General features: G+C 50.0%; 3 protein-coding genes across 5 annotated transcripts in view; all 3 read right to left on the reverse strand.

Annotated features, from left to right (window-relative positions):
* The window catches only part of TFF2 (trefoil factor 2), an 8,131-nt gene extending 7,746 nt beyond the window's left edge, over nt 1-385 (reverse strand). Inside the window, exon 1 of the mRNA XM_008535296.2 lies at nt 163-385. The gene's annotated coding sequence lies outside the window, so the exon portion shown is untranslated. The remainder of the gene's footprint in view (nt 1-162) is intronic.
* Nucleotides 386-9,251: 8,866 nt separating this feature from the next.
* Nucleotides 9,252-13,796, reverse strand: TFF1 (trefoil factor 1). Its single transcript, XM_008535295.2, has 3 exons — nt 13,124-13,796; nt 9,898-10,050; nt 9,252-9,454 (listed from the first exon to the last, which is right to left on the reverse strand). The coding sequence occupies exons 1-3, from the start codon at nt 13,197-13,199 to the stop codon at nt 9,438-9,440; spliced, it is 246 nt and encodes an 81-aa protein (XP_008533517.1). The 5' UTR covers nt 13,200-13,796; the 3' UTR covers nt 9,252-9,437.
* A 21,831-nt stretch (nt 13,797-35,627) lies between these two features.
* On the reverse strand, nt 35,628-58,695 carry TMPRSS3 (transmembrane serine protease 3). Of its 3 annotated transcripts, none has more exons than XM_070597294.1 (13): nt 58,478-58,695; nt 56,971-57,115; nt 52,314-52,424; nt 51,332-51,448; nt 50,804-50,927; nt 47,735-47,860; nt 46,142-46,185; nt 45,214-45,379; nt 44,243-44,412; nt 42,443-42,538; nt 39,947-40,089; nt 39,114-39,266; nt 35,628-36,303 (listed from the first exon to the last, which is right to left on the reverse strand). In XM_070597294.1, the coding sequence occupies exons 1-13, from the start codon at nt 58,493-58,495 to the stop codon at nt 36,286-36,288; spliced, it is 1,431 nt and encodes a 476-aa protein (XP_070453395.1). In that variant the 5' UTR covers nt 58,496-58,695; the 3' UTR covers nt 35,628-36,285. The 3 variants fall into 3 exon arrangements, with proteins under 3 accessions (XP_070453395.1, XP_070453396.1, XP_008533516.1); XM_070597295.1 differs by having other exon boundaries at nt 56,971-57,282; nt 58,478-58,652; XM_008535294.2 differs by lacking the exon at nt 58,478-58,695 and adding an exon at nt 57,578-57,606.
* Nucleotides 58,696-58,991: the final 296 nt, after the last annotated feature.

Genomic DNA, 58,991 nt, shown 5'->3' on the forward strand with positions numbered 1-58,991 from the left:
GAAAATATCCTGCAAAAATAAAAGCAAAATACCCTTTAAAAATAGATTTAATTTTTTTATCGCAGTTCTAGGTTCACATCAATATTGAGCAGAAAGTACAAAGATTTCAAAATACCCTTTTTTTTTTTAGACAAAAAGGGAGAGAATGTGCCACTTACAAACCTGTTCTCCCTAGAATTTTAGAGGAAGCTCTTCAGGCTGACGTTGCAGCAGTCCTGGACAACAGGGCGTGCGCTCTCCAGGTTCTGCGGCCAGTTCCCACCTGGCGGGATTTATTCACTTATGGCCCCTGCTTGGCCTCTGTGAGCATTTAGGTTGAGAACCCAGTCTGGTCCTTGTGCTTTCTCATTTGGTTTGCTACAACTGTCTCCTATCTGGTCTCCCCACTCAGACAAAAGTCTGGTGCCTTAATTATCTTTCTACAATGAAACTCTACATAGGTCACTCCCCTGACACTCCCTCGCTCCTCTCAGCCAGTGGGATAAAGACCAGACTCCTGGGGATGGAAAGGAAGACTCTTTATGAGCTGGACCCCACACACCCCTCCTTCTTCTCTGGCTCGGTCTCCCTCCTAATGTAAGCATCTTGCCCTTCTCTAAACACACTCTGATCTTTGTCTGTGTGTCCCCTCTCTCTGTAGTGCTCCTCCCCCACTCTTTGCCTTACTGACTCCTGTCCATCCATCACTTCTTAACCCAAGAGTCACTTCTTCCAGGAAGCCTTCCTTTATTGCCCCCAGAGCGAAGATGGGTGCCCTTCACCCCTCCCCCTTGCACCCTTTATTCGCCTGATTCACAATACTTATAGCCACATCTGCATTTTAAGTGAATTTTTACTTTTCTGGTTCCTTTATTAACTGTACCAAAGATAACAGCTCACAGTTACCGCACACTAGCCTTGCACCAGCTGATAGTCTGAGGATTTTACAGGCTGTATCTCATCGAATCCTTACAAAAATCCAAAGGAAGGGCTCAAATTATCACCACCACTTTGCCCTTTGTATGGGTAAAATGGTTTGCCCAAATAACACAGCAAGGAAGCACAGGGTGAGATGCAGGGCTGAACTTAGGCCTCATTCGTCTTGTATCCCCAGAACCTAACACAGTGTCCACACAGCGTGAACTCACTTAACAAGGGCAGTGGGGTGGGGAAGTGGATTACTTACACTCCAGGAGGTGGGGAATAGGAATCTGCAACTGAGTCTTGCCCATTACCCCGATTACCTTTTGGAATCCATTAAGTGATATCTAGACTTGGATGCATGCAAATAAAAAAGGTGGGCCTCTTCGTGCCTCCTGTTGATGGTTTCCTCATCTGTACACGGAGGGCTGGAATGAGGGCTTTTAAATGCTCTCTGAGATCTCACACGCCTCCTGAAAGCTGAGTAGGGTGCTCTCTCATTTTTATGGTGTCGTCAGGGGAAAAAGTATTTTTTTTTAATAAAGATTGGCACCTGAGCTAACATCTGTTACCAATCTTTCTTTTTTTGTTTTTTGCTTCTTATCCTCCCCAAAGCCACCAGAGATAGTTGTACATTCTAGTTGTAGGTCTTTCTAGTTGTGGCATGTGGGATGCTGCTTCAGCATGGCCTGATGAACCGTGCCATGTCCGTGCCCAGGATCCAAACCGGCAAAACCCTGGGCCACCAAAGCGGAGCACATGAATCTAACCACTCAGCCACAGAGCCGGCCCCAAAAAAGCACTCCTATTTCCGACATTTATATGCCTGGTGTCCCTAAACGTAGAAGGAAGGCTGAACCATGTACAAATTCAGTTTCCAGCCCAGCTTTCCAGGTTCCTGGAGTTTGGCTGTGCTGATCAATAGAGTGGGTAAGTGATAGAACCTTTTCTAACGCCCCGGACTAAATTTACCTACAGAGTAAAGAACGTGGCCAAAGCTAGGAAAAGAAATAAACAAATGAACCGACATTGATGAGAATCTTGATACAGAGTCTGGGAGAGGACGGAATTAGAGATGTCTTATGAGTTATATTTGGGGATATAATTGGACGGACATAGATTTTTAGCATTTTTTCAACGTGTTGTGCAATGTAATTCCTCCTCGGGCTTCTTTGAAAGAATTTAGTCAAGATTTACGTTACTGTAAGATGTCTCTTTTGTATCTCTTTTGTGTCTGAGTGGGGGCTGGCCAATCTTAAAACTTCAAACTATTTAAGCCGTTTAGGTTACCACTTGTCAAGGGAAAATGATATGTCATAGTAGGAGTTGGCAAACTCCGGCCCGTGGGCTCATTGCCTGTTTTTTTGTTTTTTTTTTTAGTTTTTTTTAAAGATTTTATTTTTTTCCTTTTTCTCCCCAAAGCCCCCCAGTACATAGTTGTATATTTCTCGTTGTGGGTTCTTCTAGTTGTGGTATGTGGGACGCTGCCTCAGCGTGGTCTGATGAGCAGTGCCATGTCCGCGCCCAGGATTCGAACCAACGAAACACTGGGCCGCCTGCAGCGGAGCGCGCGAACTTAACCACTCAGCCACGGGGCCAGCCCCTCATTGCCTGTTTTTTAAATAAAACTTTCTTAAAACACAGCCATGCCCATTCATTTCCATATTGTCTAGGGTTACCGTCAAACTACAATGGCAGAGTTGATTAGTTATCACAGAGACTATATGGCCCATAAAATCTAAAATATTTACTATCTGGCCCTTTAGGAAAAAAATCTTCCTATGCCTGTAGTGTAGTCTTAAAACTCTCTAAAAATAAAGGTAGAGTGTATGGTAGTTTACGTTATTTATAAATGAAATGCTATAGAAGTAGGCCTCAATGCTTTTTGTCCCCATTCTGTAATCTGGTCATGAAAATGATGTATTTAGTATACCGATTGTCAGGAGACAATTCTGCAGGAGTCTTTCACATTTCTGCATGTCCTGTAACTGCCCTGATGGTATGGGACCCAAAGTTAAGGTTCAGTGTTACATGCTGCCTTGACATCTGGTGCAACTGAGAGGACCTCGAAGGGCCCAGCCACAAGTTCCCCTCCCCACTCTGCTCCCACAGATAAAGCCCCCACTGAACAACCCTCCTTATCGAGGGGCCAGGCACAGGTCCGCTTATCTCTGAGTAGCTAATTTTGGTTCCCTGCCCACCCACAGAATTAGTCAAACAAGCCAATCACGTCCTCCTGCAGGAACCAGGGGCACCCTACCCTCTTGATACTACAAAGCCTCCCCCCACAGCCCCTTGCTGGCTCACTGTGTCCCCGAGCTCAGCCCCCAGGTGACCCTGCAGGGCCTATGGTGTCTCCTCTCTCAGGCTTTGATGACTGTTGATCCCAGCTGTCCAGTGTTGGGTGGGTGGCACGTGTTTGGCCATCCTCACAACCCTGGGTGGAAATCCCTCCCTCACCAATGAGATGACCAGGAGGCCATCAAAACAGTCCTTTCTTCCCAACTAGCTGGTCAGAGATGTTTGTGCAGCAAACAACCTTGGAAGGTAGATATGGTGTCTCCCTCTGGAGCAGAGGGCAGGCAAGCTTACTGCCTCTTAAAACATTGCAGTCTCCTAAGAGCTCAGGGTTCCTCTCCTGTAACGCAACCCACTGTGTGTGCTAGCATCCGTCTGAGCCCCTCTGTGTCATGCCAGGAGGACTTAGGGGCAAAGGGAACTGACACAAATGTGCTAATGCTCAAGCTGCTTCTGTACTATGAGCAATAAGGTCCTTTATCTCTGATCCAGGAGTCTCCTGTCTCCTGCCAGCATCCATGAAACTATGAGCTTGCAAGTAGGGTCAACTCTCAGCCTTTCTGAATTCTCAACACTGATGAACTGGATCAGATTATATATAGAAATGTCCCTTCAGTGTTTGCCTTTAGAACAGAAGATCTCTACTTACTAGGTTCACTCATCGTCATTATCCCACCTATGTACGTAGGTATATGTGATTTTTGCCTAATTTAATCAGTTTGCTAGTCCCAAAATTTACAGCTCAGGGCAATATTAAGATTGAAAGGAACAATTAAGAAATAGCTTTAAAATAATACTGTTTATCTTTCTGTTAATGGCTATAATCTTCCGTCTGCTTGGACCTTTAAATGGGTGACTGTTTCCTAATAGCCATTGACATTTGAATCAAAGACCCCACTGTTTCCTAATAGCCATTGATGTTCCCTATCAGCCTCACAAGCATCGAATATTTCCACGAACCGCCCCTCGCCACACTTCTGTAGAAAGGCGAGGGAGTTTTCTTAGGCTAACAACGTCCCTCCCAGTGACCCTACAAATATGATCTTAAGCCGCAACTTGGCTTTAAGAATTGGTTCCTGGTCTGGTCCTTAGATCAACATGCAGTGAACAGAACCCTGTTGTTTGGTGGGAAATCGTCTTGAAGCAATGGTAACCCCCAAGTACACTACCAGCCACGGAGCAGGAAGGGCTCGCTGATCAAATTAAGGTGCTCGAGCCACAGAGTTTATGAAGTCCATCTACAACACGAGGTGAAGATGGAGGGGCAGGAGAAGCAGTAGCTTAACACTTCGCATGGGGTGCACGTGGGTGGAAGGACCACACGCCTGGATCCTGGGTCATGAGGTGTTCACATGTCCTGTCCTGCTCTGGGCCCTTTCACCAATGCGTGGTAATGAGGACTGGAACTGGCGTGTCAGCAAGTGGCCAGGACATGGATGGTGCCTGGGGCCGCCACACCCTCAGGCTTCACTGGGGAGACTCAGGGCACACACTGCCCACCCAGCTGAGGCCCACGGTGACCCACAGAGCAGCCGTGCTTTTAGTCCATGTTTCCAGGCTGACACATGGGGCTCGATTTAGGCCACAACAAGGGTCACCAATGGGTGCCTGATTTAGAGAAGACAGAGCTGTCAGCTTGGACATGCTCTCTATGATAACATTTCTCTCTTCCACCTTCTTTATCAAATCACACATCCTACAGGTTCCCAACTCACTGTCTACTTTTAACACATTTTATGAATGTCACGCAAATCTCACAAGCTACAAGTTTGTTGCCGCTATCTGTAATCGACACGTTTTCAGTTTCACGGTGTCCCGTTTGTTTTCTTACTAATTATAGCAGAATTGACTGGTCTCCCATAACAGCAAATAATCCTGACAGCCGACCTTTGATAATTTGTTTCTATTAGGGCTCCTTGGCTGAAAGTAACAGACGCCGGCTCTTTCGGGCTGCACTGTGTCTCCTTCAAATTCGTACGTTGACGTCCTAAGCCCCAATACCTCAGAAGGTGACCTTGTTTGGAGATAAGTTCTTTAGAAAGGTAATTAAATTAAAATGAAGTCAAAAGAGTGGGCCTTAATCCAGTCTGTCTGGGGTCGTTATGAGAAGAGGAGACGAGGTCACAGACACACACAGAGGGATGACCATGCGAGGACACAGGGAGAAGACTCCGTCTACAGGGAGAGAGGCCTCAGGAGGAACAAGCCCCGAGACACCTTAATCTCGGCCTTCCAGCCTCCAGAACTTGAGAGAACGAATGTCTGTTGGTTGAATCACTCTCAGTCTGCAGGGTTTTGCTCTAGTAGCCCGAGCTGACTAAGACACCAACTCCAGCTGGAGGAGAAAGCCAGGAGGAGTTATTCTATAACCTTAGGTCCCCAGAACCCCAGGGCAGCAGCACAGCCAGCCTCAGGGGGTCAGGACTTGCTCCCACCTTCCCTGGCCCCCTTTCTGCACATCTGCCCATTTGCTTGCCTGCTCGTCATGCCATGTAGACAGCTGTGCTCACTCATGGCCCCTCCATTACACACATTCCAAGTCCATACCAGGGTGAACGCAGACGCAGCACTCTCCCACACCAGTTGTCTACCTAGAAAACCCCCGACTTCCCCCCTCAAGCGTGTATCTCTCCCCATGAGAGACTTCCCGCACTTTCGTCTGAAGCTCTTCAAAGACAAGGAAAGTTCTAGAAAGTTCCCTGAGTTGGCAGTTTCCGGGCAGGTGGGAGAAGGGTAGCGTGTAGGCTGTCACAGACAGCTTTGCCAGTGTCTGGTACTGAACAGGCCAGATTAGCATTTTAGTTTCACGTCTGGTAAAACCGAGAAAACTTTAAACTGCCACATCACTCCGATGCGTCGTTCTGAGGTAGAACGCCTGTTTCTAAAAACAAAAATAGAAAACATAAAAATTTCCACTACCAAACAATAGATACTAAAGGTATAAATGTGGCTTTCCTGCCCTGGCAGAAATCCAGCGGTTTTGGGGTGCAGGAGGGTGCTTGCCCCCAAATGACCTCTCGCACAGGTCCCCCAAGGTTAGGGGGAGGCGAGGGGCTCAGACCCTTTAAGCGCTGTGTGCGTGGGTGTATTGTGTGTGCTCTTGTGTGGGGCACACTCCCCAAACTGTCAAATGCTCCTGCGCCTTATCAAGAGAGCTATTCTCATTAAGTCAACTTATCATCTCAGCTGGCCTTTTTCCCACCACCCTCCTGGACACTTCAAGGACTCTGCCGTGGCCCCGCAGCCTGGTTCCCCCAAGGTTGGGGGGAGGGGAGGCGCTCAGACCCTTTAAGAGCTGTGTGCATGTGTTCTCATTCAGGCACTTTATCATCTCAGCTGGCCTTTTTCCCACCACCCTCCTTGACGCTTCTAGGACTCTGCGGTGGCCCCGAGAACTGGTCCATTGCTCCCTTAAGAGCTGCCATCAGTTCTGCTCCCCCGTCCACCACTCAGCCCTCGCCAGTGGAGTCGTGGCTGAAGAGAGGCTCAGGGTGGGCACTCGGTGGGAGACAGGACGCCCGCCCAGCTTCCTGGGAAGCCCCACATCCCCTCTGCAGGGGCAGCTGCAATCACCCCCTGGGGTACGGGGGGCCGGTGCCCATGAGGAGGGGTGGGTTGCTGGACCTGGAGGTGTGCCCGGGCAGGTGGTGAGCATTTCGTCACATCCTGGCAGTGAGGAGGAAACATTTCTCTCTCCTGGGGCCTGCCTCTGCCCTGTCCCCACCCTCCTCCTCTCTCCTCTCACCCCCACCCTGGCTCTGAACAGGAGAAGGCGGTGGCACATCACCCAGTGCCATCTGTCCTCTCAGCCCCAGCTTGTGCATCCACATGTGCCTCAGCTCTCACCGCACACAGAACTCAGTGGCTCCCATCTACCCCGCAAGCTTTAGTGAGCCCTGTAGGCCCCCCGGAGGTGTTCTGGGCCAGCGCCAGGAGCGACAGCGCAGGGCATGCTCTTAACGTCCTTCTGAGACATTTTGGTTTTGCAGATCCCCCGGCTGTGTTTCCACCAGCATTTATTCTCTGTCAGGTTTCCCCCACATCACTCTCCACCTCAGGTGTTTCCCCTCCCATCTGTTGCATTCATTCCACTGTTAGAATTCCTTTTTTTTTTTTGGTGAGGAAGATTCGCCCTGAGCTAACTTGTGTGCGAGTCTTCCTCTATTTTGTATGCTGGTCGCAACCATAGCATGCCCACCAATGAGCCGTGTAGGTCTGCGCCCAGGAACTGAACCCGGGCTGCTGAAGCAGAGCATGCCGAACTTAACCACTAGGCCACAGAGCTGGCCCCCACTGTTGGAATTCTTATGGAGTTGTGTAATTTTCTGAAAAGACAGTGTGGCAGAGATCAAGCCAAACCTTCCTTCGCATCCTAAATCTTCTTTCGCACCCCACCTCTGGGTCCCGTGCAGGGGGCTGGGCCATGACGTGCAGGGGGCTGGGCCACGATGGGGCAGAAGGACGTGAGTCTCTTCCAGGCTGAGGCAGGAGCACTCCTGCATGAGTCCCCAGCCTCTCTTCCCCGTGCTGGTGAGCCCCAAAGGCCTGGCGTCCAGATGGTGGAGCCACAAGATCACACATGCACGCGCTCTGGAGGCGGACACCAGAGGAGGCGGGCGATCGATCGTGGGTCGTGGACCTTGGATTTCTTTCTGTGTAACGTGATGGGAGGGAGGAGCTAAAGCCGCTAGCCCCCAATCCATTCACTGTCTTCACTGGGCAGGAAGCCAGAGAAAGGAAAGGAAGGCAGGGGACCCAGCTAATCAGCCTCCTTGTCACCTGGCCTCGGGGCCCACAGCCTGATGCATTTGCCAGGAGCAAGTGCATTTGCCACTTCACTGCCAGAAGCCCCCTGGCCATAGGAGTACTTAGAGTCAAGGAGCCCCCAATCTATGCATCATGGCTCCCTGGAAAGTGTCACTTACCCCACACAGCTCCCTGGGTGAGAAAACAGAGATGTCTCACAGTTAAGCCCCATGCTGTGTGAGCCCCACTAGTGACCTCATCTATTTTTTAGAGCCATATGGCAGGTGTGACACAGGAAGGAATAATATGGGGAGCTGCCCTTGTGTCCCAGACCCCCCTCTCGGCTTTCTCTAGATTACATCCTTGAAGATGTTCGTAAACCTCGATTCCGGAGGACCTCTGACTCACGAGCCTGCTGTGCCGGCCCCATCTGCGTATCTGCTCTCTCGGGTGTGTGATTACGGTTGGCTCGCCTGTCTGCAGGTGTCGCATCCGTGGGTTCGACAAACCTGGGCACTGGGAGGAGGAGTCTGGGGAGGGACGGACCTGCCTGGCTGAGCTCCCTGGAGCAGGATGACTGCCCTGCCCGGGTGGCCCGGATGGGGGCACCCCTTCCTCACCCTCACCGCAGCCCTCTCGGGGACAGAGGGACCTGAGGCTGCTCAGTCCACCACCATCGGCCAGGGTGCGACTCTCTTCCATGCCGGGGTGTGGTTGGCGGGTGCAATCGGCTCCCTGTCCTTCTATCTTGCCTCAGTCAGTAATAACGTCACCCTGTGGCCTCCGTCTCCCTTCCCTTTTGTTCTATTTCCCAATTCAGGGCTCAGGTGGGGGCGGAGCGAGTTTCCTCAAGACGTGGTCTTGTGCCCTGCTCTGCAATGTTTTTCTTATGAACACCTTCAGACATTTGCCCGGGTTTATCTCCTAAGCCCGTTTCCGCTTGGGGGAAGTAAAGAAATTGAAAGGTGGTTTTTATTGCATGGCAGTTGGGGCATCCACAAGGATAGTTAAAGATCATTAGTAGAGTTTGGTGCCTATTTGCGGGGTTTGACCAGAGTGTGGCTTCCAGTTGCTTCTGGAAGACTTTGCAATCTAAAGGCCTCGTGCATCCACACGACTGCTAACACCCACCGAGTCAACTTAACACTGTCGCCCCTTCATTCTCCCCTCCACCCTCGTATCTCCCCTGAGATGGTGTGAGTTAATGTGTAATCCACGACAAGAAACCAGAGGTGAGAATATTGTATTTCTCTTTCCAAGAAAGGAAAATTGTTTATATTTTTAAAAAGAACAGAAAGCACAGAATAACATCCACCTCCTTTAATTCTTAGGCCAATTTAGAGTACAGGGGATCAGAGCAGGCCATCCACGCAGCAAGCCGAGGCACAGACATAGAAGTATCCAGAGCTGTTGGGCCAGTGACGCGGCTGAGCCCCTGGCCCCCGGGCAGAGGGCCAGTCCACCTCAAGATGCCATTCCCGCCGGAAGAGCGTCTAAAATGGGCACTCGTCTGCAAGGGTGAGGTGTGGGGAGAAGAGACGGGTTAATGAGAGTATTTTCTTTCACTTTTAAAGAATTACAGAGAATTTGACTCTAAAATATTAATGGGGAAATTCTTTAGAAAACATGGGCTGTCTTCATATTTTAATTGTCCTGCCTCCACTCCCACCCGAAGCTAGCCACCGAGCATTACCAAGGCTGACTCCTCAAAGACTTTGGTCACAGATGTGCAGAAAAGCCAGGAAAAAATAGATTTCCACGCCAAACGGTCTTTCAGCCCTGCCTTTCCATCCCCAGACCTGAATGCAGCCCGATAGTGGGCAATCTACTCTTCACAGTCAGCCTGTAGCCGTTATTCTGGGTACAAACACAGCTGCCGAAGCAGAGCAGGGTCCTGTGGTCACATGTGTTTTTTTCTCACTGATTCTATGTCTTCAGACCCCATGGCCGTACCTTCCGAAGAGTCATCCACGGCCACAGGATGGAAGCACCATGGGACTCCACGGACAGTGTCGTCAAAACAACAGCCTTTATCTTTACACTCTGAAGCCGTGACACCGGGAAAACCACAATTTGTTCTTGCTTGGGCGGCCACTGTACACGTCTCTGAAAGGGGATGGGGGCAAGAGGGGAAAGTGAGTCATGGTAACTCGCTGCTACCATCTACACTCCAGCCCAGCCTCCCGTCCAATTACGTCAGCAACCACCTGACACTGCGGATGTAGCTCATAGTACAAGAGGGAGACTCTGTCCTCATTTCCTGATGCGAAAACACTTAATCTCGGGAAAATGCAAGGTGCCTAGGATTTGTGAACTTGGCACTTACCTAGATTATTTATTCACTTAACAATTTCAACAATTATTAAACTTTATTCACTCAATTAATAAATATTGAGCACCTTTTGTGTGTGCTGGAAACGGGAGCCAGCACAGCAAAAATAGACGGCCAAGTTCCCTCAGGGGTCGAGCTCAAGCCAGGGCTTGTGCTGGCTGATGGGAACCCAGAAATGAAAACTAGAGAGGTTGTTGGTAAGAAGCCAACAGTCTACTGGAGGAGAAAACCAAATAAATGTACAAAACAGCACATTGCGACCATCTCAGTTTGCCGAGGCAAGCACAGGAGGGACAAGTGACAACAAGGCTGAACAAAGCAAGGAGGGCTTCCTGTAAGAGGGGGTTGACTGGGTGAGAATAGGGCCATGGGTCATCCAAGCAGAGGGAGCAGTGCATTCAAAGGCAATGAAGAGAGAGAGCAAGGTGTGTTCAAGGAGGTGTACGTCCATTTGCAGGTAAGATGGAGAGATTGATGTGGGGGTGGTATGGGAAGAGCCAGGCTGAGGGCTAGGGCGGACCATTTCAGTGTGAGAGCAAAGGAAGCCGCTCACCTTTAACCAGGGGAGTGATGAAATCAACCCAAAGTGGAGAACATGCTGGGGAGACAGGGCCAGCTAGCAGGCTCCCACACCATCTAGAAGTGAGAGCTGTAGAGGCCAAACTCGGACTCAGAGTCTAGGGCTCTGAGAAGGCAAACTGGTGGTGGATGGGTTGAGGCAGGTCATAGAAGAGTCTGGAACCCCTTCCTGTCTCTGTCTTGGGAGAGAGGGTATAGGAAGGTGAACATGGACTCAGAGGTGCTCGCGGACATATGCCGTCAGCCAGGCTCAGGAGAGACACCTGGGTGTGCAGGGGCTCCGTCCTCCTCTGAACCAGAGTCTGTCCCTGTGTGCAGAGCAAGGAGAGAAGACGGATGGGGGGCAAGGCCTTGGAGCATTGACAGTAAAGGGGCGGAGAGGGAAGGAGCCTGAACAGAAGAGCGAGCAGAGTCAGAGAGGCAGGAGGACCGAGACTCAGGGCGGAGGTGGTCATGGGCTGGCCTTGACCTGGGGCATCAGGCTCTCTGAAATGGAGAGTCTGTCCAAAGACGGACAGATGTGGGACCCTCTTTTCCTAGACCGAGAGCGCAGGATGCCCACATTTGTGAAACCCAGCAAGCATTCTAATGCTGAGCCCATTGCATGAGCTGCTCTCTGTGGGGATCTGTTTTCACATCTGCGATCGCCTCTAGCTTTCTTTGAAGAAAGGATTCCATGGCTTTGTGGGAAAGATCTGGATCCACTGGCTCAGTGGCCTCTGCCTACAGGGCCTGGCTGCCCATCACAGAGCAAAGATGACCATTGCCCGCCCTGCAGGGTGGGCGTGAAGGTCAAGAGTAGCTGTGTGTGTAGTGCTTGGACCGTGGTGCTCGTGTCCTTCTCTCCCTGCAGGAGGGAGATGCAGCAGCCATGGGGTGTAGGCGGAGGGGGCCGGGTAACCCCCCTGGTTACTTGCTGGGTAACCCAACACTCTCCCAACTGGTATTCCTAAACAGGAATTAAAGATTTCCAAGGATTCTGTCCAAGACAGGATTCCATCTTGCCCATCCATAATGGAACTAAATGGAAATGATTCCCATTTGGGGGCTATACTTGTAAAGAGAGTTTTCTAGATTTCTGTTGTCACAGGATCACTGATCCTGCGAGGCCCATAGCGAAGGGTCCAGCCTCAGGCCAGAGGGCAGGGGTCCATGGCTGGCCGCGTGAGTGGGCTGTCCTGAACTGCGGTGAGGGGGCCCAGTGCCGGGCTCCGAGGGGCCGGGTTGCACAGCCTCCTGGAGCCGGGCAGTGCAGCAGGCAGAGCTGAGGGCCGGAGCGAGGGTGGAAGAGAAGGTGCAGACAGGCCTGGGGGTGGCCATGCGCAGGCCGCACTCCCTCCATCCCCCACAGCAGAGCTGCGTCTCCTTCCAAGTTCCGAAGCCCACGCCCTCCTCCTTAGCTGTGGGGGCCTTCCTCCTCCCACCCCCTCCCTGTACACCCCATTTTGTGTTCATTCGTCATGAGGTCCTTGGAAGGTGCCCAAACATACATAGAAACCATCTTTTTATCTCCTTTCTCCTCAAACTTCTACAGAAACTCTTGTTTTGAAAACTTTGAAAAATCCTTTTGCCACCCCCCTCCCTTTAAAACTGTATCCAACAAAAATAAATAACATTCTGTAGCCCTTCTTTGCTTGCAAAGCAGTTTTCCCAAACATGGGCACACTTGATTTTCTCGACGGCCCTCTAAGGCAGATGACTGATCCCATTCTGCAGATGAAGGAGACGCAAACAAGTTCGAAGGAAGCAATGGTGCCTCCCTCCTCAATTCTCCATTTGGTGACGCCTCTGGACTAGGTGTTGATGGACACGCACAATGGGACAGGTGGTTTGGGCTCCGCAGAGCATGGAGCCAACAGAACCCACGGAACCTACTGGAGATGTTCTCAGAGGACGCTGTCCACGGAACAGGCACCTGGACCTCCGTGTGGATGTTGAGGGGGTCCACCCCTGGGTGGAGTTTGGCTTGGACTTTTGGAAGAGCTAATCTTGTACCCCACACCAAACTGCCCTTTGAAATATGGTACCTAAGAGCGGTCCATACTGGAGGAATCTGCATCTCACAGAGGTTCTCAAGGTCTCGTTGACCTTTTACCCCAGTGCTGTTCTCCCCCTGGTTTTGCCTTCCCAAAACTTTCAAGAGCCAAGAAGAGTGCCTGGCACAAAACAGCCCTTGGCTCAAAAATGCTTATTGTGAAACGGTGCCTCCCTCGGAGGCCCACCTCTGCCCGGTGTGCCTGCTGTGAAGCGGGAAGAGGGCTGACTTACCGGCCTCGCTCTGGGCCAGGGTGCTGAGGGCCAGCGAGAAGACCACAACCAGGACGCAGAGGGCCTTGGGTTCCATGGCGGCCGTGACCTCCTCCTCTCCACTCCAAAGGAGGCTACCAGTCAGGGATGAGAATCTGCCCAAGCCAGCGATTTTATATCACAGCTCTGTTTGCATAAAGAGCGGTAGCTACCGTTTGCCTAAGGAGGGTTCCGCCATTCTCCGTTCCAAGCAATCTGCACTGATTAAAAAGTGTTTCCTCGACGTGGGCAAGCCCCGTCCACGAGCTTACTGATAGAGAAAAATGCCATGTGGCGCAGTCATCCTGGTTGAAGGATTTCAGATTCAGAATGTCCCTCCCTTACCCTCTTATCCATGACCATGACCTGGCTGCTAACCATATCGGTGAGGCCCCCCTGCTAATGTCAACGTTGCGCTCACCGAAATAAAGTGACTCATAGCGGGACATGGCCCACAAATGGCACAGGTGCGTCAATAAGGACTCACGGTGATTCAGGGGAAGGAGAAGGAGCAGCTGAGGCCACCCACGTGGCAGCCTTTCGAGGTGGGCATGTGGCGATTTTCAAGTGTTTTGAGAATCTGAGTCCCGGGGGACTGCTGTGCCTGGACAAGATGAGAAGCAACATGCCCAGCCTGCTCCCCCACCTTCTTCTCCCCCAGGGGACGTGGATGTCAATCTTCACCTTTTCTCCATTCGTTTTGTATTGTTAGACATCTCCATGACAAATTTGTACATGACCAAAACACCCTGACGTCCTTCACTGAGGAGACACGGCCGTGTCCAGAGGGTCTGGCCTTCCAGGTGCTATTGACACTGAAAACTCGCAAACGTTCGACGTTCTCATTGAAGGAGGTGCATGAGCATTTTGCTTATTTATCTACATTAATTTCTTTTGCTTTTCTTTTTCCTTTTACAGTGGAGTCCTTTTAAAAGCAAAATCATGTATGCGAGAGCTGACACGGAAACTGGCAACTAGAGGCTCACCTCCCTCTGGCGGGGTCCCCCTCCCGTGCCTGCGGGGCTCACTCTCTCCCATCCTCCCAGGGAGGCCTCCTTGACACTGAAGGTGAAGGGTGACTTCCAAGACTGGCTCCCTGGGCCACCCTGCTCTCGTCCTTCCCATGTCATAGTTCTCACCATCTTCTCATCACGGTGATGGCAGGTGCATTGTGCTGATCATTTACTGCCCCTCCCCCGGAGAATGGCAGGTCCACGATGCTCTGTCTGCTCTGTGCACTCAGGTGGTCCCAGTACCTGCAGTGGTGCCTTACTCAATAAGCATCTGTTGAAGAATGAATGAATGAATGAATGACTGAATGAACGAACAATAGGAGGGATGTTTTTTCTTCAGTGAAACATCAGGCTCTGAGGAAAATGAATCCAGCCTCAGGGAGCTACTTGCTTAAGTGACCTGACAAATAAGCCCTGGCAGCCACTCTGGGAGGGAAACGGGTCAGCATGGGGCTGCCATATTCTTCGTCATTCCTCACCTAAACCCCAGCCCCCACTCTCCAGGGTGGCCAATCCTGAGCCAGTGCCTCCAGGAGAGACCCGATGTGCAAGACCCAGGGAGGGACCAGGCACAGGAAGTCCTCTGCAGGGATGGGTGAGGGTCACCAGAGCCTGGGTGGGGCCACCCGACCTGGGTGAGGCTCATGATGATGAAAAACACGCCTCTAATTTCTCAGATTGAAATGGGAGCTCTCAGCAATGGAAATGCCAGTGGTGGAAAAACTGGGAGAAAAAAATGGGTGATGCTTAGTGAAGGCGAAGCTACACAGACTTTCCAGCTCAGCCATGCCACGCGTGCTAGACCTAACGTCTACCCCAGATAAATCCTCACACGTGGGTAGAAGGAAACACAAAGATCAGCTTCGCAGCATTGCTTATAATAACTTTAAAAAAAAAAGGAAAGAAAGTAGAGGAAGAAGCAATATAAATATTCACAAATGTTCATTAACGGAGGAAAGGGATAAATAACCTAAAGTATATTATTTATGTGTACCGGATACCTTGCAGAAGATGAAAGTGAATGAATAAATACTAATAAAAATGGATAAATATTGAAAACAAAGTTAAATGAAAAAGGTAAGTTAAGAATGGCTCTTAAAGTGTGATATCATTTATGATGTAGATTTCTGAAATATTGCGAACAATGCACTGCACTGCTACCACGGCGCCCAGATGAAACAAGATCACAAGCACATGGACAGGAAGGAGGCCTGCTGACCTCCGCAGAGCGCACCCATCTGGGAAGGAGGGAAGAAGGGAAGTGGGGGGGGTGGAGTTCAAAGGGGCCATCAACGTATCTGTAATGTTGTACTTCGGTGATGAAAATCTAAAGGAACCCTCGTAAGCAGGTCAGCATCTATTTATTTAACGAGGGAGACACAGATTGGCGGATGTTTGTTATATCCTTCGCTGTCTGTTTGCAATTCTCTCTTTGTAAAGCCCGGTTCCTATGTCCTTGGGCAGAAGCGGAGGGAGAACGGTGAGTGGCTCACGGCCCTCCTGGGTCTGGGCGGTGTGACCGCAGGAGCCAGCAGTGGCGGTCTGTGGCAATTCCAAGACTCCTGGCGGACCACTGTCCCACAGGGTCACACCAGGACCTTCACGCAGCAACCCTATACACTCTATTTTTTTTTTTAATTGCAGTTTGGTGAAGGAGAAAACGCACCGAGCTGAGTGCTGGTCCACTGATGAGTTAGTCACTTTGCACAAGCATTTTAACTCCTTGGGGTGTGGATTTTCTTATCTGGAAAATAAGGCAGTTGGACCCCAGACAGCTAAAGTGCTGATGGAATCTACCACCCTCCCCTGCTGGGGCTCCATCGTGGGCGCCACTCGTGCTGCGTGCCCCGCAGATCTTCCTGCTTTGGGGTAAGAACTCCCCATTTCTAGTTGGGGCCCACTGCTCTGCTCTCGCGCGTGTGGTTTGGCCTGGCCTGACCCGACCCATTTCCCTGCCCCAGGGCCGCACTGGTTCGGTTCAGGGATGAGCATCTGAAATGGGGAGCTGGGTTTCCTCCGTCTGCCCCTCTCCATCAGCCCTCTGAGCCCCTGGAAGTGGAGCCGTGGGGGCCATGTCCACAGCCCTCGTGCTCTCTGGCTTCTGGCTGCTGTGGGTGACACAGCAGGACATGGGGACCGGGGAGGAAGTGAGCTCACATTTGATCTCCTGAGTCCCTCCCTACAGGGTCACCTTGGACCGGCCACGTCCCTGTGTCCAGCCACAGCTCAGTGGGCAGCCCTCTTCACATGGCACTGTACTCTGGGTCCCAGTAACGGACCCTGCTCCTCCAGGCTGAGGGGTCCACCGGCCCCAAAGAGAAGTCAACACTCTCTTCATTTAATTTTCCTTGAATTATGCAGGTTGGGAGTGACAGGCCTGTTTCCTGCCCAGCCTCTGACCGATATAGAAACTGCTGCTGCAGGGACCCTGTTACAGGCCCAGGAAATGATCCCTTGAGCCCAGGCTCCTCGTCGTGTCTCCTGGTTGGGGACCCGGGGCACTGGTGACCCTCAGCGTGGGCGGTATCACAGCTTCTCAACTTAACGGAGGCGGGGAGGAGGAATGAAGTGTGGTGTGAGGTGAGGCACTGGGGGGTGGGTGCTGAGGCATTTCCTGTCTGTGGCGACCATCACGTGATGGAGATTTGGGTCAGCTGACTTCTACAGAACAGTCAAAGAGGAAAGAAGACATTGAGGACTGAGGAGACCCATCTGAGAGCAGGACAAGTGGAGGGGCTCCCCGGCGGCACTGAAGGAGCCTCCCCACAAGTTCCCAGAGTCTCAGGGCAGTGCGGGCAGCGGTCAGGCCGGGGCCCAATTCCAAGACTTGCCAAGATCTTGGCAGTGGGGAGGCAGGAGAGGAACTCTGAGACATGGGACTGGGGTGTTCAGGCAGAAACGTGCGGCTGAGAGTTTTGAACCCCACGCACCCCTGAACCCTCTCCACCAGCAGAGGGGACCCCTTGACCCCTGTACGATGCAGAGGAGCTTTCCTGGCATAAATGCCTCCCTTGACCATGGACTGCTCCGCGGCTCACACAGGATACAGACATGGGATGCAGACACAGGATGCAGACACGGGATGCAGACAAAGGATGGGGCTCCCCTCAGGGCCATTCCCACATCCCAGCATCGCTTCCAGGTGCATGAAGGTTTAGACTCCTCACGGCCCAGACAGAGGCAGAGGCTGCAAGGGAGGATAGTGCACCCCAAAAGAGTTTTGGAGCTGCATCCGCAGGAGTTTGGGGGGACGTTCAAGAGTGGAGTTGAGGGCTGGAGGACCCTGGAGAATGAAGTGCCACTCCCAGAGGACTGACATCAGTGCACATTCAGGACAGATGTACTAACACAAGCACATGGCAGTGGGGGGTGGGGCGGCTGACCATCTTGCAGGTGGGTGACAGAGCCCTGGGCGGGGGGGGGGGGGGGGGGTGCGGTGGCCAACAGTTCATGTAGTCAAAATGCAAGAAACCCCCTGACACGTGGCAGCCTTGCTACTCGAGATGGTCTGAGGGCTAGTGGCGTCCCATCCCTGGGATCCTGATAGACATGCTCCCTCCCAGACTTCATGAAGTAAAATCTGCATTCTAGAAAGTTCCCAGAGGATTCACATGCAAGTCAGGTGTGGGTGGCCCGGTGCCATCGAGGAGGAGAGGGTCTCAGGGTCAGGGAGGCCTCAGTGATGGAGTGGATCTGTGTGCACCCCTCTCAGCCACCCTGGGAATGCCCAGAGGGCGTCCCCATCACTCAGGTGAGGGGCCACCAGAATCCTCCACAAGTCCTGTGGCTCCTCCAACCTTTTTAGGCCAGAGGTGACATGGGACTCAGAGTCCCTAAACAAGAATGGAGGCCAGGTCCCTTTGAGGAAGGGTCTTACAGCAAGGCCACAAATGCATACAATAAGCCTCGTCCAGAATGATCTGAGCCACTTACCAGTGCTGTGGGTTGCATGATGTCCCCCCAAAAGATGGTGAGGTCCTAACCCCCAGTGTCTGTGAACGTGACTTTATTTGGAAATAGAATATTTACAGATGATCAAGTTAAGATGAGGTCACTAGGGTGAGCCCTAATCCAGTGTGACTGGTGTCCTTATAGAAAGCGGCCATTTGGACACAGACATACACAGAAGGAAGATGATGTAAAGACACAGGGAGAATGCCACCTACAGCCAAATGAACCCCTGAGCCCACCAGAAACTAGGAGGCATGGGACAGATTGACCCTCAGAAGGAACCAAGCCTGGGGACACCTTGATCTCGGACTTCTAGCCCCCAGAGCTGTGAGACAATAAGTTTCTGTTGTAAATTCAGCTTGTGGTACTTGATTTACAGCAATCCTAGGAAATAACACAATCCAGGTGCCGGTGAGCTGGAGAAAGTGAAATATCTAGACTTTCTGAAGGTCCTTAAATATTCTATCTGAAGATCAATAAATATTAGCTCTGAACTAATGCTAATCTCAGAGACCCAAACCCCACATGGCTCACCAGAGAGCGAGCCTGTGGATTTCAGGTGCAAGAGAGAGTGTGGCCCAAGTCCGTCTCGTTATGGGCCCAGTGAGGTCACGGATGCACCCCTTGGGGGTCTCCCCAGGCCCAGAATAGATGCACTTAGTAGCTACACTGCTTCTCTGATCTTCAGAGAGGGAAGATATGGTGGAAAGCCCTCTCACCAAGACAGTCCAAGCCATTATCACAGTCCAAGAAGGAACTGCAGAAATCACTGCCACCATCAAGGTCTTGAAAGATGTGGGAGTGGTCATTCCACATGGCACTTGACCCCACCCGTTTAGCCAGTGCTCAAGCCAGATGCATTATGGAGAATGGCTACAGAGCAGGGTGGCTACGCTTTCTCTGTAAGGGGCCAGATGGTAAATATCTCAGGCTCTGTGGGCCATGTTTGGTCTCTGTCACACATTCTTCTTTGTTTTATTTTGCAACCCTTAAGAAACGTAGACATCATTGTTAGTTTTCAGGGTGTGCGGAAACAGGCCTCAGGCAAGATCTGGTGCACAGACTGTCATTTGTCAAGCTCTGTGTATAGAGTGTCATAAATTTAATCAAGTGGTGATGACAAGTGCCGACGTTCAGGATGTGATACTGTTTCTGGAGAAAATTCCTTGGCACCTGATAGGCAGCTCTTGACATATAAAATGTTTGGTTCCCCCCCACCCCGTTCCTTTCAGCAAAGACGATCAGCCGTAGTTCGCCTTTGCATGGCAGGGGCAGCAATATACCTCTACCGTGTGGCCTTGGGGTTGCGCCAAGAATCGCTCTCTGTCCTAACACGCTCAGGAGAGGCCTTGAACATTCTGCTAAACACCCTCCTGGCCCATTACAGTGATGACATGATCTTATTTAGTCGGATTTGGAACACAGGAAGTCAGATGACTTAGTAACTAACACATGCGTCAGAGATTGGAACTGCAAACATTCAGGAACCTGGCCAGTTAGTGAGACATTTGGAAGACCTGGGGCAGGGAAAACATCCTCTCGAAAGGGAACAATTAATTTTGCACCACGTACCACTCACCCCAATAAATGCTCATGGGCCACTTTGGATTTTGGAGGTAATATATTCTACTTTGGAACATATTTATTCTGGCTCTTTTAGCAGGCTACCAATAAAGTTTGCAATTTTGAGTGGAGTTCAGAATGATACAAGATGCCTTGCCGCTGGGGCCCAGAAGTTTCAATGGCTTGTGAAGTATTTATGGCAGATGTAGATATTGCATGGTGTCTTTGGAAATCCTAATGAGAGACAGAGCACAGATTTGTGTTAATTCTCTGTTCCCATGTGACAAGTAGCCCCAAAACTGAGCAGTTTGAAACCACAGACATTTATTCTCTCACCGTTTCTGTGGGTCAGATATTCCATCACAGCTTAGCTGAGTCCTCTTGCTCAGGGCTTCTCACAGTCAAGCTGCCAGCTAGGACGGAGTTAAAGTCTCAGGAATGTGCGTACATCAACTTTCTTTGTCCTCACCATAAGCAACCGGCCTCTGTACAAAGTGGCGATGACAGCATAGGATCAACACCATGAATTTCCCCTCCTGTGGCTGATCTGAGCCCCTCATTGTGACCAATCTGAGATACACCACTTCTGAGTTCCCATCCTGCCAATGGCAGAGGCTGGCACAGGAGCGTGGGTATGGCATCACTCCCCAGGAGCAGCGGCCGGCAACCTAGCAGCAAAATGACCGCATGGGACTCCTCCATTGTGGAGGGGCAGGGACTCATAGTCCGGATCTGGGCATGGCCCTCCTCTCAGGCTGCAGCTACTGGCAGCCCCACCACTTGTGAATTTAGAGAATGCATAATCCAATGCATGGAATGCATCACAACACATTTTAGGGCAAGGAGATAAAACAATGCCCAAGCAATTCACATGTCTTTTCACGTGCCCCATCAGATATATGGTCCCATCTCAACCACAGTGCACATGTCCAGCAATACAAGTAGGAATGGCTTTTCCTATGATTAAAAGATGTAACTGCTGGAAGGAATTTTGCTACCCACTCCCATGACCGTGGCCTGAGTGGGTTGGAGTGCTGCTGCCCACGAGAGGCCGGCTTCCATTTGGAAACACACTCTTGGTCCCATTGAATGGCAGAGGAGACCGTCCTTTAGGCCTCTTCATGCCACTGAACCAGCAGGCAGAGGATGAGGATCGGCTAGAGGGATTGGTCCTAATGACCAAGGGAAACGGTGTTCTGGCTGCACAATGGTGACAGGAGGATGACGCTTACAGCACAGGGGAGTCCCTGGGGCTTCTGCCAGGGCTTTCTCACCCCATAGTCCTGGTCGATGGAAAACTGAAGCCAACCCATGAATACAGGACCACTTAAGGTGGATGTCCAGATTTGGGTCACCCTACTGGGTAAATAACCACACGCAGCTGAAGTGACAGCAGATGACACAATGGGACATGAAATGGGAAGGAAGCTATGAGAACCACCTTTGACTTCTTGACCAACAACCAAAGCAGTTACTGTAGCAGCTACATCTTATATAAACTAAAAGCAGAAAGTCCTTAACTAACTTCTGGAAGGTTTAGGTTTCTAAGACGTAAAACAAGAAGAGAAATTATCTAACTGTATGTAACATATGTAGGTAGAGAGCAAATTTGACTGTGTAAAGTAGTTTAAACTTTGGATACAAAAAAATTTAAAAACTGTAAAAAGTTTATAGTATATATGATGGACAAAGGTTTAAAAACTTTAAGACATAGGAGCAGCCTGGTGGCACAGTGGTTAAATTCACACATTCCACTTTGTCGGCTCAGGGTTCATGGGTTCAGATCCTGGGCGTGGACCTACACACTGCTTGTCAAGCCATGCTGTGGTGGCATCCTGCATAGAAAATAGAGGAAGATTAACATAGATGTTAGCTCATGGACAATCATCCTCAAGCTAAAAGTGGAAGATTAGCTAATCTTCCTCACCAAAAAAAAAGACAAAAAACCAAAAGTTTAAGACATAAAGATCTCATACAAGTTGATTTTTAAAACCCTAGAACCCCAATTGACAAAGAGGCAAAGAGAATGAACACAAAATGCTTAAGAGGCGGTACACAAATGCCTAAAATGTATAGGAAAGGTGAAAAATTATTAGTAATCAAAGAAATAATTTAAAATAATAACAATATTCAAGCCAATCCAATTGTCAGATTTTGCTTTTCTAATCAGAAGAGTCAAAGCTGCTGAATGAAGTTCAGGTGAAATGCACACCTACATTCACAGTCAGTGGAAACGCCCATCACCTTTGTGGAAACCAACATGGTACCTTGTATCAGGAGTTTTAGAAAGGGCATGCTCTCTGATCCAGTAAATCTGCGCTTGGGGACGCCCAAAAGAAAGAATCCTAAACACAGAAAAATCATTTTGCATGAAGATGGGCATCAGAGGAAATCTTAGCAGTAGTGAAAAACTGCAGACAACTCAAATTACCAACAACAGAGAAATCATTACGAAATCTGGGCTACAGCTACGCGATGAAATATTATGGAATTTGTGATAACATGGAGAATTCTCATGCGACAGTGTGAAACAAAAAAAGACCAAGATCCCAAAAGTTTACCAACAACTCAGTAGAAAAAAGCAGAAAAAAGAAAACGCCAGTGGGTATCTCTGAGTAATGAAAAGTATGAGTTATGACTTTTTCCTTGAATTCTGCTTTCCTAGTCAATGAAATGTTCCTATAGTGAGCGTAATTAACTTTTGTAATTGAAAAGTTCTGTATTTTTAAAAATAAAGTGTCATGATTTTGCTCTCCCCAAAAAGAGAGAAAGAGGAGCGGTCCCCTGCCTCCCCCAGTGAGTGAGTCAGTGAATCAGTGATTCAGCCCCAGAGTGGGTATTTGACCTTAAAGTGGTTCCCCACGGGCCACGCCTCCCTGGCATGCCTGCCCCATGGCCTGCTTCCTCACCCCTGCCCTGAAGTTAAACACAGGCTCGGGGTGAGCGTGAGCTGTCTGTTATCTCTTAGATTTCAGCAGCCCAGCTGAGGGACGCCACCCATTCCTGCCCATTGGGTCCTTGTCCCACCTAACGAACCCCAGAGGCTCATTCAGTGCATGCCAGCGGGGCACGAACTTGCCCAGGCCTCTGCTCATTCTCCTCCCTCCTCCCCCCAGCCGTAGCCCTCCCCACCCTTCTCCTTCGGCAAGGCAGGGCAGTCCTTTCCATTGATCAAGCCTCCAAAAACCAAAATTAAGTCCTAACCGTGGCCTCCAAGGAATTGAAAACTAGGAATGAGAGACGGGGAAATGATACCTAATTCCTCACTTGCAAGCCATCCCTTCCAGCGTCCCCCAACTCTGCCAGGCTGCTGTTACTTAAACCTCCAATGCTGGGCTCGGCACCAACCAGGTCTGAACAAAGCCGTGTTCCTCCCAGCAGGGGAGTCTGGAATACATCTGCTGACTCCTCACCCAGGTTCCAGGAGTCTGGGGTAAGTGTGGGCACTGTACACTCCCCATTAACCTGCATCTCAGTCCCCACGGTGAGTAGACTGGCTGACTGTGTCCCAGGACGCTGTGTCCCCGTCCGTCCTAAAGGCCCCGGCTGGAGTCTTGCCTCCTTGGGCCTCAGTGCTTCACCTCTCCTGACTGTGAGCGCTGGTCGGTCCAGCCCAATACTCCTGCTCCCATGATCCGCCATGTTCCCTCCTGCACCCACCCGCCACTCCCTGATGGAGCCCTTTGATGTGGCCCTTTGGTCAATTTCAATCCACGGTCTACCCCAGACATCGGTGTGTGTGTAAATTTTTTATTCCTGCCATGAGGATTTTCTATCTGGCCTGGACTAATGGTGAACAGTCCCCGCTCCCGCTGAGAAAAGGACAGGAAGAATTACAAGTAAATTACTCATAAGGAGATCTTCCCAAGGATGGCAGTTGCTGGTCTCTGCACTGCTCTAAGGCCTGTTTCCGCTGGACTATTTTATGGGTCTCAGAGACAAAGGCGTGGTGAAGAGAGGCCAGGCTACCCAACGGTTCGGTGATTGGTCATGACTGAGCAGTAGGGAGACTTTCATTTACAAGACAGAGGCCCTGGGTTTGGTCATTTTTAAAGAGCCTCACTAACTTTATTTCTATTTTATATCTTTTATTCGTATCTTCCCTTTTTTATTTACTTCTTTGATGAGAGATTTTCACATATTGAGGTACATGGGGTAACTAGGCAAGTTCAAAACTGATTCGGCTTGAACTGGAAAGCCTGACCTATGGCCTATCAAACATATTGTGCACTTGCTTATCCATTAAAGTAAGGAGCAGGCTCTCTTCAGATAAGAATGCAGACTTCCTCTCCCACGTCCTATTGGTAACGTCCTATTGGTAACGCCCGGATTAGTCTCTTTCCTGGCATCCTGGTCATGTTGACCTGCTAATTTGCAACTGAATACTTCTTTGAAACATTGATGAATATGTATCCTGGGCGTGTTTAATGTATCTTCTTTGTTCTAGAAAGATATAAGACTGTACCGAAACCCATGCTTCTCTGGAAGGCTTTCTAAGGCCTTCCTGGGTTTGTATTCTTCACTCTGGCTCACAATAAACTCACCCCAATTTTGATTTATAGGTTGGTTATGGATTATTTGCATCAACATCTTCTAAATGTAGTTGCTGAGAGCTGGGCCCTGGAACTCGGGCAAACGTGATCACTCGTCCACCAACTGGATCACGATGGATAAAGGATTGTGATTCTTGGGCCAAGTCCTAGCTCGCTGGATGTGTCCTTACCGGGTCTTTGTGTCCCTGCTATGCACAGGGAGGGCAGCGGCCCTGACAACAGGTAGGGCCCTGTCAGAGGGGTGTGGAGTGGGTCACCTCTGAGTCAATTGTTGTCAGCGTTCCAGCTTCTGTGCAAACTTCACACCTGCTGGAGACAAAACCAGCAACGTCGGTGCCACTTTTATCGTGAGAGTTGCTACTGGAAGTTGATGCAAAAACAAACGGCAGAAGTAGTCCCCCAAACAAGGATCTTTTCTCTTCATAACGACCCTAAAATTTAGCTGAGGCAGGTTATAAGAGAGGACTCAAGAGGTTGGGGGGAGGTCAAGAAAAATTCCTGGGGGCCTGCCCAGTGGCATAGCGGTTAAGATCATGTGCTCCACTTCAGCGGCTGCCTGGAGTTCACAGGTTCAGATCCCAGGAGCAGACCTACGCACCGCTTATCAAGCCACACTGCGGCAGGCGTCCCACATATAAAATAAAGGAAGATGGGCACAGATGTTAGCTCAGGGACAATCTTCCTCAGCAAAAAGTGATGCGGGGTCGGTGAGCCGAGGAGTCGAAAGAAAGATTTCTTAGACTCTTAAGATCTGGCAGTAGTGCTCTTTTATTTAGAGAATAGAATAGCATGGGGACAGGACCCATGGGCAGTCAGAGCTTCTGCTGCCACCGCTTCTGCTGCCCCCGCTGGCATGGGGACAGGACCCATGGGCAGGCAGAGCTGGTGTGTGGGGACAGGACCCACGGGCAGTCAGAGCTCCTGCTGCTGCCTGAGTTGAGGGTTAGGGCTAAATTTAAGGCATAGGTATATGATTCATCTCTTTACAAGACAAAGGAAAGAACATGAAAAAAAACGTTAAAATGGTATCAGTGCAGGTGGGGTCTGGTCATTGGGTGATCCCATGACTTTTAGACAAGAATCAAATCGGATTAAGTAAAGGTTAGAAAGGTTAGACGCCACCACCCTAAACCAGTTACATGAGATTGCCAGACAGCAACCAACTTAAGTTCTTGCCTTCCCCATTAAGAGTTTCTAGGGACAAGGTCATCTCTCCTCTTCTTCCTGGTACAGAGAGGGAGGCACCTTTTACAGATAGAGATTTACCTTACAAATGTAAATGTGTCCCAACAAGGGCAAGTTCCATTCCCCAGAGCCTCCTTCCCTGTCCCAGTTTATCAAAAGCAATCAGCCCCAAACAATCCCGATGCCAAAGAGACACATCCTGGGGTGGCCAATTTCAGGTCCCTACAAGGTCCTCCCCCCTTCCTTCACAAACGCAAATGTCTCTCAAAAGGGCAAGCAAAATTCCAGTCCTTGGAGCCTGCTTCTCATCTGTAGTTTTAAAAATAACCAGCCTAAAATCCTCATCAAAAGGAGGAGGATTGGTGGCAGATGTTAGCTCAGGGCTAATCTTCCTAAAAAAAAAAAAAAGAAAAATTCCTGAGCCCTGTGGTCACTCAGTAGTGGGTAAGTCCTGGACCCCTGGACGCCTCCCCTCATTTGCTGTCTATTCCAGGATGGTGCTGCCTCACTCCTCGGGGAAAACCATTTAGGCACCTGGCAAAAGCGTTCATCCTAATGTCTTAGGTGCCAGTCCCACACCCTAGAGGTGACCCTGCAAAATAAGAGCCAGCCTGTGCCGTTCAGCAGCCTTCTCCACAGTGTTGACAGGTGTCGACGAAAATAATCCATAACCAATCTATAAATGAAAATTTGGGTGAGTTTATTCTGAGCTGAAATCTGAGGACCATGGCCCGGGGCCTTTCTTCCTGAAGGAAGAAAGGGCACCAGGGAAGTGAGGTGTACAGAGTGGTTATATACCCCCATACAGGACATTTCACACAGGATTGAAATGTCCCTCCCACAATAGTCACAAGATTGCCGTGTTGGCACAGCGCTTGATGGACACAGCAGGTAGTGGGTCTGCTGTCTCAGTGGGCGCAGCAGGAGGCAAGTCTATTGTCTGGAGCTGGGTGGTCACAGGTGAGTGCAGCAGTCAGTTCCTAGCCTAAGGAAAGATGTTTAATGCTTAAGGGAATGCCAACATTGGGAGGGGGAGGGAAGTTGCACCTTTATCTCAAGGGCCTTTGCTCTTGCCATGGGGAATATCTAAAGCAGATATACAATGCATGCTCAACCACCTCGGTCAGGCCCTTTTGGAAAGACAAGGTCGGGCCAAATTAGGTTTACACAAAATGGCTTCCTCATATACTCCAATATATCCTATTACTTGCCATTTTTATTTGTCACAGCAATGTTAAAACAAGTGACTTTGATGTGGGGTCAGTGAGCTGAAGAGTCGAAAGAAAGATTTCTTGGACTCTCAAGGTCTGGCAGTAGTGCTCTTTTATTTAGAGAATAGCATAGAATAGCATGAGGACAGGACCCATGGGCAGTCAGAGCTGCTGCGTGGGGACAGAGCCCATGGGCAGGAGGAGCCACTGCTGCTGCCGCTTCTGCTGCAAACATGGTGGAGAGTAAGGCTAAATTTAAGGCATAGGTATGTGAGTTATCTCTTTACAAGACAAAGGAAAGAATATGTAAAAAAGTTAAAATGGTATCAGTGCCAGTAGGGTCCAGCCATTGGGCGGTCCCACAACTTTTAGATAAGAATCAAACCGGATTGAGTAAACGGCAGAAGCCACCTCTTAAATATTATCCTCAGCTAAAGACAAAGGAGGATGTTGGGGGGCGGGGGGGGGTCAGTTACATGAGGTTGCCAGACAGTAAACAATTTAAGTTCTTGCCTTCCCCATTAAGAGTTTCCAGAAATAAGGCCATCCCGCCTTCCTCCTGGCACAGAGAGGGAGGCATCTTTACAGATGTAAATGTTTCTCAGCAAAGGGCAAGCAAACTCTGCTCCTTGGAGCCTGCTTCTCATCTGCAGTTTTAAAATTCAACAGCCTAAAATCCTCATCAACTTCATTGTTAACATATAAATTAGGAGAGATGCGGGGCTCTCCAATTATTCTGTCTCCCTTGCATTCTCATATGATTTCTTCAATGCGGGAGAAGGAGGTGGCTTGGGAGTTATCAAGCTCTGGTCTCACCCAGCCCAGGCTCCTCGTGTGAATTCGTCCTCAGCGCACGTGGCAGGGTGACAAATAAAAATGGCAAGTAATAGGACATATTGGAGTATATGAGGAAGCCATTTGGTATAAACCTAATTCGGCCTGACCTTGTCTTTCCAAAAGGGCCTGACTGCATACTTTGAGCATGCATTGTATATCTGCTTTAGATATTCCCCATGGCAAGAACAAAGGCCCTTGAGATAAAGGTGCAACTTCCCTCCCCCTCCCAATGTTGGCATTCCCTTAAGCATTAAACATTTTTCCTTAGGCTGGGAACTGACTGCTGCGCTCACCTGTGACCACCCAGCTCCAGACAATAGACTTGCCTCCTGCTACACCCACTGAGACAGCAGACCCACTACCTGCTGTGTCCATCAAGCACTGTGCTGACAGGGCAATCTTGTGACTATTGCAGGAGGAACATTTCAATCATATGTGAAACGTCCTGTATGGGGGTATAGAACCACTCTGTACACCTCACTTCCCTGGTGCCCTTTCTTCCTTCAGGAAGAAAGGCCCCGGGCCATGGTCCTCAGGTTTCAGCTCAGAATAAACTCATCCAAATTTTCATTTATAGATTGGTTATGGATTATTTTCACTGACAAGGGAATGGCTTCAGGCCCACTTGTTAGTCTGGAACATTCTATTTTTAAATCCCTGCTTTAAAAAGCGGACGTCATGGCTCTTAAGTGTTTTAATGGAACGTTTAGAATGTTGCTTTGCAGGTCTACCCTTGATCCTTTTCATTTTTCCACATGAGAAAAAAGATTTCCAAAAAGAATTAAAGGGGAAGGTTAATTTCTGAGACCCAGACTTCCGTAGGCCTGGTTTTTCATACCAGTCTGCACTGAGCGTAGTGTGATGAGGAAGCCGAACGTGGCTCAGAGTAAAAAAAGGTGGCATGTGGGGCCAGCCTGGTGGTGTAGCGGTTAAGTTCGCATGCTCCGCTTCAGAGGCCTGGGGTTCGCTAGTTAAGATCGAAGGTGCGGACCTACGCTGTGGCAGGCATCCCACATATAAAGTAGAGGAAGACGGGCACAGATGTAGTTAACTCAGGGCCAGTCTTCTTCAGCAAAAAGAGGATTGGGGGTGGGTGTCAGCTCAGGACTAATCTTCCTCAAAAAATAAAAGTAAAAAAATAAAAAGGTGGTGTGCATATTCTTAATTTTTTAATGACAATTACAAGGTTTTCAAAAAAGTTAGTTTGCATTTTAAAATTTCAAAAATATTAGTCCTCACCAAACAACAAAGTTTCAAAACACATGAAACAAAAACTGGTAGAGCTGAAAAGAGAAATAGATAAGCCCACAAGTATAGCTGGAGACATCAAAACCCCCTCCCAGCAACTGATGCAGCTCCTAGACAGAAAATCAGCAAAGGTATGGAAGATCTGAGCTACACTTCAACCACCAGGATCTAACTGGTATTACAGGACGTCCCACCCAACAATGGTAGAATATGCCTTTTTTCCTAAGTGCCCATGTCACCAACATAGACCATACCCTGGGGCATAAAATAAATCTCAACAAATCCAAAAGAACCAAAATGATACAGAGTGAGTTCTCTGACTGTAATGGAATCGAACAAGAAATCAATACCGGACAACAGGAAAATCTCTAAACATTGCAAAATTAAGTAACACACTCCTAAATAATCCACAGGGCAGAAGGAAATGAATACTCAGCATATCAAAATTTGTGAGTCTCAGCCAAATCAGTGGGAAATTTATTGCGTTAACTTACACTAGAAATAAGGAAGGGTCTCATATCAAAAACTTAAGTTCTTACTTCAAAATATTAGAAAAATAAGAGCCAAATAAAGCCAAAGCAATGAGAAGGAAGGAAATAATGAAGATGAGAGCAGAAATCAATGAAATTGAACATAGGAAAACAATAGAAACAAGTCATTGACATGAAAAGGCTAGTTCTTAGGAAAAATCAATAAAATTGACAAATCTATAGCAAAACTGACAAAAATAAAAAGCGAGAAGGCACAAATAATATCAGAAATGAAACAGAGGATGTCACTACAGACCCTGTAGACATCCAAAGGATAATAAGGGAGTACTATGAAGAATGTTACACTCATAAATTTGGTAGCTTAGAAGAAATGGACTAATTCCTCAGAAACCACAAACTGCCAAACTCAACTAAGATGGAATAGACAGTCTGAATAGCCCCGTAAACATCAAAGAATTTGAATTTGTAACTTTAAATCTCCAAAGAAATGCCCACCTAGTTCTTAAGGAAGAATTGGTATTAACCAATTTTAAACAGTCTCTTCCAAAAAATAGAAGAGTGAGCATTTCCCAACTCATTTTATGAGTGCAGTATAACCCTGATGTCAAATCAGATAAAGACAACACACAAAAAAGAAAACTGCAGATCAATATGTCTCATGAACTTAGATGCAAAATTCCTCAACAAAATATTAACAAACCTAATTCAACAATGTATAAATAGGAATTATACACCATGACCAAGTAGGGTTTATTCCAGCTGTGCAAGGCTGGTTCAACATTAGAAGACAACCAGCGTAATCCATCATGTCAACAAGCTAAAGAAGAAAAATCATATGATCATATCAACTCACATGGAAAAAATATTGACAAAATCCAACACCCATTCATGATAAATACTCTTGGCAAGTTGGTAATAGGAGATTATCTCAACTTGAAAACACATCTACAAAACACGATAGCTAATGTCATGCTGAATGAAGACTGAATGTTTTCCCCTAAGACTGGGAACAAGGCAAGGATGTCCTCCCTCACCACTCTTATTCAACATAGTCGTAGAAGTTCTCGTCACTGAAATAAGGGAAGAAAGAAAAATAAAAAGCATACAGATGAGAAGGGAAGAAATAAAACTACCTGTTTGCAGATGGCATGACCACTTATGTACAAAATCCCAAGGAATCTACAAAAAAAAAAACCAACTCAGAGATGATAAAAGAATTCAGCAAAGTCACAGGATACAAGAGCAGCAGACAAAAATCAATCGTATTTCTGTATACTGTCAGCAAACATGCAGAAACTGAAATTGAAAACACAATAGCAGTTACAACCACTCAAAAAATGGGATACTTAGGCACACTCTTAACCAACTATGTAGAGGATCTATGTACTGGAAATTACACAATTCTGATGAAACAAATCAACGAGGGCTTAATGAATAGACATACCCTGTTCATGGATGGGAAGACTCAACATAGCGCAGATGCCAATTTTGTGTAATTTCTATCAAACTTCCAGCAAGGATTTTTGTAGACATAGATAAGCTCATTTTAAAATTTAAAGGCACAATCCCTAGAATAGCCAAAACAATCTTGAAAAAGAAGAACAAAGACAGAGGAATCACTCTACCTGATGTTAACACTCTCTACACAGCTGCAGTAATCAAGACAGTGTGGCACAGCCATGCATGTCTTAGTAACAAGGGTGTGTTCTGAGAAATCCATCGTTAGGCGATTCTGTCATTGTGTGAACATCACAGAGTGCACTTACACAAACCTAGATAGTATAGCCTCCTACACACCTAGGATACACGGTACTAATCTTGTGGAACCCCCATCATATATGCGGTCTGTCCTTGACAGAAACATCATTGACTGAAGTGTCGTTATGTGGCACATGATGGTATTGGCAGAGGGATAGACGTGCAGATTGACAGAACAGAACGGAGGACGCAGAAATAGACCCACACAAATATGTCCAACTGATTTCTGGCAAAAGTGTAAAAGCAATTCAGTGGTGGAAAGATAACCTTTTCAACAAATGGTGCTGGAGCAATTGGACATCCATAGGGAAAAAATTAAACCTCAAACAAACCCTCACACCTTATACAAAAACTAACTCTAAATCATAGAATTAATTGTAAAAGAAAAAGCTACAAATTTTTTAGGAAAAAAGAAAAACTCAGGCAAAAATCTTTGGGACCTAGAATTAGGCAAGGGGGTTCTTCAACTTGATACCGTGGAAAGGACACATGAAAGGGAAAACTCATATATTGGACCTCACCAAAATTAGAACCTTTGGCTCTGTGAATGCTCGTGTGAGGAGGATGAAAAGCTACAGACTGGGAGAAAATATTTACAACTACAAATCCAACTTGTATGTAGAATACAGAAAGAACTCTTAAAACTCCACGGTAGAAAACAATCCAATTAGAAAATGGGCAAAACAGATGAAGCGACATTCCACCAAGAGGAGGCACGGATGGCAAATGAGCACGTGAGAAGACGGCCAACATCATCGGCCATTAGGGAAATGCAAATTAAAACCATAATGAGATAGCACCGTACACCTATCAGGATGGCTAAAATAACGAACAGTGACAACACCAGATGCTGACGAGGACTCGGCAGACTGGAGCTCTCACCCATTTCTGGTGGGAATGGAAAAGGGTGGAGCCACTCTGGAAAAGAATGCAGTAGTTTCCTAGAAATCTAAAGATGCAATTGTTGTACAACTCAGCAATTTCACGCCTGGACGTTTATCTGAGAGAAACAAAAACTACGGTTCCTTTATATAACATTTTTGCAGTGACCCTATTTTAACAGTGGAGAGCAGACTAGTAGTTGCCAGGGAGTGGAGACAGGGGAGGGGAGTGGATTCAAGAGGGAGTTAGGGCTGGTTTTAGAAAGGGCAATAGGAGGGATACTTATGGGGAGGGAACTGTTCAGTATCTTCACTGTGGTGGTGGATACACAAAGCAATGCAGGTTCTACAATGTGTACAGGGCTAAACACACACACACATCCCCCACATACACAAGTACACCTACAGACACACAGACACACATAGACATACACACAGACACACATATACACACACAGACACACAGACGCACATACCAGACACACACCACACACAATAACACACACAGACACAAACACCACATGTATACACAGACACACACAGACACACTAGACACATACACACAAACATAGATACGCTCATACACACACCACATAAACACACAGACACACACGCTCAGACACATACACACAGACCCACAAAGACACACATACATACATAGACACACAGACACACGTAATCACACGGACGCACACAGGATGGTCACAGGGTAAGTGAATATTTAACTTACTAAGAAACTGCCAAACTGATCTAAAACGGTTGTTCACCTTTGCATACCCACCAAGAGTGTATGAGAGTTCCAATTCTTCCGCGTTCTTGCCAACGGCACGGCCAGTCTTTGGAATTCACCCTTTTAAGGAGAAAGCAGTAGTTTTAATTGCATTTCCCTAAGGAACCAGGATGTTGAGCAGTTTTTTCATGTGTTTATTTGCCATCTGTAGATCTTCCTGGTGAAACGTCTGTTCATATCTTTTGCCTATCTTCTTTTTTATAAACTGTAGCTCATTTTTCTTTTCATTAACAAATTAACAGCTCATTTTTGTTCCTCAAAAAACAAAAAAATACTAAAAGACACACATACAAACATACATACACACGAGTACAAGCAGAACTGGAGACATTTCAATGACATCAGCAGACCTTATCACAGTTGATATCCTGCTTGGGACACTATCTATAGTTTTGCAAAATGTCGTCATTACGGAAAACCGGACAGAGGTCACAAGAGACCTCTCTCTGTGTTATTCCTTATGACTGCATGTGACTCTACCATTATCTCAATAAGAATTTTAATTAAAAAAGTATTAGTCCAATAAGAACGTTTCCAGAATGGTAGTTCCTGTGACCACATAAACCCAACATAACCTTAAAGAACATTCTCATGGTTATTTTTCTCCACCACCGCTCTGTGACTGGCCACGGCTCCTCGTGGGAGCCTGGGGATGCGCCCCAGAAGTGGTTAAACGGAATCCTCAGCCCAGCCGCCCCTCCCCAAGGGCCTGCGTGTACCAGCAAGATAACAGCCCCCGATTCTCCACTTACAAAGGGCCCACGAGGAGCTCCTGCCTGAGCATGGGGAAGCCCCGGGGCCGCAGAAGTGTTCTCACGATTCACGGCTGAAGGCCTGATGCTGAAGAGGCCTGGGGTGAAGTGGGCTGCAGACTCTAGAACCACCCCCAGGCCCTGGGCCTGCCCGGCAGTCTGCCTGCAGTCTCGCCTGCTTCCTGTGGCTGTTCTGATTCCCAGTGGGCACGTCCGGGTACACCTGTCCGTTTGAGTACAGCATAGTTCTCACACACACCTCCTATCCCCAGTGTGGCTATATCGTGAATTCGAGAAGTAGGAGCCTTTGGACCTCGAGACCAGTACAACTGCACCCGTTCCTGGGGCTTCTTCAACCACCAGCGGCTCCTGGGCTGGTCGCTGTGACAGGGTGACAGGTCTGTACACCCAGACCTTCCGTGCATCCTCCTGCACCACTCCTGGAGGTTTCTCCGTGTGAGAAGCGGAGGAAAGGGACGCCAGCAGGAGTCCTCGGATCCGGGCCGGACACCCTCCTCTTACAAGATGCAGGCAAGTGTTCACACTTTCCGGGGGCCAACTGTAGTATTTAAGTTGTTGACCAATTTGTAACACTCCTTTTTCCAAACTTTCTATAATATTGTTAGCTCTTCTATAACTCTTTTTAACATGTTTAAATACAGCCATACCAGACACTAAAGTACTAGAGAGACAGAGAGAGAGGAGCCGTTCCCCACGGTACAGTCCTGGACATCTGGGTGCAGGCGGGGGCTCCCCTCACTCACTAACTAGGGACGTGGATGCCCTACAGTTGCTTCTTCAGGTCCAAGTCGCCAGAGGAGGCAGCCCACCTCATCTACGGCACGTTCTTCTGGCTGCTCCTCTGGCTGCAGGTCAGGAGTGTTCCAGCCACGGCTTTCTCTCCTGGCTCCCGCTCTGGCCTGGCTGTCAGGCGTGAGGTAGGCGCTCAGCTGTATCCATGGAAACAAGAGACAAGACGGAAACAGCTCCACCCAAGAGCTTGCAGCTGGAGCCAGCAAACACCTCCCTGGGACGAAAGGTTTCTAGAGGAAGGAGAAGTTGATGACGACTTTGAATGACTCTTCTGCTTCAAATGGGTTCGAACTGATGGCACAAAGTCCGTTTGGACTCAAACGCAAAGAGTGCAGCTTTGCGATTGGCTGATTGCTTTAATGCCTGCAGTCTCATGTGCCCGTCGAAAATCCTCGATGCCCCGCTGGCCCGTTGCATGGCCTTGGGAGAGCCTCCTTGCTTTCACACCTCAGTTTCCTCATCTACAAAATGGGACTGTGACAACCCCTGTGTCGTAGGGTGGTTCTGATAATTGAACAAGGAAACACGTGAAATGTGCACAGAACGGGGCCAGGCACATGGTACAGGCCTGTTAATTGCCCGCCAATAGTGTTCCCCAAGATCTTTTGAAAGGTTATTTCCCAACAAAATATTTCCCAACAAAATGCAGTAGTCATTAAAGAAGAACGAAACCACAACAGGCTAGAAATACACGTCTGCTGACCCCACAGTCGAGTTTTCTCACTTCAGGTGATCACGTGATATCCTTTATCTTTTCACAACTTGGCTCTTCAATGAGGTACCACTACTTTCAAAGAGAGCTGGGCAAAAATACTTGAAATAAAAACACTCTTGCCCACCTTCCGGCCTAGAGATGTGTGTAGGACACTGATATGTGAGGTGCACCCAATACCATCGCTAAATGGTCTTTAGCTCTCCCTCCCTCTCTTCCTCCACCCCTGGCTCAGAGGCATTCAGGAGGCTCCCGGGAGCTGCTCCCTTCCTGGGGCACCTGGACCCATCTCTGATCTGTTTGAAACTCACCCATCTTTCCTGCTGTTGCCTCAAGGCAAAGCAATGGGCTCATATTCTGATGAACGCACTCGTGATAAAGCGCCGCTGGACACTGCTTACTTACCAAGCAGCCTTCCTTTGTCACGTGTGTGCTTTGTGGCCTGCAGAAAGTGTGTGGGTAATGAGTGGGTCTCTAATCCTGCAGGTGTGGGGAAGATCAATGGGCCCACATGGAGAGGGAGGGAAGCCTTTGGTCTTGATGACACGTGACCATCTATTCTACTGGCCTTCAGTACCCACTGAGTGGGGTTTAGGTGGTCCTGTCCGACCCCAGGGCTTTCTTCTCTCACTCTGCTCTGAGTCTTGTGATGTAATTCAAGATAATTCCGATCTTCTGAGAAGGCTGTTCTAACAGAAAAATGCAAAACCCACAACACACAGACGAGATCAAAGTAATCATGCCTATCGAATCAAGCTCAGGATTTCAATTTACACGAGAAGTCAGGCTCCTTCAGACGAGCTCTGACGGACGAACGCGTTAAGAGAGCTTATGGCCTTTGGAAGCGAGGGTCAATAATATATGAAACACCACATGCTACAAAGACATAATAGAAATAAACCTTAAAGCGAATCATTTGTATATTGGGTTCCCACATGTGAAAGGAGATCTTAGAATAGAAAATTTGGGTTCAGTTCTGGTGCCCAGGTAAGGAAACGCGCAGATGGCTCCATCAGCCATGACCGCGTCCCTGCCGTTTGTTCCAGGCAGCGGCTGTCGACTGTTTTGCCCACGATGCGCCATCTGGTTGGGGATGTTGAACCTCGTAGGGAGCAGCAGGTGAACAAGTGGGATAAGGTAGCACTTTGGAGGGGTTTCCTGCTTCTGTTCTTCGTGAAGGTCAGAAAGGAGCTTCAAGGTCATTCTAGTCCGTGCCCCTGTGACTTGTTAGAGGTGTTAGAAGAAAGTTGTTCCAGATGAAGAGGAATGGAGAGATGCTCCTTCTTTTGGCTCTGCTGTTGGAAGTTTCCACACAGGAATCTATGGAAGGACAGGAAGGTCTCCACTGTGGCAGGAGCTCTAAGTTGTGGCTTGTCCCGTTTCTCTTCAAGTTTTCAGATCCCTCTAGAAATGAAGACATTGGTGTTATCTTTTTCAGCACTTCAAGCCATCTCTCCAACATTAAACTTGAGTGGGCACCTGCATTGCACCCTGAGTGAAGCACCAGCTGTTCACGATTGATGGGGACAAGGGTGACCTCTGCTGGAGGAGACTGCCAGCTCTACGCAGATCTCAGATAAACGTGAGATAGCTTTCCTACCCATACGCACCTCCCAACCAGCCATGCCTCTGCGTGTTTTATCACTGACCTGAGGTTTTTTTCCATAGTCTCCACAGGAACTTTCCAGCTGTTAGTGTCAGTGTTCCTAAGCACCAGTTTAAGTCAGAACGATTTTGTTGTAAGCCCCAGGGTGACAGAGAAGACCACGGGCTGAGAATGACGATGATACAGCAGGCAGCCCCATCAGCTAAATGGGCAGTTCCCCTCGAGTTGTGTGAGCTCTTGGAAGGCCCTCTCATTGATGCTCAAAAAACAACTAAAAATGCAGACCCAGCAGAAAGCTTCTCATGAGAAGGGAAGCATCTTCTGGGTCATCCCCCGAGACATTTGAAGAGAGATTTGCAAAAGGGTGGGTCTCACACAGGCCTTCAGTGGGCCAGAGGCAGCTGATGACTGAGATGCTCTCCCAGGTGTCAAGGGAGCCAACCATCCCTCACAGACAACACTGCTCCTCCAGGATCAGAGGACGGACTGAAGCCCTTTCTGAAACCGTCCCGGCGAGCCACATGGCCCACACCAGTGTTTCTCAAGGTGTGCCCTGAAGACCCTATGTACCAAAATCGCCAGAGCCTCACCCCACCCCATCAGCCCTCTGGGGAAGGGTCCCAGGGATCTTCAAGGTTAACACGCAGCCAGGGAGAGTGTTGTGCACCCCAGGGTGGAGACCTGCCAATTCTTTGTGCAGTGTGTGCTGGAGCTGGAGTCACGGATCTGCCTTTGTTCGCTTGGGGTGGCGCCTCACCTGTAATATGGGGACAGTCCTAGCATCTGCCACCCAGGATGATACTGAAGGGAAATGGTGCTACATCACGTAGCACCATCATCAGAAGGCTCCGGGAGTGACTTCGGAACCTGGCCCTTGCCCGGCGCCCAGTACCTCTTGGCAGCTTGAATTCTGGGAGTTGCCTTCCTCCACTGCTTCACTTTCAAGATTACCAGCTCCGTCACATAGACCCTCTGCCCCTATGTGCAGCCGCTTGGAAGGCGCACCTCCCTGGCTCCAGGGGCGAATACGGAGGGCCTGGTCCCCTATCCCGCCCTCCAAACCCCCATGGCCTTGCCCACATGGCCATCGGCACCCCAGGCTCTCTCTCACAGGCCGTCCTTGGCCACTGCTTGGGGAGGAGGCTGCCCCTCGAAAGTCTGTTCTTTGAGGGGTTGATGATTTGGGTTGAGTTTTGTGCTGCAGGAGAACATTACACGCCCCTCAGTCTGAGCACGGGGCCAACCTGCCAGCTAACAACAAAATGAGCCGCACGGACGCTTCCCGACAGCCTGTCCTCCAGCTGTGGCTGCCTCGCAGTGAGCCGGACACTGAGGGAGGAACGATGCGCCCCTGCAGAGGACACACAGCTACACACCAGCGGAGCTCTGTCCCAGCCCTGGGCATCAGCCTTGACCAACGGGAACCACTAGGTAGCTTCTCACATAAAGCAAAAATACAACGAGGAAGAAGCGGAAATGAGCACCAAGGCACATTAGGAGTCTGACGTCCTTCTTAGCCAATTGTTTCACATTAAAAGGAGCATTTCTACTGGTCTTTGATGCGCAGGGACAGAAAGCAGAGTCCTGGCTGCTGGAGGCTGGGGACAGGGACCGGGGGGAGTGCCTGCCTAGCTGTGTGAGGTTTTATTTCAGGGCCACGAAAATGCTTTGGAACTAGACGGCGGTGGTGGCTGCCCAATGTCGTGAGTGTGCTAAATGCCACTGGATCGTTCTCTTTAAGCTACCTAATTTAAGGTTATATAAATTTCACCTCAATTAAAAAAAAAAAAAGTCCTTTGAAACTGGTCCAAAGCGTGATGCAGGGCTCAGAGTCGGAGATCAAGTCAGCAAATATTTGCCAAGTGCCCACAAGGTGGAAGGAGCCATGCTATCGAGGCTCCTGCAGGGCCGGGCTCCCCTCCCTGCAGCCTTTCCCCTGCTCCCCCGAGGGGGTGTGGCTGTCACCAGCTGCCCTTTGGACCATTGCACTGTTGCGCTGGGCCTGGAGTCAGCTGTGGCTCTCCCTTTCCTTGGGTATCCCATTCTTCCTCCCCGCCGTCTCCAGGGCTCCCCCTGCCGTCCTGATCCTGCCAAGCCAGCCTCATCGACCCGTCTCCCTCCTCCAGGTCCCTCCCTCCAGGAAGGCCCCCCCACAAAGAACAGAGCTGCCCAGGCCCCCTCCTGATCAGAGACCCTCCATCCCATCCCTGGCTCCCAGCAAGGTCCACACCCCTCAGTGGGCCTGTGGGATCCTCCAGATTGGCACCCTCCCCCACCTCTTTCCCCCTCGTCCACCCTCTCCTCCACACGCACCGGCCCACTCGACTGGCCTCCCTCCCCAAGGCCTCCCCCTCAGCCGCCTTTCCTCTTTTCCCCACTTGGCAAGTTGTCCCAGCCACAGTCTCCCCCCTGGGTGCCCACCCCACCAGGGCCGCACCCACACAGAACCCTGCCCCTGGGATTAGCCGTGACACCCAGGAGCCACAAAGTCACTGTTTGCCGAATCAACAACTAAGTGGTCACTCCCCGGCTCTGCACAGCAGGACTGAGGCCCCACGTCACGGACGCTGGCGGTGGAATGACAAGGACCAGCGTGAGCTGCACCCACCTCCATCTGCTCGTGAATCCAGTCCAGGAAGGAGGTGATGCGAGTGTAGACCCCGGGCTTGTTCACGTCAGCACAGCCGATGCCAAAGCTCGTCGCTCCCACCAACTTCCACACCCTCCTCTCTTGACACACCAGGGGTCCCCCGCTGTCCCCCTAGATGGCCAGGAAAGAGACAAAAGAGTGACAGAACAGGCACGGCCCCAGGGTGTCCCTTGTCATAGTGACAGGATTCTCCTTTCTGCCTTATCCCAAAATATGGCTGAGGGATGGCTCTGCTTTCACACCAGCCCTTCTAGAACTGACTCAAATTCCTGATAGGAGGGTCCTTTATCCCTCAAGGATGGCCTCCCCTAGCTGTCTCCCTGCCAGACTCTAGATACAATGAACTCAAGTTGGTCAAGGCAGCTACGGGCAACCGAGGGAGCGCTCTCTGAGGGAGGGTCTGCCTGGCCAGGGGGCTTCGGCTGGACCCAGGCAGTACTGGGGTCTCGCCTACTGTGGCTTTGGAGGCCCAAGTTCACCAGTTCCCGCCTGCCTTCCCCTGCTTTCGTCCCCCTGCAAACTGCGAACCAGCTGGGGAGGGAAGCATCTTTGCGAGCCCCCCACGGGCCGCCCAGCCCCCAGGCAGAGTGGGAGCCTTGGGTAACACAGGCCCGGCCGGCCGGGAAAGGAAGTGATATCTTGAGCAAACTTCTTCCCCACGCCCTGTAAATTTGCTTTTCAGTCCGTCATTGGGAAATGCTGGCTGTGGCCTGTCCCATGGGCTGGGTCATGGTGCCAGAGCCTCGCCTTGCCCTCTGCTGTGGCCCCCAGAGGTCACCGAGGGCCCCTACCTGGCAGCTGTCCACACCGCCTCGCAGGTAGCCGGCACAGAGCATGGAGGGGGAGATGATGCCCCCGTACACGTCCCTGTGGTTGCAGACCTTGTTGGAGATTAAAGGCACAGCTGCGTGGTTGAGGACTGGGGAGGCATCGCCTGTGGCAGAGATGGGGGTACATGCAGTGAGGTGGGCCCCGATCGGAATTCAGAGGGTACACATCCACAGAGGGGTGGGGGGCATGCCCCCAACATCACTATGGAGCAAAGGCCACGCCTGCAGGTGGACCGTGCATGGTCTGTTGCGAGCACCGGCAAGCCCTCGGGCTCTGCTTCTAATGATGGGCCCTGCACCCCTCTGCCTCAGGTCGGGGCCTCTCCCCTCCATAAGGGGACCAGCACGGGAGGAGGTGGGGCAACAGTGGCCAACACGGGCCTCCCAGGGCCCGTCCTGGGCCAAGCACTTAACCCATACCCGCCCAATCAGTTCTCAGAACAACTTAAGTTACAGAAGGGAAACCGAGGCTCGCAGAGCTCACGCACACAGCTTCTTGGTGGAACCCCAGGACGGTCGGCAGAAAAATATCCTGCCAAAGACGTCCACGTCCCAGTCCCCGTAAGTGTTCTATGAGTGTGAGTTACACCTGTTTTCTGCATGGGCTCCCAGAGTCCGCCCACACAGCTCCCGTCCTGGCAGTGGGGACCACCTGGCCGTGAGGTCGGCCTGAGAGTGGTACCTGTCTCTGCTCATCCCACAAGGGTCCCATGAAGACAATGAATAATCACCTTCAGGCACTTCAGGTTTGTGAATAATAACGTGAATATGGACGTGGGTGGAGGAGCTCCTGCGTGGAATCCCAGACCTTCCACCACCCGCCCGTGGGAACCTGAGCAAGATGCTCAGCGCCCCTCAGCCTCAGCCTCCTCGCCCTCAACATGAGCAGGAAAATAACACCCCCTCAGGGTTGCTATGAGCAGGAGAAGGCATCTCGTTGAGCCACTCGGTCTAGCACATGGCACGTGGGGAATGTGCATGGAGAGCCAGTGCCTCTTCTTCGGAGTCCAACATAATAGGAATCACTCCGGTGAGCTGCGTGGTTCCAACTGAGAACTCACCGTGAGAGGAAGGGGAGGGCGGGGTGGTGTCCCTGCTCCCCACCACAAAGCAGAGGTTGTGGGGGCACTGGTTCTAACAGAGCTGGAAGCCCCCTGACCAGCCATGTGGGCACAGAGCAGGATTTGGGCAAGTGGGTGAGCTTGGAATTATATATGGCTGTAAGGACCCTGAGCCACTGCGGGCACCACGGCAGGTGCTGGCGGGAGTGCTGCAAGGGGCTCATAGACCCTCTGGACCTGGGTGAGCCCCGTGTACCTCGGACATTCAGGAGGGAGTGAGCTCAGCTGATAAGTCTCAAGAGGAACATACTATACTTCCCGAACTGGGTTGAATTGTGCCCCCCACCCCCACCCCCGCTCCCAATATATCCACCTGCAACTTTAGAATGTGACCTTACTTGGAATAGGGTCTTTGCAGATGTAATTAAGGTAAGAATCTCAAGATGAGATTATTCTGGATTTAGGGTGGGCCTTAAATCCAAAGAGTGGTGTCCTTGTAAGAGAAAGGAGAGGGAAGACTTGAGACAGAGATACAGAGAGAAGACCATGTGAAGACGGTGGCAGAGGTGCGGGTGATGTGTCTACAAGCCAAGGACAGCTGGAGCCACGAGAAGCTGGGAGAAGCCTGGAACGGATTCTCCCTCGGAGCTCCGGAAGGAACCAGCCCTGCCCCCATCTTGACTTCAGATTTCTGGTCTCCTGAACCATAAGAAAATAAATCTCCATTGTTTTAAGCCGAAGCCGTGCTATTTATGGTGATTTGTTTTGACAGCCCCAGGAAACTAAAGCAATTGATGGAAAACCCAAGAATTGTGACCACATTTGTGCCCCATATTGATCAAAGGATGGCCCAGGTTTCATTCCCATACGTTATTCTTATTAACATTTCTGCTTCTATCATGATTACAGCAATAAGGTCTTGTTTGCTTTCTCTACTTGACCTTTGTAGGGTGAAATCACACGTCTTCCGAAGTCTCGCAAGACAAATTTCCTCACCGATAACAAATCTCTGTCTTCTGAATAAACCTTGGGAGGAGTGCTCCACCCGGGCTCCGTATGTACTCAGTTAACACGGTGGGAGGAGGCGGAGGGAGAGCCACCTGGTATGTTGGCAAAGGTAAGTGTCCACAGTTCTCCTTTGTGCTTCATTTCTCTCCTGAGAAAGTATGCAATTTCATGTTGTCCCAAGATAAACGGGACCGTGACTCATGACCCACAACTGCTCAGCTGACTGTGTTTCCAGCAGTTGACTCACACTCCCTGACCGGGATCTGTGGGCATCCCAAGGGAACAGGACACTGGGACACTGGACAGGAGCATGTCATTGTGGGCGTGTACCCCAGCCATCTCAGTTCTGGGCTCCCTGGACACAGACTCTTGATTTCAGACCACTGACCTCCATCCTCTGTGGCCCCCCATCCTGACGTCCAGCACATTTTTCCATCGGGAAAGCTCTCTTCGGAGTTGGGCAGACAAACTGGTTGGATCATCTCTGTTCAAAGGAGAAACAACCACTCTCAGCTCGATGGGAGCAGTAGTCCCAGGAAACGTCGATCTCATCAGGGCTTACCTCCCCGAGGGACGCAAAGGATCTCCCAGAGAAAGGTCAAGCCATTGGTTGTTTGCAAGCTCAGAGCAGGGAGCGCCTTCCCAACCAGAGCCCTAAGACCTCAAAACTACCCTGGACTGTGGCAACGTGAGTCTACACCAGGGGCCAGCAAACTCTTTCTATAAAAGGCCGAATAGTAAATGTCATAGGCCAGTGGTCTCTGTCACAACCCCTCAACTCTGCCCCAGTTGTGTGAAAGCAGCCCCCAGGCAATAGGAAAGAAATGGGCTTGGCAGTGTTCCAGTAAAATTTCATTTGCAAAAACAGGCAAAGGTCAGATTTGGCCTGTGGGCCACACTTTGCCTGCTCTTGGTCTGGACCACGGGGAGGGTGCCCTTCAGAACATCACTCCATGAGTATTCCCATGCCTCCTGACACATCTAGAGGCGACAAGCTTGCCTGTCCATGCAGGTTGTGTCACCAAGTATCATTAATGACAATTAACAGAAGAACACCACCGTTACAATTTCTCTCTGCTTCTCTACCAATATTTGTTTCAGAGTGTTACGTGTAGCATGTTATGTGTGCCGTGTGATAAACACGCCGAGGATTCTGCCAGGTCACACCTGCAGCTGGTCTCGCACCAGGATTCTGCTCCTGTAAGGGGCCTCGTTTCCTACACTCTGCCCACACTCCAAGCCGCCGTATTCCTTGGGAAGGAGAATGGGGCCTTCATTCATTTAGGAGGAGCCTCACAATTCCTTCTTGTATCTGCAGAATATTTGGAAGTTCTATCCTGTGTGGCTTTTCTGGTGTTTTTGTGACCTTCAGAGGCCAGGACTTGACTTTTCCCATGGAGAAACGGAGCCTGCAGAACTCAGCAGCGGGTGGGAAGAGAATGTTCCCTAGCTCTTCAGGAAGCTGGAGATGCCCAGTATCTTCCAGCTTGTAAAGAAATGGCTGCTAGGAGGATCCCGTCACAGCCAGCTGGCCAGCCTGGGAAGCGCTGTCTTTCTTAGACAACGTTGAGACTCTCATTCTCCACCTAGGGACCCTGAGCAGGCAGGTGGCACTGGCTGGGGTGACCTCACCACAACAAGCTCCAGGCAGGACAAAGCTCTTTGTCCCCACAGGCCAGAGACCCCCTTCAACCACCGAGAGGCGCCAGGTGGCCAGGCCTGGGGAAGCCCCTTTCATCTCCAGGTGACACCGGCAGAGATAAAGTGGCACCAGTGGGGACCCCAGTGGCACCAGACAAACCCCGTTGACCAAAGTAGAACCTCGAAGTCTCTGAAATCAAATTACCATCTGAACGAAAGCCCACAAAGTAGGTCAAGACCTGCCCAGTGAACCTGAACAGGGTGACCTCCTGCTGAAATGGAAGACATTTTAGGACCCGGCATCTCCCAATGTAATAGCTCGAATTTCCAGAGCATGATTGACAGTTACTCATCATACCAAGAACCAGGAAAATCACAACTTTAATGAGAAGAGAACGTCGACTGAGGCCAACACCGATATGAATCAGATATTGGCATTATCTGACACGGATGGTAAAGCAGGCATCATAAAAATGTGTCACCAAGCAATTACGAATTCTCTTGAAATAAATGAAAGCTACAGAACAACCGAGAATCCCAGACGTACCGTTGAAGGCAAGTGGCCCGGCCAGCTTCATGAGGGCGATGTCATTGCCTAACCTCTTTGGCTTGTACTTGCTGTGGTAGATGATTTTTTCCACCAGATGGGAGGGGGCTGGACTGTCCAGCAGGGAAACCAGGCCCACCTGGATGGTCCAGGACTTGGGGAGATACAGGCTGCAATGAGAAGACCAAGACGTGAGGCGGGGAAAACCCAAGCACCTTAATCCACAGACCTCAGGTGTCCCTGAGCCAGGGCCAGGGAGACGACGGGAGACGTCCCACTGCCCCGCTTGCTTGTTCTTGGATCTGACCTCGACTCCCACGCCCTGCAGAAGTGCGGGCCCACCCCATGCATTTCCTAGACAGCTCTTGCTCTCTGCACCTCTGAGGCCACCTTCGCATCCTTTGAGAATGGAGCTCAACTTGGCTGACTGGGAGGGGTCCATCAAGGCCCCTCCTCCATCAGACAGCAACCAAAATAGTGGGAGGTAAAAATAACAGGGAGAATTAACCTCTGTGTTTGGAAGCATCTTCTGTGGTTTTCTCCTATGCTAACCTCCTGTCTAGACTGCCTTGGGGAGACTCGATGACCTGCCCCTGACCCTGCGCCATCTCTCGCCCTCTCTGCCACAACGCCGTCCATCGTAATTAGCTCCAGGGAGGTCTAAGGCCTTTGTGCTGGCGTGTTTCCTCCTGCACGAGAGCTTCCTTCCTCCTCTTCCTATCTTTCCTATAAGACTTGTAGGTCTGAAATCCTTAAAATGAGCTCAGGGTCCCCAATCACACCCAGCCGACAGTGATGGATACATGGTGAGGAGGACGGGGGGGGGGGGGGTCCCTCCATGTGGATGTTACTTTGTGATGATCTGGTCTATTTTTGCCTGCTTTCTGGACCTGCTGCTGATTGCCCAAATCAGACTGGACAGGGGTCTTCAGCAGAGGAGAAGCCACATTCAGGAGGTCAGGAGCACTCACTCATAAACACAGTGGGCAGCGGTGACAATCCACACGGGGGTGATGACAGAGCCCCCGCACAAGTGGTAGCCCTGGAACTGAAGGCTGGCCTGCCAGGGCCACTGTGCGAGCGAGGACATGTTTCCACCCACGATGCGTGAGCTGTAGCCCGTTCTCAGACCGCAGGCTGCAGAGGGAAAACAAGGGTTGGGGGTCGGTCCCACAGACCTTTCTGAGGAAAGTGGTGTCGCAGCCACAGACCTCTCCTCCCCCTCACACCCTGCCGCCCTCTCAGAGCTCACAGCCCAGGAGAGAGCACTGAAGAGGGAGCACGGGGAGAGGGGTGGGGGCAGGTCCCCCAAGATGTGGGAAGAGTGGGGTGTCGTGGGGGTGCAGTGGGAAGAGCCAGTCAGAGCAAAGAACCCAGTGCAGGCAGCACCGTCCTCATGATGCTCCTGTCCCCAGGATGAGGACAACACACCAGGAGCATGGGGACCTTCCACAGCCCCCTCCACACTAAGTCAGGGACTGGCGGTCATGTTCCGGACTTCTTCAGACACAACCCTGCAACAAGAACCTCCCCCCGCCAGCAACAAGGAGCGCCTGGCCGGGGAGGAGGGGGCCTGGGGCACTGAGCCCTCTGTGTACACTTTTCCAGTGGAGAGGAGGAGAAAGTGACTGGTGAGGCAGGCTACTGGAGCCACCACAAAGTGACAGGACATCATGGACCATGGTCCTGTCTGATGCCGAGGAGTCGCTCCTGGGTGCCTCCCCCCACCCTACAGGTGAGACCTGGCTGACACTGCTCCCCTCCCCCATCAGGTGGGGTCCACAGAGTCCCCACCTGGCACCTATGAGGAAGGGAGTCCCAGCAGTCCAAGGGGGGAGGGGGAGGCAGGAGTCTGTGAGTGAGTGCTGGCTTCCACTTATCTCCGCGTTTCTAACTTACCTGTGCACTTCAGGGTAACCACGTGACCCGAGGCACACCCCTCCCTGGATTGGGAAAAAACAGGGCTTAATGACAACTACTCGAGGCTTGAGAAATGAACACTTTGGTTTTTTTTGTTTTTTTTTTTTTTAAAGATTTTATTTTTTCCTTTTTCTCCCCAAAGCCCCCTGGTACATAGTTGTGTATTCTTCGTTGTGGGTTCCTCTAGTTGTGGCATGTGGGACGCTGCCTCAGCGTGGTCTGACGAGCAGTGCCATGTCCGCGCCCAGGATTCAAACCGACGAAACACTGGGCCGCCTGCAGCGGAGCGCGCGAACTTAACCACTCGGCCACGGGGCCAGCCCATGAACACTTTGTTTTTGCTTCATGTCAGAGTAAAAGAAAAATAAACTCTATTCTCCTGCTCTTGAATACAGATTACAGTTTTAGTCTATGCAAAGAAAACCGTGAGAGTGAGGTCTCACAGTTCATTAGAAAACCCTCGACCTCAGAGAAGTATCGTGCATGTGACAGGCTGTGGAGTGTTTCGAAGCTTTGTGCAGCTAACGTAAGAGAGGCACAGTGAGCTATGTTATACGAACACACACTGGTGTCATTTGCATGTCAGTTTCACCCTGATGTTCTGCACTGGCCCCTGGGGGACACGGAGGGCCCACCAAACAGCATGGCAGCTCTCCTGGCACGAAAGTCCTTGCAGCCTGGGACACACACACCTCAGAGAGGACTCCTCCCCAGGGCACAGATGTGATTGCCCTGGAACGGACAGCACTCTCCCTGCAGGGGTGGGAGCCGGGGCACGTGCTTTTCTTACAATTCACCCCCAGAACCTTTGTAACTCTTCCTGCCTTTAGAGCCCCAGTCCTGTCATGCAATCAGGCAAGAAAAAGCTACTGTCACCAGACTGAGGTTTTAGGACCCAAGAGATGAGTTGTCCCTACAGACTGCACGTGGGTCCAGCGGGGAGGAATGTCAATGACACGACGGACAGGCTGACAAGCTGTTGTTTCCCAGAGCAGCAAACAGCCTCCTCTTGGGGTTGGGTCCAAGGTGTCAGACGGGCACATGGAACTCGGGCTCAGAATCTCCGACCCTGTCTCCACTCGCCCGACAGGTGACTACTCTGAGCTTCAGGCACCTGACCGTCATTTAAGGACACCTCATTCTACCCGCCTCATGAGCCATTGAGTGAAGCATGCAATATAAATGGTGAGAATGACAGTGCTTTGTACACAAGAACAATACGTTTCTTAACTTCTTTTTCCCTTCCTCCCTCCCTTCCTTCCTTTCCCCAAACACATCTGGAGCGCCCACTATGTGAGAGGCGCAGTCCAGCATTTACGACACGCACATCACTTTTCTCCTTTACCCTCCTTGCTCCCTTTCTCTCTTGGGCCAGATTTTCCCGGCTTGGGGTTAAGTCCTCGCACCCCAGCCTGGTGCATGCACCCCGTCTAACCAAGGCGGCCACGCCGCACCTTGCACTTGGAGGCAACACTCCCAGGCCTCCTGAGTCCTTGTGGGGCTGCGCCAAATCTGCAAACCCAGAGGGCGACCTGACCCGAGCATGGACAGCAGCACCACACAGCCGCTTACCTCACGTACACCGAGTGGTGCAAAGCCGTCACTTTGTCATCCGGCAAGAGGTGATTGATGGAAGCAAAGTCCTCTCGGAACTGCTCCTCAAGTGAGTCCACTCGGAGGGCGTCTGAACTCACGTAGCTGCCAGTGCGTTAGAAACACAAACCCCGACATGGGAAATTGAATCCCTGCTTCAAATCAACCTGTGCTCAAGTCACAGTATTACAGGGATCACACTGGGGGGATGTCATTTTGTCCCCTCCCCACCCCCGCCCAAACCATGAATGGCTTCCTTTTGCCAATTTAACAAGGGATTCCAGACCTGACCTCTTGGCCCCCATCCTGAACCCCCGCCCACCCTCCATGGCCTTCGGCACACGGGAGGGAAGACCACTTTCTGATATAGTTGGTGGGGCTCCTTGACACTTTAGCTGGACTGAGCTTTGCTTGGCCTGAAACAAGCCCCCGAGGGGACCAAACACAGAACTTGGGGGGGTGTCTTCAGTTGGGCACCAAAGTGATGATGCTGACCTCCCCAAGGACAACAGGTCAGGGAGGATGAAGGACTTTCCCAGTCTGCCTAGAGCTGGCGGGGGTTCCCATCGGAGACAATGACCTTCGCAGCCCTCCGGGGTGTTGCTCAACCCACTCACAGGGCAGGCGCCCAGGGAAAGGGCCGATTGTTGCCGGGATGGAGATCCTAAGGCAGGTGGGCTGGGCTACAAGGGGGGGGGGGCGTGAAATGCAATGGGACCCCAAATGCTGCAACTGGGGCCCCACAAATTGTCAAAGTCTCCAAGAGGTAGTAACAACCACACCCACAAACTCGCAGGGCGTCCCTCTGTGCCAGGCTCACGTCCACATGCTCCAGAGCCGTTTCAACCTCTCAACGACCCCTCAGAGCCGCTCTCTTACGATCCCCATTTTTGAGCCACACTTTATGTAACCAGTCTGTGTACGCACTGGCTCGTGAACCCAGGCAATCTGACTTAATGGTCTACCCTTTTTTTAATCACAGAGATCTGACGTAGGATACAGAGAAGAGAAGATCAAAGAAGGGCTTTAAAGAGAGAAGCAGAACAAATACGCAAAAAAGAATACAGAAATAAATTTTAGAATTGAAGCAAAGACAGGGAAGAAAAGAACAAGTTCAGAGTAAAGAAAATGGGCAACGTGGAGGAGACAGCCTAGAAACACTGCGTTCGCCAGAGTTCCGCTTGGAGGGAGCACGTGAGGGAGGAAGGACGGCCTCACCAAGTGGCCGGGGTGGACAGAGGTCTGCGGGCTGCCCAGGAAGAGCGGGTGCAGAGGGAAGGGGTCAGCTGGGTCCTTCCACAGAGGAGACGGGAGGCCTTGGGATTCCGGGAAGGTGGTGCTCCAGGAGGAAGAAAGAGGGGGGTTGGGAAGAGGAAGGGACGCCCCCTAGTGGGCCCAAGGCAGGGACTCCATACAGAAGAGGCAGGCCGAGTGGGGATGTTTTCAGCTGTTTGACTAGTTGGGGAAGTGGGCGGGAGTGTGTGTGCGTGTGTGGTATGTGTCTGTGTGATGTGATGTTTGTAGTGTGTGTGTGCATGATGTGGTGTGTGTGTCTGTGTGATGTGTGTGTAGATAGTGTGTGGTATCTGTTTGTGGTATGTGTATAAGTGGTGTGTGTATGATATGTGCTTGTGTGTGATGTGGGGTGTGTGTGGTGTATATGGTACATTTGTGGTGTGTGTGTAATGTGGTGCGTGTGTGTATAAGTGGTGTGTGTATGATATGTGTTTGTGTATGATGTGTGTGTGTCTATGCATTATATGTGTGTGTGGTGTGTGCATGATGTGGTGTGTGTGTCTGTATAATATGTGTGTGTAGGTAGTGTGTGGGGTCTGTTTGTGGTGTGTGTAATGTGGGGGGGTGTGTGTGTGGTGTACGTGGTATGTTTGTGGTGTGTGTAATGTGGGGGGTGTGTGTGTATGATATGTGTCTGTGTGTCTATGCAGTATGTATGTGTGTGTGGTGTATATGGTATGTTTGTGGTGTGTGTAATGTGGGGTGTGTGTGTGTAAGTGGTGTGTGTATGATATGTGCATTTGTGTGATGTGGGGTTTGTGTCTGTGGTATGCGTGTGTGTGTGTGTGGTGTATAGGGTATGTTCATGCTGTGTGTAATGTGGTGCGTGTGTGTGTGAGTGGCGTGGTGCAGCGTGTGGAAATCTAGCTGATTTCTGGATCCGGGCTGTCACAAGCGGGGAAGGAGGCAGGTCCCGGGGCTGCGGCTGGAGGCCGCTCTGGGCTTCCCTGGCTGTGGAGAGAGGGGCTGAGAACGTGCCGCCCCAAACTGCAAATGGAGACCCCGTGGGTTCCAAGCGCGGCCTGCACACCCGTTTCCTCGGGCACAGACAGCTCCTTCCCGACAGGGGCGCGGGGACTCAGAGAGCCTGCCTGCTCTCAACTCTGAGAATCGAGAGCAAAGGGGCACAGGGGTGACGTTCTGGGCCCACGGAAGACGGCAGCGGTGGGCAGTCGCAGGAAGGGCCCGGGGAGCGGAGGGGCCCACATCAGGGCGAACTGTGTCGCCTGAAGCAAAAAGTCTCATAGACGGCACCAAATACTGAAAGCAAAGACTCCACCACCACAGTCCTTTCTCCTACATGTTGCTCCACAGCTGTTTTGAATGATTGGGTTTTCACTGAATTGCTGACTTTCCAGACTCGGTTTGAACGTCAGTGTGACCACCAGCAGCACGCAGGGACTGCCGGGAAGCTGCTTGGAGCCGCAGCCTGAGGAACCAGGGGCTGAGTTTTCAGCTCAGAAGCTCTTTCTTGCATGTTTGCATCGAGGGTCCTGTCCTGGCCCTGAGACACCCTGAAACGTGCCATTTCCCAAGTGACCTTGAGCATGTCACTTAGCACCCGGGCCTTGGTTTGCACACCCCTAGAGTGCGGATGACGTCAGCATCACAGGGTCACCATGAGGATGCCACGTGATGACTGATGAGTTGAAGCATCTGTAAGGGCCCCACTCCACGGTGGGTGTCTCTCTTCATTATCACATTATCACTATTAATGCTTTACCCACCAGCTGGAAAGTTTCTTTAAATTACCTTGGAAAGCCCAGCTGGGCACAGGCGACATTAGCATGGTGAGCTTTCCAGTCGTCAGAGCACACGGTCCTCCAGGCAGCAGCTGTGAACACCTGGAGCACGGCGTTCTGACCGCTCACGCGGACTGGCCGACGCCCAGGAAGAACAGGCCGTTAGTGGCCAGCGGGGCCAGAGACCTCGGGCAGAGAGTTCTCTGCAGTCTGCTCGCAGCCCCCCTCTGCTGAACCTGACCTGCTCCTCACCCACGGTGCCCCCACCCGCGACGGGCCGCAGCTGTTCTCACTGTCCGGACGCCCTGAGCTCTCTTAGGGGTCTCTTCTTATTGCTTGTGTAGTCTCCTGGATCGACTTTAAGCTCCATGTAGTGGCCTTCCCTTAACACCCAGCCCAGTACCTCCTGGGGTGAGTGGACCCCAGATGAAGACTCCACTTGACAAAGGCACTGACTTGGACCTATTTCACAGATGGGAAAGTCAGGGCTGGGTTGCACTGACTCCCTCCTGCCTCCTGTGAAAAGGGATGTCCTTACCACATCGGTACTCATCCTCCGCATCTTTGCAGTCTGAGACCCCGTCACAGCGAGCTGTCAGTTCAATACACTTAAAAGACGACCGGCACCTGTACTTCCCAGAGCAGTCGAAGTGGACTGCGGGCAGGAGAAGACGGGAGTGTTAAGGAAGGGCTTCTTCAGTGGACAACATGAACAGCCGTCCACCTGCCACGTGGCCCTGAGCTTGCCCGTTAATAATGAAACTTGCATTGAAATTGCTCCTCTGTCAGTAGCCTGTTTCCCTCAGCTGACTTTCTCTTCCAGATTCCAGGGGGTGGGGCTGCTGCACCCCTCTTTGTCTCACTAAGTGGCCTTGAGCCACAACTGAAGGTGAATTCAGACTCTGGAGGGCTCAAGGTCAAGAGAGAAAATGCATGGCTGTGGACTGACTGGTTGAGCCAGCTGAGCGAGGAGCTCTGAGTGAGGACTCGCCCCCCCCCCCCATCTACCTCCTGTTTTCTCTGACTCTGGGAACTGTGGACCCCACAGCCAAGCAGGTGGAGCTTTACACTGATCTGTGATCCACTTATTTGAAAGAGAAGATGAGAAATTGCTCCCTATTAGATGCCATTCAAATGACTCACTTTTTCAAAAGCCACATGCACCTTACTTTAAAAATAGCAGGCGTGCCGTGCATGAATGGCCTCCTTGTCTTCTCCAGCCGGCTCCACACCCCCCTCCTGCCCTCGGGATTCTATTTCATCAGCTGCCTTTGGACACTTCCAACGGCAGCTTCCTTGGTGACAAAGCCCCAAGCACAGCCAACGGCCCCTGCTGGGCTCCACGCTGGCTTTACCTTCATGCAGGCAAATAAAACTCAAAGTCGGCAAACCCAAGGATGCTCGCCTCCAGTAATTAAGGCTGGGTGGATGCACCACGCTGGTGTGAGGGAGGGAGCTCATGAAAGTTTAAATGCCTAAAGAGGCATTTGAGAGCCTACTAAATAATGAATTGTACTCACTGCCCAGACCGATGGCCAGTGCTAATATCAAGGCAATTATCCCAATGACGATGATTGGAAAGAACTTCAATGGCAGCAGCGACAGGATCTGTGCAGCAACCGCGTCTGCGTCTGCAAACCAAGGAGGGGACGGAAGAGCAAAAAGCCACTTGGGGCGAATTTGAATAAAATATAACTTAAAACCTAGCTGTGCATTCCCCCTGCCCTCAAGGCAGAGAATGTTCCAGCCCAAAGAGAGGGGCCTTAATTAGAGAAAGGGCCACTCACCACAGGGAACATTCTCTGGAAGTTCAGCCCCACGGTCTCCAGCTCTGACCCAGGTCTGTCCATCCTGGGCTGGAGAGTGGTGATATGGGTTGAATTGTGTCCCCCCGAAAAGACATGTTGAAGTTCAAACCCCTAGTCCTTCTGAATATCATCTTATTTGGAAATAGAGTCTTTACAGAGGTAATCGAGTTAAAATGAGGTCTTTAGGGTGGGCCCTAATCCAACATGACTGGTGTCCTTATGAAAAGGGGAAATTCGGACACAGAGACAGACCCCCACAAAGGGAAGGCAACATGAAGAGACGCAGGCAGACACTATGTGAAGATAAAGGCAGAGATTGGGTGATTCATCTACAAGCCAAGGCTTATCAGCAAGCCACCAGAAGCCAGGAAGAAGCAAGGGTCCCCGCAGCTTTCAGAGGGAGCAGGGCCCCGTCCACACCTTGACTTCAGACTTCCAGCATCCAGAGTGGTGAGACAGTAGATTTCTGTTGTTTGAAGGCACCTAGTTTGCGGTGCTTTGTTTCAGTGGCCCTAGGGAACCAATACGAAGGGGAATAGAACCCCTACTGCCAAGGACGTTCCCCTACAGAGGAGGGTGACTGCAAAACCCAAACAGGGGGCCTGCAGGAGAGGGCGAGTGGGGCCTCTGCGAAGCTCACCAGATGGTGTATGTAGCAGACCATGCTCCACGAGTGCTATGCCCAGAGATGCTCACGGCCTTTGCTCCAGACCATCTCTTCCCGGACACTGAGAGAGCAAATAGCCTCAGAAGATAGAAACAGTGTCTTTCTCCAGAGCAAGGGGCAGGTTAACTTACTGTCTGGCTTAATAAATATAATGTCCTCCTTTGGGGCAAAGTTCGTACAGGTCTGCTTATAGCCCATTATAAAAGATTTGGGTTCCCTTAGCTCTGAGCTCCTTAGCTATGATGCAAGCCCACTGTGCGTGCAACATACACCTGGCTGCTCCACATCGCCTCCGTGGGACCTGGGGGCGAGGTAACCAACTCAAACAGGATGTGCATGCCACTTGTGCTGTGACTAATAAAGTCCTTTTTCTCTGACCCGGGAGTCTCACGTTTTCTGTCAGCATCCATGGACCTGTAGCAGGGTGCCTTGTTAGCTTGCAAGTAAGGTAAAACCCAAGACCCTCCCCAGTTCTTTCCTAAAGAACCAGGCCCATCGAGTGGAAAAGACGATGCAAAGAGAATTAAGATACCCACAAGTACAAGACTCTCAGGGCAACCAGGAGAATTTCCATTGGCGCCCTTTCCTCTCAGGGACAACAGGCCATTTCATGCAAATTCTCTCATCAGTCCTGAAAATACATCTATGCCAAAGTTGTCTCCACTTCAAGTGAGGAAGTTAGGAACACAGGAAGGGGAGGAAGCCCCCACACGTCACACGATTACGCGGGACAGAGACTGCCCCTGCCTCTCCTCTCCTGGTCTTGGAGACACTGATCCCAGGGCCCCCCCCCCAGGTAAAAGCCAAAAGAACCTCTCCCTGCCTGTCTCTGGAACTTCCCCTTCTGGCAAGAGCATGATTATGAAATGGTCAATATCGTTCGAAGCCACCTAACAAAGAAGAGAATTTGAAGACAAAAATGGAAACAGAGGTGACACTGACACGGGAGGGAAAGGAGGAAAGAGGAACAGAAGGAAAATGGTAGAGAGAAAAGGGAAAGAGCACAGGGAAATAAGGAGCTGCATTGCACACCCGGTGACCGCGAGGATGCCAAGCCAGAAAGGAGGCGAGACAAAGGGCAAGTCCTTGCTCTGGCTGGAGGAGCAAGTGTTCCCTGGCGGCTATGTTCTAGCACCTAGACCAGCACTGACACATGGAGGTCCTCAACAAATGTTAGTCGGTTGAATGGATGAATGAAGGACAGCATGATAATGAATGCCGTTTCATCTCAGGCTTGGGGACTAATCTTTTCAGGGCCACCAACTCATGGTCTTGAGTTAACAGAGCAGACTCCTCTTCTCCACGCTCCTCCCCGCCCCCGGAAGCCTGCGCCAAACTAATACCTCTCCCCACAGAGACGCAGCTCTCCGTTCACACTCCAAAATCAGCAGGAGCCCCAAGAATGACCTCTTGTCATTCCAGTTGTTCTGTATCTAAGAGTTAGATTGAGCAAATGGGGCCAATTTGTAGATTCAAAGATTCTTGTCCAATTAGAAACTTTGTATCAGTTCACATTTGCCCCTTGACAGCTCCTCGGCCACCTGGCCCTGTGGGCGCTGCCGGGATCCCCCCTCCTTGTTCTGGAATAAAAAGCAAAATGCATAGCATCTCTCCAAAGAAGGAAGGCAAATGATAAACAAACACAGGAAACCTTCAGGCTCTCTGGAAATGAAAAAAATGCTAATTAGACCTAACTACATATCAACTTAACAATGATGCTATTATTATTATTACTATACCCACTGCAGTCCAAAGTGAAAGGAAAGGGGCCCCCACTTTCAGTCAAGAGGAGTATACATTGTATAAACTCTTTGAGAGTCAAATTGGAAATACGTACCAAAAAGCTTAAAAATGGATGGAATTATTCACCTACTAACTCCACTTCTAAGAATTTACTCTAAGATGCCATCACAGATGTACACAAATTTCTACCTACAAGGACACTTAGAGGAGTGGCGTTTATAATACTGATGCATGTTGTAATACCGCATACATGCAGCCTGATGACCGGCAGAATGAACTGATAAAATACCAAATGACACAGAAATACTGAAATTATAGAGAAAGGGAGTTGGCAAACTCTTTCTGTCAAGGACCAGATAATAAATTTTTTAAACTTTATGGGCCATGTGGTTTCCATCACAAGTGCTCAACCCTACTATGGGATGAAAGCAGCCTCAGACAATATGTAAATAGACGGATATGTTTGTGTTCCAATAAAACTTTATTTATAAAAACAAGCAGTGGGCCAGATTTGGCCCTTGGGCCATAGTTGGCCAACCCTTGAAGAATATTTAGTTATTTAAGGCCACAGAAAGATGAACGTGATATTGTTTAGTTTAAAAAAATAAAAAAGGCTTCAAAATAGTACAAATAGTATATGTCACTCCCAAAGGGAAATAATAATGTAAATGTTGATTAAAAAAATGCAAGAAATTCAATAATAAAGTGCTAACAAGGTTATCTCTGAGTGATGGTAAAATTGTGGATAACTTTAAAAAAATCTTTTTGATTAACTGTATCTTCTAAATTTTTATAATGAACAATACGTTGCTCTGTTTAAACAGAAAACTTTTTAAAAGCTTTTGTTCCTTCTGACTACTAGAAATTAATCATGAAGAAATAATCAAAAATTAGCAGAGAATGTGCGTAGTGTTGTTCATGTTCATACTATTTATATAATAATAATGTTAGAAACAACTATACGTCAAATGACGACGAAATGGCTGTGTAAATTACACATCTACCTGATGAGATGGAGTGACGCTATAAAAACAAGGCATTGATAAAAAACCAAACAGCACGTGGAAAAATGCCTGTCTGTATGTGCCCTGTGCAAGAGCGCATACCTGTGGGCAAGGATGGGAAGAGAGTAAACTCAGATATAAAAACCAGGTAAGTTTTGCCGATCAGGTGATTGCAGAACACTTTTTAAATTTACATTTATGCTAATTTGGGGGGCCATATTTTTAAATTGTGTATCTTTTCCCACACTTGAAACCTCTCCTCCCACTTCCTATTCTTTGCACATCAGTCGTCGAGGTGGTTTAAAAGGAATCATTAGGGTAGCCCAGATCCCGTGCTTTCTGGAACCTCAGCCGGAGCCCCCAGATGTCCCCCTACCCAGCCCTGGGGGTCTGACTTCCTGGGAGACCAATGAGCCACAGCTCACCTGACAGACCCTGATAGCCTCTTGCCAGAAAGATTCCAGCTGGTAGGTATTATGGAGTCCACTGCTTCTCCAGGCGTTCGTAACCTACTTACAAAACCCACCTGCCTCCCTTCACGGCTGGGAGCAACGCTGACACCCGCTGTTGGATTTCAGTCTAGGCATCCAGTGTCTTCAGTGATGTCCAGCTTATTTTAACTTTTCTGGAAGGACTGATGAGCACCAGTTCTCAGGACCTCCTGGAGGGCTCCGAGATTTCCTGGCCAGAATCGGACTCCTAATTCCCAAAGCAGTTGGGGTCTCCGTTTTGAAAACCTCCATCCAGAGAATGCAAACCCCTGTCTCTAGGGAGCTGGCAAGAGTTGCCCCCTCTAACGTGCTCCTTCTCTCCCCGATTCTGTAAACCTAAGGAAGCGTGTGTGTCCAGCGGTATGTGTGAGGACTCCAGAGGAGATATTTCCTCAGAGGGACTCTCAGCCACGTTTGTTGTCTAGATCGGGGAGTGGGGAGAAATCACATGTGGTTCCACTTACCTGGCACAACAGGACTGATTTTCAAATCATCGAGGCCGAAAAGCGATCTGAAGGAGAAGGGGTCTTCCGCTGCCGGCGGGTCGTTCTCCCCCATGGTGACTATTTCAGGACCTCTGAGATTCGGCTCCACCTCCACCTCCACCTCCTGCGCCAGGGAGAACAGAAAGCCTTTGCTTCTCTACTTAAAGTTTCAGCATCAAACGCATCTTTCTCATGTTAAATCTTCTAAATTCGACAATCCACATAAAGCGCATTCGGTACTGAGTAATCAAATCTATTTGTCCGGTGAGAATGCACTTTTTTTCTGAGCCACTGCAGATAACAGAGGAATTTCTAGAGTTAGTGAAAAAATGTGCACTTAATTCTGCTAAAATAATGACTTTCCCATGGTTTGATCAACTTAAAATCAATTGAGTAACACATCTTTAGAGAGATGCCTTTTGACCATGGAGAAGTTACTGCATCCTTAATTTTCAGAAGATAGATTATTTTCAAAGCACTTTCCTTCTCTTTTTTGTCATTGCTCTTTGCCCGTCTCACATAAACGAGACCCTTTGCCTGCGCATGTGGTACCCCTACTGTGTACATAAGAAGTTTTGATACTCACATATTGTCTATGCCCCAAAAATGCAGATGGCGCCAGGGCGGGGACTCTCGCCCACAGTATTTGTAGCTTCCCGTAAACACAGCCCTTTCCTGGCTCACACAGGCATGACCTAATTACGGATGACAGTATCGGCGCCCTCTGGGTGCCCAGTCCCCCCCTACATCGCAAAGGGAGAAGTGGCTGGAGGCCGCTGGGCTGCACCAAAGCTACACTGGGGCTCTGTTTCCTCCAAGAGAATTCCACCCATTGCAACGCCCAAGAGGCCGGGAGCCTTTGGAAGTCACTCCCTGTGACTCTAAGAAGGGCCGAGGGAGCGAGCAATGGCCGAATGTTCCCAGCTAAATTCCACTTCACCCTCCCAGGTATCAGGCGTGAGTTCTCTAGGAACCTGCTTCTGCAAAGAGCTAAAATCTAGAGGTTCCAACAGGCACAGAAATGTAGATACTTAGGTCACTCATTTTTATTTTCTTTCTGTTGTTTACTTGTTGTAACGTTTGAAATTCAAAAGAGAACTATTAAGTCATTTAAAACTTTGTCCTCACGCTGTTTCACGTGGTCACAGGAAAATCTAAGCAAGAATTATGCACTAAAAACGCTTATTTCATTTCCATTGCAAGAGCAGCTTTGAAGAATATCTTAGAAAATTAATAAATTCGCATTCAGCATTTTTGACTTCGATTCTTGCTGACGCTTGTTGCTTACTATCAGCATGTGGCAAACTACGCAGCTTAACTTTATAACAAGAATAAGAACACACTGTAACACGCTTTCCGAAACAGGGAACCTCGATAAAGAAGCCCCTTCCCCAACAGGCCGTGGTTGGTGGCTTCCACAACACAGAGAAATGTTGAGAAGTCGACTTTTAGAAGCGTCTTCTCTCCCTCGGCCCACTTTACTCACCATTTCTGGAACCGCCATCCTTAAAAGCAGAAATAATTTCCTTTTTCATTATAAAAGCCAGCGTGATGGGGAGCAGGCTGCCAACAGGTTAGTCCGATTGGGAAATATTTCCACCAAGTCACTCAGCCTTGTCGACTCACTCATCGCAGCAAATGGCATTATCGCGGCCGTCCGCGTAACCCGATCGGGCAGCGGCTATCAAGTAGACTTGGTGGTATGACTACAGAGACCAGGAGGGAAAAAATGTGGCTTGCCTTTAATTAGTAAGTGAGGTGAGCAAACCTTTGCAGAAACTTCTCATAAGAGAGTCTTTGGAACACAGGCGTTCCTTTGATTTAAAAGAACAGAGAAGTCCTGGCCACTGCCGAGCCAGTGCACCAAGAGGGGCAGGTGAGACGCTTTGCCGGGGGTTTCTACCCCTCCATGTGACTGAGCCCACGCACGTTTAGACCGGCAGCTGCTCTGCAGACAAAAGACGGGGAACCTGACGTGCTGTCCCGCGAGCATTCGACAG

Source organism: Equus przewalskii, chromosome 27, assembly GCF_037783145.1.
Source record: "Equus przewalskii isolate Varuska chromosome 27, EquPr2, whole genome shotgun sequence".
NCBI classification, from domain to species: Eukaryota; Metazoa; Chordata; class Mammalia; order Perissodactyla; family Equidae; genus Equus; species Equus przewalskii.

What these genes read in the sequence shown, in the direction of transcription:
- TFF1 (XM_008535295.2), bottom strand. Translation starts at nt 13,199, where the DNA reads ATGGAACCCAAGGCCCTCTGCGTCCTGGTTGTGGTCTTCTCGCTGGCC. An exon ending in CCTGGCCCAGAGCGAGGCCG is followed by an intron (nt 10,051 to 13,123) that starts GTAAGTCAGCCC and finishes ATCCCCTTTCAG; the next exon opens with AGACGTGTACAGTGGCCGCC.
- TMPRSS3 (XM_070597294.1), bottom strand. An exon ending in AATCAGTCCTGTTGTGCCAG is followed by an intron (nt 52,425 to 56,970) that starts GTAAGTGGAACC and finishes CTTGGTTTGCAG; the next exon opens with ACGCAGACGCGGTTGCTGCA. An exon ending in CGGGCCACTTGCCTTCAACG is followed by an intron (nt 42,539 to 44,242) that starts GTACGTCTGGGA and finishes TCCTTTGAACAG; the next exon opens with AGATGATCCAACCAGTTTGT.